The sequence below is a fragment of the Oncorhynchus keta genome, chromosome 26 (assembly GCF_023373465.1).
Source record: "Oncorhynchus keta strain PuntledgeMale-10-30-2019 chromosome 26, Oket_V2, whole genome shotgun sequence".
In the NCBI taxonomy this organism is placed as follows: domain Eukaryota; kingdom Metazoa; phylum Chordata; class Actinopteri; order Salmoniformes; family Salmonidae; genus Oncorhynchus; species Oncorhynchus keta.
In genome coordinates, this window is record NC_068446.1 from 33,524,153 (window position 1) to 33,585,100 (window position 60,948).

At 42.5% G+C, this 60,948-nt stretch overlaps 4 protein-coding genes across 13 annotated transcripts in view; 1 reads left to right on the forward strand and 3 right to left on the reverse strand.

The window, feature by feature from the left end:
- fnbp4 (formin binding protein 4) overlaps positions 1–9,138 on the reverse strand; it is a 19,233-nt gene extending 10,095 nt beyond the window's left edge. Inside the window, exons 1-5 of the mRNA XM_052480570.1 lie at positions 8,837–9,138; positions 8,207–8,287; positions 6,496–6,614; positions 618–798; positions 332–482 (exon numbers count right to left, since the gene is read on the reverse strand). Of these exons, the coding sequence (XP_052336530.1) occupies positions 332–482; positions 618–798; positions 6,496–6,614; positions 8,207–8,287; positions 8,837–8,951 (647 nt within the window). The 5' untranslated portion in view covers positions 8,952–9,138. The remainder of the gene's footprint in view (positions 1–331; positions 483–617; positions 799–6,495; positions 6,615–8,206; positions 8,288–8,836) is intronic.
- Positions 9,139–10,884: 1,746 nt separating this feature from the next.
- On the reverse strand, positions 10,885–14,763 carry lrrc10 (leucine rich repeat containing 10). Its single transcript, XM_035736677.2, has 2 exons — positions 14,525–14,763; positions 10,885–14,258 (listed from the first exon to the last, which is right to left on the reverse strand). Exon 2 carries the CDS (start codon positions 14,200–14,202, stop codon positions 13,348–13,350), a length of 855 nt encoding a protein of 284 aa, XP_035592570.1. The 5' UTR covers positions 14,203–14,258; positions 14,525–14,763; the 3' UTR covers positions 10,885–13,347.
- Positions 14,764–26,966: 12,203 nt separating this feature from the next.
- On the forward strand, positions 26,967–35,618 carry cnot2 (CCR4-NOT transcription complex, subunit 2). Of its 10 annotated transcripts, none has more exons than XM_035737709.2 (15): positions 26,967–27,165; positions 27,995–28,174; positions 28,495–28,567; positions 28,867–29,014; positions 29,249–29,434; positions 29,587–29,666; positions 31,358–31,504; positions 31,866–32,023; positions 32,284–32,401; positions 32,567–32,723; positions 33,050–33,111; positions 33,188–33,237; positions 33,362–33,462; positions 33,750–33,900; positions 34,228–35,618. In XM_035737709.2, the coding sequence occupies exons 2-15, from the start codon at positions 28,007–28,009 to the stop codon at positions 34,312–34,314; spliced, it is 1,686 nt and encodes a 561-aa protein (XP_035593602.2). In that variant the 5' UTR covers positions 26,967–27,165; positions 27,995–28,006; the 3' UTR covers positions 34,315–35,618. The 10 variants fall into 10 exon arrangements, with proteins under 10 accessions (XP_035593602.2, XP_035593604.2, XP_035593598.2 ...); XM_035737711.2 differs by lacking the exon at positions 26,967–27,165 and adding an exon at positions 27,240–27,457 and having other exon boundaries at positions 27,995–28,117; XM_035737705.2 differs by lacking the exon at positions 26,967–27,165 and adding an exon at positions 27,246–27,457 and having other exon boundaries at positions 31,869–32,023.
- A 2,675-nt stretch (positions 35,619–38,293) lies between these two features.
- On the reverse strand, positions 38,294–60,595 carry washc4 (WASH complex subunit 4). The gene is made up of 30 exons (XM_035737713.2): positions 60,462–60,595; positions 59,679–59,818; positions 59,338–59,391; positions 59,012–59,077; positions 58,789–58,834; positions 58,620–58,687; positions 58,429–58,511; positions 57,516–57,662; positions 57,319–57,439; positions 56,810–56,933; positions 56,577–56,704; positions 54,115–54,275; positions 52,114–52,240; positions 51,889–52,014; positions 51,670–51,777; positions 51,354–51,500; positions 51,058–51,137; positions 50,782–50,887; positions 50,402–50,518; positions 48,123–48,291; positions 47,796–47,950; positions 47,016–47,090; positions 46,696–46,935; positions 46,325–46,500; positions 46,010–46,096; positions 45,746–45,893; positions 45,410–45,506; positions 44,878–45,074; positions 44,533–44,629; positions 38,294–39,768 (listed from the first exon to the last, which is right to left on the reverse strand). Exons 1-30 carry the CDS (start codon positions 60,520–60,522, stop codon positions 39,707–39,709), a joined length of 3,513 nt encoding a protein of 1,170 aa, XP_035593606.1. The 5' UTR covers positions 60,523–60,595; the 3' UTR covers positions 38,294–39,706.
- Between the last annotated feature and the right edge of the window lie 353 nt (positions 60,596–60,948).

Here is a 60,948-nt window from a genome sequence, read left to right on the forward strand (position 1 = left end):
TGTTCTGAGCAAAGAACTTAAACGTTAGCTTTTTTATTTTTACATGGCACATATTGCACTTTAACTTTCTTCTCAAACATTGTGTTTTTCCATTATTTAAACCAAATTGAAAAATGTTCATTAGTTATTTGAGACTAAATATATGTTATTTATGTATTATATCAAGTTAAGTGTTACCTTGTTCATTCAGTATTGTCGTAAATGTCATTTATTGCAAAAATAATTAGACGGATTAATCGGTATCGGCTTTTTTGGTCCTCCAATAAATCGTATCGGCGTTGAAAAACCATAAAATCAGTCGACCTCTACCAGGTAGTAATTAACATCTCACCTGTCTGTGTACTGCTGCAGGCCCTGTACTTGGTGGGCCAGGTAATAAGGCAGCTGCCAGGCCACTTCGTTGGTCTGAGTGTTCCAGTAGTAGTAACAACCTGTGTTGTCATCCCACACCTCCTGCCAGTCCCCCATCTCCAATCCTCCCACTGGTGGACAGGAAACAAATAAGGAAGGAACTCTAGATCAGCAGAACCGCACACTTGACATGTCATAAACCATGGCCAATTGAACTTCTCAGGTAAGTTCTACACAAATGTATGGAATACAATAAAACCAGTCACCTCCAGCGAGCGAAGTATGGGTATCGTACTGGAAGTCCGCCCCAGTACTCTCAGGCTCTGCCCCCATCTCAGAGGCATGTTGCTGGGCTTTGGGTTCTGGACGTGGTGGGGTGGGGGCTGGGGCCGACGGATCCCCTGTGGGCTCCTCTGAGCCCGGCTGTGTAGTGATTGCGTCAATTTCCTATTGGGGGGGGGACAGTTAAATGGGTTTATTAAAAGGATAACACTTGCCTAATGACATTAACAAATCAGGGAAATAAAGGCCAACACGTGGCGATCACTTGTATAGCGTCTGATTCGCACCTGAATCAGTAGACTAATCCATTGCGGAGGCTGCGGGGATGGCACATCACTCTAGACAGGCATCAGCAACGTAAGGCATGAGCGTGCCGCGAGGGAATTTGCCTTGGCATGCCAAGCAAGTTGATAAAAAAGGACAAAAAGTGAAATTGCATTGTTTTCCATAAATGGCTACTGCCTTGGACCAGACACCGTTTGAGAGAATATTCCTTAGTCCTACGGTATGTGTGAAGATAACATGTCTTAGGTATAATTTTAAAATGTTGAGTCAACTCATGCGCATTAAATTGTTTCATAACTTCACTGTGTGAATTGTATCATTCACTGTTACATATATCACCAGTAGTACATTTACAGTTAATTTCTAATCTGTTTACACTCATTTATGGGAATTATGTTACTCAATTTAATACATTATCGTCCTTTACCATTCTCATTGTCGGAGTGGACAAGTTGTTTGCAGAGCTCACACGTGTGAGAAACAAGTTTCAGTTTAATTTAAAATGGTCAATGTAGTGATTGTTTGGAGCACTCCTGTCAATGTAGTGATTGTTTGGAGCACTCCTGTCAATGTAGTGATTGTTTGGAGCACTCCTGTCAATGTTAAGGAACCGTAGGCCTAGGCTACACGGCCTGCGCACAAATGTATACATTAACCCATTTGGGGATGTCTGATAGTCTTAACTCACAACTAATGACCTGTGGAGCTTCTCAAAGTAATCTCTTCACCTCAAAAACAGCAAGTAAACTAAGTGTTTTTACATCCATTGAGAACAATAGTCTTTCCAGCGCTCTCCCTTTCGATAGCCACTGAACCTCGGTGTGAAATGGAAAAATATCATGCTCTGATCAGGTGGAAACGTAATTATTACTGAACAAAAATATAAAATGCAACATACAACAATTTCACTGAGTTGCAGTTCATAGGGAATTCAATCAATTTAAATAAATTCATTAGGGACTGATCTATGGATTTCACGTCACTGGGCATGGGTGGACATGGGCCCACCCACTCGGGAGCCAGATCCACCCACTGGGGAGCTAGGCACAGTCAATGATAATTAGTTTTTCCCTGACCAAAGGGCTTTATTACAGACAGAAATACTCCTCAGTTTCATCAGCTGTCTGGGTCGCAGACGATCCCGCAGGCGAAGAAGCCGGATGCGGATGTCCTGGGCTGGCATGGTTATGGTATTTGTCCAATCCAAAAGACAGCACCAATGTCCCCAATCACCACCCTGGGGGCTTTGGGATACTATTTTAGACCAGAGGAAAGAGCACCTCCTACTGGCCCTCCAACACCATTTCCAGCAGCATCTGGTCTCCCATCTACAAACAGACCAGGACCAACCCTGCCTAGCTTCAGAAGCAAGCCAGCAGTGGGATGCAAGGTGGTATACCCCTGGCTAAGAGAAATTAACATAAAAATTTGCCAACAGCTGCAGTAGACATTCCTGCAGTCAGCATGCCAATTGCACACTCCGTCAAAACACCTGTGTTTGAACACCTACTCATTCCAGGGTTTTTCTTTATTTTTACTACATTGTAGATAAACAGTGTCGACATCAAAACTATGAAATAACACATATGGAATGATGTAGAAACCAAGTGTTAAATCAAAATATATTTTATGAGATTCTTCAAAGTAGCCACCCTTTGCTTTGACAGCTTTGCATACACTTGGCATTCTCTCAACCAGCTTCATGAGGTAGTCACCTGGAATGCATTTCAATTAACAGGTGTGCCTTGTTAAAAGCTCATTTGTGGAATGTCTTTCCTTCTTAATGCGTTTGACCCAATCAGTTGTGTTGTGACAAGGTAGGGGGGGTATATAGATGGTCTTTTACCAAATAGGGCGATCAAGAACAGATCAAATAAGCAAAGAGAAATGACAGTCCATCAATACTTTAAGACATGAAGGTCAGTCAACACGGAAAAAGTCAAGAACTTGAAAGTTTCTTCAAGTGCAGTCGCACTAAGCGCTATGATGAAACTGGAAATGTGTCCTTTGATCTGATGAGTCCAAATGAGATTTTAGGTTCCAAATGCCGTCTCTTTGTGAGATGCAGAGTTGCCGCATGTGTGGTTCCCACTGTGAAGCATGGAGGTGGTGTGATGGTGGCACTGTCTGATTTATTTAGAACTCAAGGCACACTTAGCCAGCATGGCTACCACAGCATTAGGCAGTGATACGCCATCTCATCTGGTTTGCGCTTAGTGGGACGACCATTTGTTTTTTCAACAGGACAATGGCTATTTGACCAAGGAGAGTGACGAGTGCTGCGTCAGATGACCTGGCCTCCACAATCATCGGACCTCAACTCAATTGAGATGAGTTGGACCGCAGAGTGAAGGAAAAGCAGCCAACAAGTGCTCAGCACATGTGGAAACTACTTCAAGACTGTTGGAAATAGCATTCCTCATGAAGCTGGTTGAGAGAATACCATGAGTGTGCAAAGCTGTCAAGGCTGTCAAAGGGTGGCTGCTTTCAAGAATCTCAAATCTATTTTGATTTGTTTAACACTTGAGGTGGATGAATCCGAATTAGTTGGGTAACATAAGTAATTAAGATGTCTTATCTACACAATATTCTTATGTGATATACTTTATTAGAATGTATTTCTTTGGACTCTAGTTTTGGCAGTTGCATTTCTTCCCTCAGCTGGGGCTCAGTCACTTGGGGCCCAGAGAGGGGAAAGGTCAGGCTTGTCTTTTACATGTCTCTGGTGCTATGCAGAATATCAGAAAGGGATGAGGACAGGATGGAACATTGTTTTCATATGTGAATGTGTCTTTACCTATTAAACCATGTGAAGGGATGGCGTGATTAATGGGGAACCAATTACTTGTCTCCACAATGTCTGTGAGCAAGTCACTCCCTCCTTTGGCATTGGGGGGTGTAGGGCAGTGTCTGGAACCCCTTTATGTCCTCTCTGATGTTGCACTTATCCTGGGATAGTGTATGACCTAGAGGCTCGCTCCCCTCAGTGAGCTTGTCCAGGAGAGGGGTCATGAGGGAGTTTACTTGAGATGCGAGTATCTAGAGTTGCCAATTAAGTTATGCCATTGGATGAGGTAATGGTTCTGTGCTACGAAGTACCAGGAACAAGATTAGAACCTCGTCTTAAGGACCGATCTGAACGATAATTTATAGCGAATATTATCTGTTATACTCCTTTCTCAACTGTTCCTAAGATCTGTGGTTCATCATGTAAGTTGAGAGGGGTGTGTCTTGGCTATAAAAGATCTTTGTACTTTTAATGGTTCATTAGAGATGGCTCATCATTGAAAGTCAAATGCTATTGCAAAGCTCTTATTAAAGATGTAGTTTAAGTATAACTGACTGGTGTGTGAAGTTTTAACTCTCCTCATTTGGTAAAGCAGAAATAAGCCACCACACTTTTTTGGTTACTACATGATTCCATGTGTTACTTCATAGTTTTTATGTCTTCAGTATTATTCTACAAATGTAGAAAACAGTAAATTAAGAAAAATGAGTAGGTGTCTAAATGTTTGACTGGTACTGTATATCCGATTACTTTTTATCCCTTGCGCAAATACAGCAGTGTCTGGAGCTCACTGAAGAAGGAAACTGAGGTACCAGAATAGTTGATACAATGTTGATACAATGTTTCAAGTTTGATGCAGACAGGAGGAGTAGAGGGATGAATGTGATTGAACAAAAATTAACAAACCTCCAACATGATTCATAGGAATTATATATATTTTAAATCAGAATATTTTCTACCTGCAATGTGTGTTGGCTTTATGTAGGCAATTTTTACCTAGATGGCAATAAAAACATTTTTTTTTTTAAAAACATGTTAACAAAAGTGTGCATATGAATAATCAGAAGTGGCAGCCAGATTGGTAGAAACTAAATTGGCACTCTACATGAGAAAGGTTGCCAACCCCTGGTGTAGCATATTACAGGCAACTTCAGGAGCGTAATGGCAGAATCAGCAAAGGCCAGCAGGAGGAGGGCAAGGAAAAGTTTCTGGTCATCTTTATCTGTCTACCTCGAGTCATGTGTGTATTAATGATGTCAAGCAGTGCCCTTAAAAAACAGACAAGCTTGGTGCATATAAACTCAGCAAATAAAGAAACGTCCTCTCACTGTCAACAGCATTTATTTTCAGCAAACTCAGAGTGAGTATGTGTAAATTTGTATGAACATAAGAATCATCAACAGACAAACTGAACAAGTTCCACAGACATGATTATCAGAAATCGAATAATGCGTCCATGAACAAAGGGGGCGGGTCAAAATAAAAAGTAAGTCAGTATCTGGTGTGGCCACCAGCTGCATTAAGTACTGCAGTGCATCTCCTCATGGACTGCACCAGATTTGTCAGTTCTTGCTGTGAGAACTTACCCTACTCCTCCACCAAGGCACCTGCCAGTTACGAGGGGGGCGTGCTCAATGGGATTGAGATCTGGGCTCTACGCTGGCCATGGCCGAACACTGACATTCCTATCTTGCAGGAAGGGTACCATGAGCCTGCATGAAGGGTACCACATGAGGGAGGAGGATGTCTTCCCTGTAACGCACAGCGCTGAGATTGCCTGCAATGACAACAAGCTCAGTCCAATGATGCTGTGACACACCGCCCCAGAACATGACGGACCCTCTACCTCCAAATATATCCCGCCTCCAGAGTACAGGCCTCGGTGTATGACGCTCATTCCTTCGACGATAAATGCAAATCCGACCATCACCCCAGGTGAGACAAAACTGCGACTCGTCAGTGAAGAGCACTTTTTGCCAGTCCTGTCTGGTCCAGTGACGGTGGGTTTGTGCCCATAGGCAACATTGTTGCCGGTGATGTCTGGTGAGGACCTGCCTTTACAACAGGCCTACAAGCCCTCAGTCCAACCACTCTCAGCCTATTGCGTACAGTCAGAGCACTTATTGTGCGTTCCTGGTGTAATTTGGGCAGTTGGTGTTGCCATCCAGTACGTGTCCCGCAGGTCTGATGTTCAGATGTAACAACAACTGTACAGGATCGGTACATGTGGTCTGCCACTGCGAGGACGATCAATTGTCCATCCTGTTTCCCAGTCTTAGGCATCTCACAGTACGGACATGGCAATTTATTGCCCTGGCCACATCTGCAGTCCTCATGCCTCCTTGCAGCATGCCCGTTCACGCAGATGAGCAGGGACCCTGGGCATCTTTCTTTTGGTGTTTTTCAAAGTCAGTAGAAAGGCCTCTTTAGTGTCCTAAGTTTTGCCTACCGTCTGTAAGCTGTTAGTGTCTTAACGACCATTCCACAGGTGAATGTTCATTAATTGTTTATGGTTCATTGAACAAGCATGGGAAACAGTGTATAAACCCTTTACAATGAAGATATTTGGATTTTTACAAATTATCCTTGAAAGACAGGGTCCTGAAAAAGGGACGTTTATTTTTTTGATGAGTTCAGTTGATTTATTAAAACATATTTTTTGTCTCCATATAGAGACACAGCCTGTTTTAAAACAATCGCGATTGGTTGAAAGAACAGACTACTGTTGACCCAAAACAAATGTGGGGTCGGGGACAGCCCTAACAGAAATAGAGTATTGATATACTCACGGCCATGAAGTTGGCGAGTATATCTGCAGACTGGTGTTGGGTCCTGACAGAGGGAGGCTGTGGGTCGGCATCCTCTTCGTCATCACTGTCCTCATAGGCCCCCAAGAGGGACAGACCCTCTGAGGAGAAACGCAGAGTCACTGGTCAGGTAATATACACAGGCAACTATGCTTGTGCGCGCGATTAGTAAACAGCCCTGAAGACATCTTGTGTTACCTCCCCCAGCTAATGCATAGGCTTGAGCTCAGCAGGACAACAGTTGTCTGGCAGGAGACCTGGGTTTGAACGAAATTCACACAAGCAGATGTGCCAGGACGCACACACCAATATGGCATAGAGTGACTTCAGAAAGTATTCATACCCCTTGACTTATTCTATATAGTGTTACATCACGAATTCAAAATCCATTAAAACTCCATTCAAAATCCCCCCGACAGTGAAAATGTTAACATTTTGGCAAATTTGGGGAAAATGAAATACCTAAATCTATGTAAGTATTCACACCCCTGAGTCAATACCTTGTAGAATCACCTTTGGCAGCAATTATAGCTGGGAGTATTTTGGGAGTAAGTCTAAGAGCTTTGCACACCAGGATTATATAAAGTTCACCCATTATTCTTTATAAAATTCTTCAAGCTCTCAAGTTGATCTTTGCTAGACAGCCATTTTCAAGTCTTGACAGACTTTCAAGCAGATTTAAGTCAAAACTGTAACTAGGCACAGCAGTGTAGATTTCTTGTGTTTCAGGTTATTGTCCTAAAGAAAGGTGAATTGGAAAGCAGACAACCAGGTTCTCTATGATTTTTTCCTGTGCTTAGTTCTATTCCATTTTTTTTTATCCTAAAAACTCTATATGAAGAGTGGTACTCCGTGATGTGTTGGATTTGACCCAAACATCGTATTCAGGATATAAAGTTTATTTATTTGCAACATTTTTTGCAGTATAACTTTAGTGCCTTATTGCAAACAGGATGCATGTTTTGAAATATTTGTATTCTGTACATGCTTCCTTTTCACTTTCATTTGGGTTAGTATTATGGATTAACTACAATGTTGACCCACCCTCAGTTATATTACATCCATTAAACTAAATATTTTATAGTTGGTCACCATATGCTTTATAGTGAAATCCATGAGCAGTTTGCTTCCTCTCCGGTAAACTGAGTTAGGAAGGCCACCTACCTGTATCTTTGTAGTGACTGGGTGTATAGATACACCAACCAAAGTGTAATTAATAAAATGTCACCATGCTCAAAAGGATATTCAACGTCTGATTTTTTATTTTAACCCATCTACCAAAAAGTTGATCTTCACGAGGCACTGGAAAACCTCCATGGTCTTTGTGGTTGAATCTGGTTGAAATTCATGGCTCGACTGAGGGAACTTACAGAAAATGAATTGTATGTGTGGGGTAAACACTTGTTGCACACATTGATTCCATGCCATTTATGCTATTACTTGTTAAACAAACATTTACCCCTTAACTTATTTAGGCTTGCCATAACAAAGGGGCTGAATACTTGACTCAAAATGTAAACGTTTCATTTGTAATGAATTTGTACATTTCGAAAAAACACAATTCCCCTTTGACATTACGGGTTATTGTGTGTAGGCCAGTGACAAAATCTCAATTGTATCAATTTTACATTCAGGCTGTAACACAACGTGGAACAAGTCAAGGGATGGGAATAGTTTTTAGGCACTATCTTACCTGTGGCCTTAACGGGCATCCTCATTTCTGTGGTTACTTCTCTTGGAAAACTGTATTCATCCCCGTTACCCTCCTGCTCGTCTGCAAAACACGCATAATTGCAATTGTTAAAATGGCTTATTTAGCTAGCTAGATATGTGGCCTGGATTGAGCAGAGGGCTATGTAGAGCAAGTCTAGCTACCATTGATAGGCATAGCTAATTGTAGAAATTGTCATCGTGCTAGTTTGTGTAACGTGTTTGGTCACAATCAGACAACAGGCCGCACGAGACAACAAATCGCTATTTGCGCAATATGTTAGCCGAACATATTCACGTTAGCTGGCTAGGCTACCTAGCTAGTTAACAGTTTAGAAAACGCGAAACACCCCAAAATCTATAGTGTTGCCTTTATTGCTTCCGAACTAGTTATTTAAATATAATGAAGTAGTAAAACAATGCATTCATTTCCGGAACATAACGTTACATTTTGAACGACTGACTAGCCAACCTAGCTAGGCTACGTCACCGGCTAGGCCAGTTAGCTCGCTTCTACAATGCGTGATCAGCGAAAAATGGGCCCGATTTTGATCGAATCATCCACCGACCGAAAACCAAAACATAAAATATGATATTGTCGTCGTGTTTTTACCTTCGGATGCTGAACCTAAAGAGTCTTCTCTTCCACAGACGGCCCCGCTTCGAGGTGGGAAAATCTGCAGTATTGTTCTGCGTCCTCCTGTTCCTGTGCGAGTTTTCTTTCCCATCGCTGGTCTCACTGAGGTATATGGGTGCAGCGTCTATGCACTAGCCCACCGAGCCAAAGGCATTGCTGTTTGTACCGTTGAATTTTTTTTTGAAATTATCCACAACACATCCGGTGTCAAAGGGAGGGTATTTGTACAAACGTTCTAATGCTGTTTTATAAGACCTGTTTTTGTCTATTTCTTATATTGATATTACATGTGTATAGGGAACATCATTGAGGGGAGATGACATACGGAAGTCCTGTAGGCGTTAGTAGTAGATTACATACATTTAATTTGTGAACATTTGATTCGATTAAAGTAGTAGAGTCTAAATGAATTACATTCATATGTTTGCTATATTTCAAGACCAAAATCACCATCATCATAATTATAACTTCATCACAAGCTTTTCTTACAATAGTGCACTGCCAACAAAGTGTGATAACTAAAAAATATTCAACATGATTTGATTAGGCAACATTTGTTGTTCTTGTAGCCTACTACTCAGTCTCAGATAACACAATATTCCACTTGTGTGTCATATCTAGAGTTAGTCTCATACAGCTGTTTGTATTTTATTTTATTATAGATAAGAAGCTCCTGTGATAATATTAAAACCCATTTAAAGTATTTGAGTCAAATATACGGCCCTATCTGTCAGATAACCTAAATTATGCATAACTCTGGATGAAAGGTGCATAGCTTGATATATATATATATATAGCTTGACTTTAGCCATGCATCATAGATATTAATCACCTCACAGAAATAATCCTTGGCAGGTAGGAACAGTTTTTCATATGCTAGAGAAATGTGGAAAATTAGGTAGGTCTATGTAAAGTCATTAGTCAACTGATTAGTCACTCAAAAAGTGACTCAACACTGCCTCTGTGAATTATAATAGCCTATGATGACATTATCTGTATTCAATCTTTTTATGAAAATAATGCCTACTCACAATACTATACAGTACATACTAAGCATTCGGAAAGTATTCAGATCCCTTGACTTTTTCCACATGTTGTTACATTACAGCCTTATTCTAAAATTGATTAAATATTTTTCCCCCTCATCAATCTACACACAATACCCCATAATGATACATGACAAAAAACAGAAATTCCTTATTTACATAAGTATTCAGACCCTTTGCTATAATACTCTAAATTGAGCTCATGTGCATCTTGTTTCCATTGATCATCCTTAACATGTTTCTACATCTTGATTATAGTCCTCCTGTGGTAAATTCAATTGATTGGACATGATTTGGAAAGGCACACACCTGTCTATATAAGGTCCCACAGTTGACAGTGCAAGTCAGATCAAAAACCAAGCCATGAGGTCGAAGGAGTTGTCCATAGAGCGCCAAGACAGGATTGTGTCGAGGCACAGCTCTGAGAAAGGGTACTAAAACATGTCTGCAGCATTGAATGTCCCCAACAACACAGTGGCGTCCATCATTCTTAAATGGAAGAAGTTTGGAACCACCAAGATTCTTCCTAGATCTGGCCGTCTGACCAAACGGGGGAGAAGGGCCCTGGTCAGGGACATGACAAAGAACCCGGGCTCAAGAGTTCCTCTGTGGAGATGGGAGAACCTTCCAGAAGGACAACCATCTCTACAGCTCTCCACCAATCCGGCCTTTATGGTAGAGTGGCCAGACGGAAGCCACTCCTTAGTAAAAGGCACATGACAGCCCGCTTGGAGTTTGCCAACAGGCACCTAAAGGACTCGGACCATAAGAAACAAGATTCTCTGGTCTGATGAAACCAAGATTGAACTCTTTGGCCTGAATGCCAAGTGTCACTCACGTCTGGAGGAAACCTGACACCAGTCCCTACGGTGAAGCATGGTGGTGGCAACATCATGCTGTGTGGATGTTTTTCAGGGGCAGATGCTGGGAGACTAGTCAGGACAGAGGGAAAGATGAACGGAGCAAAGTACAGAGAGATCCTGAATGAAAACTTTAATCCATATTAGAATAAGGTTGTAACATAACATGTGGAACAAGTCAAGGGGTCTGAATACTTTCCAAATGCACTGTACAGTAAGTATGCTGTCCCCAGCAAAGGTTCATGAATAGAGTCATCTGGCAGAATTTCCTTCCCACTGGGCACAGACTGGTTGAATCAACATTGTGTCAATGTAATTTGTCAACGTATTGTGATGTCTAATCTACATGGAAAATACATATCATTTGAAAAAATGTATCAATGTAAATTGCTGCTTTGAGGGTGAAATTTCAACCACATAATTGTCGTAATTTTAATGAACACATGCAAACCTTGTGTAACACATGTTGAGTTTGTACCATTGAAACAATGTCAGATCTTCAATTGTATATCCACTATCAGAATTTAAAAAAACTATAGGCTGGGCAGCACCTCTTACTTGACCTATCTACAACAGCTATTCATTTGATATCCCATCCAGGTTTTTTTTAAGCAGGCCCAGTCCTGCTTAGCTTTGATATTTGACAGTGACGACTACCAATGTGCTATCATGATATTGATAGATCTATTAATAATTAAATATATTCACTGTTGCTCTAACCATATTCTTTGTCATATCATCAATGATACTATTCAGGCTAAGTAATCAACCGCTATTGTTTCAATTCAACTCAGGATTCAACTAAAAATAGACAATACATAAAGGCCTAGAGTTTCAAGCTTTGGTTGATTTAAAATGTAATGTATAAATTAATCATTGATATGTGGGATTCATGTTTCCATCTTAACCAAAAATCTGAATGAATGGGACTAAATCAAACTTTATTTGAAGTGCATTTAAAGTTTTCTTAAATGTATTCCTATTATTTAACTTGTTTATTGTTTGAGACTTTAATCCAACATATCAATTAATAATTTGTAGACAGACTGGAATTAAAGTCAGACCACGTCAGTGACACAAAAGTTAGATATAGTGGGGGGGCGTATTTAGTCAGCCACCAATTGTGCATGTATGGAATGGGCCAAAAATACTTATTTTCCACCATAATTTGCAAATAAATTAATTAAAAATCCTACAATGTGATTTTCTGGATTTCTTTTCTCATTTTGTCTGTCATAGTTGAAGTGTACTTATGATGAAAATTACAGGCCTCTCATCTTTTTAAGTGGGAGAACTTGCACAATTGGTGGCTGACTAAATACTTTTTTGCCCCACTGTAAATCTCATTCAAATGTTGATATTTGGTTGCGTTGACAACCAAACACAATTCAATATCACTTTTGCAATACAGTAAATAGCCTATTAACTTGTTGACAAGTTAACAAATTATGTTGGATTTACATCTCCAACTAAACCAAAAAAAAAATGTTAAGCATATGATTTAGCCAGTGGCTCAGAGGAAACTATGCAAGCATTAGATATCCTTTAAATGTTGATATTTGGTTGCGTTGTCAACCAAACACAATTCAACATTACTTTTGTAAGACAGTAAATAGCTTAAAGTTTTTGCTAACTTACAAACTAATGTAATAGTATTTATTCAATCTTAAAATGACTATCACATCCATGACCACATGTTGAGGTTACGCTAATGTAACTATAAATGTCTTCTTCTGTAATCATAGAAAGCATGCTTGTTCAAGATGCAAAGGTCGCAGGTCTGTGGAGCTCTTCACAAATGCTTAAATTATCTGTGCAGAATCTCAAACAGCATTGATCACTTGCAATATGTACTTTTAATGTAATCTCAACTGCAATCCAAGTCATTTGGTTCTGCTATTAGATGAAGCACAGTGATAACACATTAAGTTGTTGTATAAATACAAAATATTTGACATTGTATTTTCATTCTAACTTTGTTGTGCTTTAAAATGGTTTAAAGTGCTGTGATAACACATTTTAGATGACAACAAAACAACAAAAATCAGACATGGTTTTTCTATTGGAATTTTGTTGTGCTTTCAGATGGTTGAAACCATAGTGATAACACATTGGGAATACAACAAACTTCTGTCTGTCATTTTGAGTGGGTGATTAAAGGTTGAAATCTCATTGATCAACGTCTCAACAATATTACCCCAATTTCCATGTTGAAATGATGTGGTGTGCCCTGGGGTTCATGTCTCCAGAAATTAATTGAATTGGAAAATAACCTATAAAATTAACTGAATACGAGCAAAAGAAAATCCTTCAAGTCTGCAGACAGTGATGTAAAAGTAGAGAACTTCATATCAGATTCCTCCTGGCACTCTTCGTGAGGTCCATGTTTCATCATGATGGAAACCAATCGTAACAGCTTATTATTTGTCATCTGTGTTTAGGTCCATATCATTGGCCTGACCATATTTGGAACAAAACACCATCAGGCCTGGCTGCTGGCCGTTCTCCAGTAAGTGGTCGTTCTCCAGTAAGTGCTCCACTTGACTGGCATCCTGTTCCCCAGTTTAGCCACGGTTGAAGGTCAGATGCTTCCACAACCCTTTTCAAGTAGTGAGTCCAGTTGTCCCTCGGAGGCAAGTTCCTTCACCTCAGTCGGAGTCTCACACACTTTCAACCCATCCTCACCATCCTCTTCATCATCCGAGCTGTCTGCCCAGCGTCCAACCCTTCTGACCCCCTCCCCGACCACAGGTGCGTTCACACAGGGGTTGTGGTCGTAGATTACCAGTTTCAACCCCTGCAAGTGGGACAGACCAGGAAAGCGGCGGATTTTGTTGCGGTCCACATCGATCACGGCCAGAAGGTGCATGGCGAGCAACACTGGCGGGAACTCACACAGCTGGTTCCCGGCTAGCCAGATACTCCTCAGCTCCTCTAACCCACCGAGCTCCATGGGCAGTTTGCTTATCTGGTTGTACCCCAGATGGAGCGTCTTGAGGTTGGGGAGGTCGCAGACCACACTGGGGAACTGAGTGAAACAGTTAGTCTCCAACCACAGGGTATTAAGTTCTTTCAGCTCGCCCAGCTCCCGGGGGAGGCACCAGAGCTGGTTGTTGCCCAGATACAGGATGTTAAGCTGAGGTAGCTGACACACAGCCGCAGGCAGCTCCTCGAAACAGTTGAAGTCAAGAGCTAAGAGTTGCAACTTCCTCAGGCCCTGCAAGTCTGCAGGTAGGGTGCTCAGGTTGTTGCCACTTAGGTAGAGCTTGACCAGCTCATTGAACAGGCAGGCAGCCACAGGAAGACGACGCAGCTGCAGTTTGCTCAGGTCTAGCGTCCGATCGAGAGGCATCTCCTTCAGGTCACCCACCAGGAAACGCTGGCAGCGCTCGGAGGGGATGAAGGCCACAGCGCCACGTATGACGTTCCCCATCATGAGCAGCCTGAGTCTCCCTGATGCTGCCCTACACCCACTCTGGTTCAGCCGCAGAGCTGAGGGGGGAGTGAGCAGCTCATGGAAGAATGTCCAGGAAAGTCCATTCTCTAACTGTCATGATTAGCAGTAGAAGCTGTCAAGTCTGATGCCATTTTACAAAAAACAACAAGAATAACACTGGAAATATGACTAGATGACTGAATCCCTTACAACTTGACTGAAACCCAGAAAGGCAATTCCAATGTCAAACTACCAGTCCATGCATGTTGTGACCCCCACAAAGCTGTAGATTATACTTGACGGTCTCTATAAAAACACCTACTTTAGAGAGTCGTGTGGATTGAGGGGATCCTTCTCACAATAAGACTTCCAAATTATGTTTGCCAGCTTTCCCCCAAATAGTGGTATGTCAGTGTTGTATCCCACCTAATGAAGGTGTTGCCGATATTCCCAGACCCTTGCACAGACCTCTGTTGGCTCGCTCTCTTTCTGTCTGTGGCTCTGAGCTTTGCCTAGGCTCTTAAGCAGTAGCAAATGACGAGCTGCTCACTCCTCCCCATTTGTGCTTAATGACTTTCCCCCTCTGTATAACGTGAGAGAGCAAGGGGGGGGGGGTCTATGTTCTGCAGAACAGAATGTAGTCAGTTGATAAGTGTATAAGAGGTGTTAAGTGATCAAAGAGCACGGGAGGTCATCTACATTCCGTCCGTCTACAAGCCCTCCCACAGCCTGGGAGCCAAGTCTTTATCATCGCCACACAAGTGGCCTTTCACTCTTAAATAATGTGCAGAATTTGTGACTGTTACCAGAGGCTGTCATGTTTCTGAACTATGGCAGTGTTGCAAGCAGCCATGTGAGAGAGCCAGAGAGTGTTTTGGTCAAGCTGGAAAAGCTTTAAATCATCGGGTGGTTTGAAATGTTTGCTGCATGGAGTGGAAAATTAAGTAACAGCCTCCAAAAAAAGTAAAGAGGCATATCAGGGGGATGTAAATGCCAGAGTGGCCTGGGCTTTGTCAACCCCAAGTTATGGAGTCCTGTCTGCTTAGCTCACACGTTGACTTGGTGTGAGCTGTGAGTGTGTGAGGGCTATGGACACCTAGCCACAGCTGGTGACTGGGGTTACTGAGCTTCTGGGAAGTGTACTGTATGTAGTCTTTCTGTTTCAATTCCTTTTAAAGAAGATTAAAATGGGATGCAATCAGTCCAGAGCCAGACTGCATAGGGGAGAGTGGGATAAGTTGAGCTATTTTTTACATTCAGCATCACTCTGTCAAGGGAAATATAGTATTCTTTCTATCAAAGATATCTACATATATTTCAGGATGTTGTATTTCCCTGGACATAATCAGAATTCATGTAAACATTACAGTTTTGAAAACATAGCTTGTCCAAAAAAAAGTGCTCTCTTGTTACAACTTACGTATGGGGTAAGTTGAGCCGCATGACAGGGTAAGTTAAACCGCCTACAAATGCATGTGATGGTGGAAGCACTGTGTATGGAAGCAGATGTTGGTGCGAGTGGAGTTGATGAGAATGATAAGTGAACAATGGTGAGAAAGAAGAATGGAAATAAACGGTCTAAAGTTGGAAATTAAGATGAATATATTGTTGGAGTGCGTTTCACCAGCAAGGATGTTTTTTTTAGGTGACCCGGTCGTTCGTGGTCTCAAAGATGGTAAAGAACACATTGGGAAAGTGGATTTGGTAAGGGTAACCAGAAGCGAGCGGTATGTTGATTTCCTGTGAAGAGAACAGAAAGAGCGCTGTGGCTCTACAAACTATTAACGTATGATGTGGAATGCTATGATTTTCAGAGTAGGGCACCGAATAAAGGTGTCATCTCTGACGTCTCGTACTACATTGAGGCTTTGTGGATTAGGGAGAACATACCTGGAGTGGGAGATGCACTTCTTTTAATCCCAATGATTGACGGAAAGAAGTTGGAAAGCCTATCAGTTTGGCTGTCGTTTGATTAAGTTTTTCTACTGACTCATATAACATTTGGGAATGTGAAATATTCAGTGAAGACAGTATGTACAAAAGCTGCTTCAGTGTTATAATTGTAAAACGTTTGGACATGTGGCAAGTATTTGTTTTTGTTGAAGAGTCTGAGGAAGCACGGTACTGTAATTGTAATGGGAATCACGCTCCAGATTGCCCTGATAGGGTTAAAGCGGTTGTAGTAGCTAGCTAGGATCAGGGCTATCCAGCAGGTCTCCTATGTGGAGGCAGTGCAAGTAGCAGAAGGAGCAAGTGGATATAAGATGAGAGTGGATGCCACTCTGAATGTCATTCATCAGAGGGATCCTGGGATACTAACAGTGAAGAAGGTAGACTTTATTGTGTTTATCGCACAAGTGATAAATTGCATTGGACAAACAAAGAAAACAATCAAAGAAACTAGAAATCATTGTGAAGGCGGCAAAAATATTTTGGGATCATCAGGACTTCATGGCCGAAACGTGACAGGGAATACTGAATGAAGAGGTTCAACCCCTCTCAGGCTCCTGAACCTATGTAGGGATCTGAGACAACATTTGAATCAGATTGAAGGAGTGAAGTTTTTGTTCTCCCTTCCTCTTCCCCTGTTATTTATTCATTAAAGTTGATCAGTTTTCACCTATCCAGTAGGTGGTGGCATGCACTTCTAACATTTGTTTGCTGACCGCCATAATACCATAGAAGAAGAAAAAGAAGATGACAAATAAATAGAAACAAAGGCACCTCAACTTCCCCCTTTGTCTCAACTTACCCCACTCTCCTCCACTGTAGAGTGAGTTTAAGCTTGTTTTTTGGTCACATTATGTGACTTAATCTGTTCTTACTCTAGCATGTGCATGGGAGCCATTTTCAATTATATAACCCTGTTACGTAATTCTCTGCAATCTGGAAGGTGGTATCATCTGTTGTCTCGTTAGTACACTCTGAAGTGTGAATTTCCTACATTATCTCCTGTACCTTCATTAGGGGCTATTTTCCAGATAAAGGGCAGGAATTTAATTTCCCTTATCAGGCCTGAGGGGGGGGGGGCAGACTGTGCTCTAATGGACTGTTTTTAGCTCCAGCCCTCCTCTCTAGGCAGCACATTACTCTTCATCTGGTGGCTTAGCAATATGGTACCGACTGATGAGAGAGAAAATGTGGGAAATATGGTGGTCCCTCTATAGGATGTAATACTGTAGAGAGATTGGAGAGGACAACTTCTCTCCAACCTGCTCTGTTAACCCATAGGACTATGGCACAAATGAAATGATACAACGTGTTATGCATAACACATAGAACAGTGGAATGCTGGAGAATCCTTGCAGATGCTTTCAAATGTTAGAAATAGAATAGATATAAGGTAATACTTTTTGAATCCTTATTGACATTCATTAGTGAAGGTGATTCGTAGCTAGTGAGTGACATACTGTATCAATATGATATGGTGATGCAATATGATATCATGTATAGCATGGTTCCCCAAAAGTAAGCAAGGTCGAAATGATTGTGTTTAGTAAAGTATTATCTGTTTGGGCTTCTTGCAGTCAATTTGCAATCTACTAATGATTGGTAATTATGTTCTGGTCCCATGTATGGTGGGGAGTTGACTCCAAAATAATAGATTCCCCGACTCCTTGCCCTTCGACTCGGATTTCTGGATGTCAAGCTTGACTCCTAAGATTCAGTATTTTTGTAACGGAGGAAACTATTTGCCAAACTATTGTTTCTTCACATTGTAGGGGCAGCAATGTACAGCATGGCAGTAGGTCACACGTGAACGTTCCAAAATGCCATTTCCAGAAAACACAAAATACGCAAGGCACATGCAAGGGGTTTCTTGTCAGACAAAGATGGAAATATTAGTTAGAAAGAGGAAATATTTAAAGATACAAGTATCATGGGTTGTTAATATGATTTGGATAATGGATTTGGCAGCTAGACAATTAAAACAAGTTTTAAAAAAGAGCAGGAAACACATATTAGTAAGTCTTAATAAAAAAAATATTGCCACCAGGTTTTTATGGTAGGATTTTGGCAAGGTAAAACATGCCTCATAATTTGAAGTAAAACGTCCAGGTTTCAAACAATTAAGGAACAGGATATAGTGATGCTAATGATAGGTTTCTCATAGAATTTTTCTGACAAAGATGTAGGCTGTAGACTTTCACAATGCTGTATTTAGCTATTTATTGATTTGCAATGTCTCACGCAAGTTCAATAAAGAATGGTGTAGTGGCTTCCTTTCCTCTTTATCATAGCCACTGCCCTAGCCTGAAAGCGGAGTTGTTTCGTACGCATACAGTCCACATTCAAGTTTTCCAAACGGCCAAAACACTCAATGAGATCCAGGAATGTGGTGCAACAAAAAGTTGATTCTCCAATCAACTTAAAGCATAGATTACTTGACATGGAAAATACATAATATGACCTGTCTGGATGGTCAAAAGACTATAGTCTCCTCCCCACAGGAGGCCCAACTTCCTGCCTTTATTCTAACACACTTACCACAGTACAATGAATGAGCAAGTAACTAAGTTACACTAATAATAAATGAATATATCTCAATCAGGTAAATATAAATCATAAAGGTACGTACCTAATATTTCATCATGTACATTAATATTTCATATATTTACACAAACGTACATGGAGCTCTGTATGTTCTGTCTTTTATACAAATATGTCCAAATCGTCTCCAACATACTGGCCCCTAATTGTTAACTGCTCTTAATGCACAACAATTACTTAATATTCAAATGTAATACACATAACATTCTATACCAGAGCACTATTACAGTTCATAGGTATATACAAATTATACAAGGTCTCATATAGGAAAATAGTCCATAGATCTCAGTCTGAGTTGAAGAGTTCCAAAGATGTCAAGAGTTCAGGCAACTGCTTTCTTCCAGCTGTTCCATGTTGAATAGTACTCAATCAGTTTGCTGGTCGGACTCTTTTCTTCCACCATTGTACTGTTTACGAGGACGTCTTTTCTCACCTCTGGATCATCCGGAGGGATGGAGCCAAACTCCTCAGGGACTTTCTCCATAAATTCTTGTCTCTTTGAGTTCAGGAAAGTTTCAACATGTAATCCTCAAGGCATCATCGGCTGGGTTGTGTTTGGAGTTTAAATACCTCCTGTCACGCCATGACCTTAGAGAGCCGTTTTATTTCTCTATTTGGTGAAGTCAGGGTGTGATGTGGGGTGGGCATTCTATGTTTTGTATTTCTTTGTGTTTGACCGAGTGTGGTTCCCAATCAGAGGCAGCTGTCTATCGTTGTCTCTGATTGGGAATCATACTTAGGTAGTCTTTTTCCCACCTATGTTGTGGGATCTTGTTTTTGTACAGCTCTTGTAGCCTACGGAACGGTACGGTTGTTTTGGTTTTCACTTTGTTAATTTGTTGCTGGTTCTCATTTAAATAAATATGATGACCACAAATTACTCTGCGCCTTGGTCTCCTTCAAACAACACACGTTACACCTCCACTGTTTTGCTTTCGATAGGTCACAAATCATAGCAACCCTATTAGCCACAAAGGTATTGAATCTCTTGGTATCGGTGTGGAGGTATTTTAGCACAGACTGGCTATCTGTCCAGAAAGTTGACTTCTCAAGTTCAATCTGGAGCTCCAACCTTAACATCCTGTCCACTCACACTGCCAATGTTGCTGTGGCAAGTTCCAGTCTGGGGATCATCATCTGCTTGAGTGGAGTCACCCTTGATTTCCCCAGTATGAATGCAATGTGGACCTTTTCCATTCCGTTTGTAAACCTAAGGTAGCTTGCCGTGCCATAACCTTGTTCACTTGCATCACCGAAGTGATGCAGCTGTGCGGTCTTGACCAAAGTTCTCAAGCACCACACACCTATCAATCTGGAATCTGGACAGCTGGTCCAGCTCTGAGAGCCATCTCTTCCATGAAACAGAGTGTTCTTCGGGGATGACTTCGTCCCATCCACACTTTAGCTTGCAGAGCTCTTGAAGAATTTGCTTTTTTTGTGAGAGCTATGGCTTGTCATTCTGTGGCCACTGACTTGAGGAAGTCATCAACATAGAAGTTGGACTTGACTGTTTGAATCACATCTTCGTCGTACCTCTCACAGTTGTCTTCTGCAGTTTTTCACAATGCAAAGTTTGCACAACTTGGAGAGGATATAGCACCGAAAAGATGTACCCTCATTCTGTACTCTTTTGTAGTCTTTTGCTAGTATCACTGTCCGGCCACCATAGGAATCGCAGGAAGTCTAAGTCATCTTCATGGACACGTACTTGATGGAACATTCCTTCGATGTCTGCCATCATGGCAATGTGCTCTTGCCGAAATCTTAGCAAGACTCCTATAAGCGTGTTTTTCAGATCAGGTTCTTGGAGTTTACTGTTGAGAGATGTGCCTTTATTGGATGATGAACAGTCAAACACCACTCGTATTGTTCCTGTGGTATGTACCATACCTTGCCTTTCTCTCTGAGGAGCTGTTCTTGTGGTACCTTCTCGTCGTAACCTTTTGTTATCATCATCTTCCATGAAGCCTTTGTACTCTGCAGCGTAACCTTCGTCCTTCTTGAACTTCCTGATAATATTTAGAGCCCGCTGCTCTGCTCTGCCATGTCATGATTGTTTGGCAGGACTACATCTTTGTTGTGAAAGGGCAACGGTAAGTAGTAGTGACGGTCTTTGAGGGTTATGGAGCTTGATACTATCTCCATAAAGTTACGATCCTCAGCTGACATCTCACTTTTCTCTTCATACTCTCTCTCAGGGAAGTCATGGTTGTACTGATTTACAAGAAGAACCCCCAGGTCGGCCATTGAGATACGATTGACCATCATCGTAGGACGCCAAGATTCTTCTGCCATGGTACAATTGTTGAGGACCATTCATCACCCATCCAAAGAGGGTTTTGGTTGCCTTGGCTATTTATGATTTGCCAGGGTTCCATTGCCTTTGGAGCATTTACGCCAATCAGGAGTTCTACGTTGGCATCAATCTCCTTCAACTGAACCTCTTTCAGGTATGGCCACCTTTTGAGATCTTTCTGAGTGGGAATGTTTTCTCTTGTCACTGGGATCTTATTCTGGGTGTAGACATTTGGTAATGCAAGAAATGTGTCGCCTTCCACATTGCCAATCACTAATCCAGATATCTCAAAGCTCTTGGTACAACTCTCCTGCCCCATTATGCATAGCAGAATTTCAGTCTCACTGCCTTTAGCTTTCAGCTGCCTCAGTCTCTCTGTACAAAATGTTGCTGAGCTACCATTATCGAGAAACACATAAGTTAACAGACTTGCTTCCATTTGCCATCTTTACTTGAACTGGCGCAAGTGCACAATCTGTACCGGCCCCGGTATCTTCACCAGCTTCCAGTGAAACAAGAGCACTGCTGACAGTCTTCTCCCGCTTTACTGCTACACCCCTCGTATCTGCCTTTTGAAATCTACATCTCTCTTCCTTCAATGTGCCGGATAGTGGGGTGCTTTCTTTGACAGCTCTGATAGGTCATCCTTCTTTTACATTATTTTCTTAAGTGTCCTCTTATCAAACAGCAAAAACAAAGACTTTTTGATCTCAAACTCAACCTTGGATTTGTGTCGCTGGGCCTTCACCTGTTGGCAGTCAACCAATAAATGCTCACCAGCACAAAATACACATGCGATGCTGGGAGCATCAGAAGGGTAGATGCCTGGTCTCTTTACTTTGAATGTTTGTTCTTTTAGAGGGTTTTCAGGGTCACAATCTGCCACTACAGCTACTGCAGTGGCAAAGCTGCGTGCCCTACTCTTGGACTTGAACTGCTGTTTAAAGTCAGCTGCTGTTCTGGTTTTTAAAAACCTTTTGTTGGACAGGGGATCTTGAATATCTCCATGCAACGGATCCTGCAATATTTTGGCCTATTTTTCCATGAATGTCACAATGTCACTGAACTGGGCCTTCAGGTGGCTTCTCTCTAAAATATCACATGCTGTAGGCCTCCATTTTTCCCTTAGCTTGTAGGGAAGTTTTGACATGATCAACTTTTTGTTGAAGGGAGGATTAAGCTCTTCCATGTTCTGTAGGTCTTGCATAGCGTTACAGCAACCTCTAGATAGAGTGCATAGCCACCCAGTCCCTTTCCATTATCCGGTTTGATCTTTGTCCAGTTTCAAACTTTTTCCATGTAAGCAGTGGTGACTTTGATTTCATTGCCAAAGTGATCTTTTAACAACCTCTTAGCCTCTGCATAGCATCTTCTGGCTTCCATATGCAGACAACTACGGACCAGATCCTTGGGCTGACCAGAGGTGTACTGTTCCAGGTAATTGAGCCTATCCTGGTGGCTGCTTGTCTTATCTTCTATGCCATGCTCAAATGCATGCATGAATGGCCTAAAATTTAGAGGATCACCGTCAAACATAGGTATCTCCCTAACACGTTAGGCCAAATATTAGACATATGATGAGGCTACATTGTGCATAGGATCTCAGTGTTTCCCAAACTCTGACTTCTTAATTGTTTTCACAGCGCTGTGTTTAGAATTCCATTCCCAAGTTTATCAGACGTTACAATTATAAAACACATTTGCGCTACGGATGTAAAGACCGTTTCAAGTTGGATATTCAACGGATATTTGCGCTTTCAAACCTCAAAAGCTTTCAAACCACTTGAGCCACAGACACCAAATAAGTGTCATGATGTTGGAAGAATTGCGCACAACATTGCACAGGTCTTATTTTCAAGATTTGGACATTAATTCGCTTTCCAAAGCTAATTAACATGTGGAAATGTGAGCAGCATTTTGTATTACACGTTTAATTAGTTAGGGAGCGTAAACAAAGTACACACTTTTTTTTACATTCAAATTTCAATAGCTCCTTGGTCATGTGATCTACTGACTTCAAACAAGGTTCAGAATGTCCACTGACTACCCTTCTGTATTGCACACACTTTTGTTTGTCCATTTTCATCTCACATGGTTTGACATGCATTTTTCAAATTGTAGAATTTCAATAGCTCCTTGGTCATGTGACCTTGTTACTTCAAACAAGGTTCAGAATGTCAACTCAGTGGGCCTACACATTGCACACCCTTTAGTTTGTCAATTTTCATCTCACAAGATTTTAAAATAATTTTTCAAAATGTAGAATTTCAATAGCTTCTTTGTCATGTTATCTAATGTCCACTGACTACCCTTCTATATTGCACACTCTTGTTTGTGTACTGTAGAATTACGCGGTGTAACGTACATTTTTCATTGTTTCAAATTTGCAATATCTCCTTGGTCATGTCATTTCATTTTTAAATTTTTTATTTCACCTTTATTTAACCAGGTAAGCTAGTTGAGAACAAGTTCTCATTTACTACTGCGACCTGGCCAAGATAAAGCAAAGCAGTGCGACACAAACAACAACACAGAGTTACACATGGAATAAACAAACATAGTCAATAACACAATAGAAAAAAAAGAACGTCTAAATACAGTGTGTGCAAATGGCGTGAGGAGGTAAGGCAATAAATAGGCCATAGTAGCAAGGTAATTACAATTTCGCAGATTAACACTGGAGTGATAGATGAACAGATGATGATGTGCAAGTAGTGATACTGGTGTGCAAAAGAGCAGAAAAGTACATAGAAACAATATTAGGATGAGGTAGGTAGATTGGGTGGGTTATTTAATTACACACCTAAGAAGCATGCAGTGGATATACACCCATATTGCATAACCTCTAGTCACTTATCTTCTATATTGTTGTACATTAATATTAGTTCGACAATTAGTGGGTTCAGTCCAGTGTTGTGTTTACCCCTTTCATTAATATTTATCTACAATAATTGGTAGTTTTAAGTACTTATTTTGCCAGTTTGTTTTATTTTTACAGCATTTAATAGTGATACACAATAGGAGAGAGACAGATAATATCTCCTTTCGTCATTAATATCAACCATAAATGAAAAGGGCAAAGTACGAGAGTCATGCTATTAATTGTCCAAAGCAGGGATGGAGAGTAAGGTGTAGGCTAGTGAGGTAGGCTGCAGTGGGTTTGCTGGTCAATACAAACACTGAATATGTAACCACAGTAATGGTGGCCAGTAAATCAATGAATAAAAAGGTAATATTGACAAATTAAACAGAAATTGTAGAGGTAGGAAGTCTACCATAGATCATTAAAATAATGATTAGGATCACACATCATCTATTTAAATATTATGGGGAGACCCATACATTTGGCAGCCAAGCACGAGTTATCAGTGTAGCCTATTATCGTCTAGACATACACTACCTTTCAAACGTTTGAGGACACTTAGAAATGTCCTTGTTTTTGAAAGAAAAGCACATTTTTGGTACATTAAAATAACATCAAATTGATCAGAAATACAGTGTAGACATTGTAAATGTTGTAAATGACTATTGTAGTTGGAAACGGCTGATTTTTAATGGAATATCTACATAGGCATACAGAGGCCCATTATCAGCTACCATCACTCCTGTGTTCCAAAGGCACGTTGTGTTAGCTAATTCAGGTTTATAACTTTAAAAGGCTTATTGATCATTAGAAAACCCTTTTGCAATTATGTTAGCACAGCTGAAAACTGTTGTGCTGATTTAAAGAAGCACTAAAACTGGCCTTCTTTAGACTAGTTGAGTATCTGGAGAATCAGTATTTGTCAGTCTATTCTTGTTCTGAGAAATCAAGGCTATTCCATGTGAGAAATTGACAAGACACTGAATATCTCGTACAACACTGTGTACTACTCCCTCCACAGAACAGCGCAAACTGTCTCTAACCAGAATAGAAAGAGGAGTGGGAGGCCCCGATGCACAACTGAGCAAGAGGGCAAGTACATTAGAGTGTCTAGTTTGAGAAACAGATGCCTCACAAGTCCTCAACTGGCAGCTTCATGAAAAAGTACCCGCAAACACCAGCCTCAACATCAACAGTAAAGAGGCGACTCCGGGATGCTGGCCTAGGCAGAGTTGCAAAGAAAAATCCATATCTCAGACTGGCCAATAAAAATAACAGTTTAAGATGGGCAAAACAACACAGACACCAGACAGAGGAAGATTGGAAAAAGGTGTTATGGACAGACAAATCTATGTTTGAGGTGTTCGGATCACAAAGAAGAACATTCGTGAGACGCAGAAAAATGAAAAAATGCTGGAGGAGGGTTTATGCCATCTGTCAAACATGGTGGAGGCAATGTGATTGTTTTGGGGTGCTTTGGTTGTGGTTAAGTGGGAGATTTGTACAGGGTAGAAGGGATCTTGAAGACGGAACGCTATCACTCTATTTTGCAACGCCATGACATACCCTGTGGACGGTGCCTAATTGGAGCCAATTTCCTCCTACAACAGGACAATGACCCGAAGCACAGCTCCAAACTATGCAAGAACTATTTATGGAAGAAGCAGTCAGCTGGCATTCTGTCTATAATGGAGTGGCCAGCACAGTCACCGGATCTCAAGCCTATTTAGCTGTTGTGGGAGCAGCTTGACCATATGGTACATATGAAGTGACCATCAAGCCAATCCAATTTGTGGGAGGTGCTTCAGGAAGCATGGGGTGAAATCTCTTCAGATTACCTCAACAAACTGACAACTAGAATGCCAAAGGTCTGCAAGGCTGTAATTGCTGCAAATGGAGGATTCTTTGATGAAAGCAAAGTTTGAAGGACACAATTATTATTTCAATTAAAAATCATTATTAATAACCTTGTCAACATCTTCACCATATTTCCTATTCATTTTCTGTATGTTTTCATGGAAAACAAGGACATTTCTAAGTGACCCCAAAGTTTTGAATGGTTGTGAATAAACATTGAATTACAGTTTTGAAAAAACGAATCCTGTGTGAATCGTCCTCTGGAATAAATAATGCACATACTTGGATAATAATTACAAAACCAACCTCATTAGTAATACACGTCGGAATAGGGCTATAATATGGCAAAGAAAAGGCTTATCATCGTAGAGTGCAACACATCATCCCATGGGATCGGTCAAGGCTGCACACAGCCGAAATATCAATGAAATAGTCTAGTTCCTACACATCACCTTCTATATTCAAACAAAACAGGCATTTTATAGACTAAATTGATGAGCAACTGGGCAGCATCATGCTCATGTTAGTCATCTAGAACGCAAATGTAGTTTTCCTAGTAGGACTCCGCAATAATGAGGTTGTATGTACGTGTGTTCGCATCCGTTTCAGCGCGTTTTGAGTAAGAATCGATTCCTTTCAACTCCATCCACAGGAGTCGATTCCAAAAATCGTGGAGTCGTGCACCACTAGCCCCCTGATCATCCACTCAAGAATAAATCGGCCCGCGGCTGAATCTAGTTGATGATCCCTGATGTATAGGCTACTACCGTGATGTCATATCACTTATGCCTGAGTTCATTGCCTCTATGTTTTGAAAATAATATAAATGAGAGTGGCGTATTATCATTTTTGTATTTGTTTACCTACTGAGTTTGTTGATACACTGATAATTTTATACCGATAGTGAGTTCACCCAACAATATATGTAACTAGAAAAATAATACTGCAGACAATTCATCCTGTAGTGTATTAGTCACTTTGTACCCACAGAAGTAGAACGTTCAAAATTTGTGTGCGGAAATGGTTAGGAGGTTGTGGAGAGGTCAGAGGGCAAAGGCTATTCACACAGGATTCTCGATTGTGGAATACTGAATACACAGCCATCTTGGATCAAGCTACGAGGAGAAGGGAAATTAATGCGGTGAGGTTTTTACAGTATTTTTCCCTCAAATATAAACCCATTTGGTCCGACTCGAATCGTCACATCACAACACATGAATCTTTTTTGTCCTTGTCATTCGGTTTGGTGTGTTTTGGACCGGGTTGGCAGATTTGAATTCGAAAAGTCTTCTGCGCTCTGTTTTTGTCTGTGGCTCCTAGCGTAAATTGAGACCGAAAGGTACTGGGAACTGGATAGGAGAAACAACAGGCCCAACCTGCACATCGCTACCTATAGGCAAGCAGACTGCCTGACAAGGGTTGTTGAATTGGAGGGATTTCGCTAGCTAACGTTAGTCTAGTGATGCTTGTTGAACTAACTGTTATTATAACTAATCAGACTCGCGCTGTATTGTTAGTTAACGTTAGCCACAAAATGCTTTACGGAAAGTTTGGTGTAGAGAATAATAACTGAACCTTATAGTATCACCTGAGCAGAAGCTTGTTGAATTGTTCTGAGGCAACGCTGCAGGGATGGACACAGTTTTTGTATGTTGACCAATGCATTTTCACACACCAGCATGATAACAGTGAGTGGAAAATCAACAACACTATAAACGCGATTGTAAATTAGTTTTGTAAGGCACACTGTATGCACCAGTACTTGACTTGGGCAGGAGCTCAGTGGAGCTGAGTAACCAGCACCTCAGATTGTCTACAGCTTGAGCTCCTGTTCGTCTTATACTGTAGTACATTACCTCTCAACTATTGTGGAGCTCCTGCACCTAAATTTAAACAGTACCGGCACCCAAAATGAGTACTGGAACCTATTTAATTCCAAGTCAAGCATTGGTATGCACACATTGCGCAAGGTGTGTGCGTGTTGTCTGGTAGTGAGATGTGATGTCGGACCAGTTGAAACTGAATGTGTAGTAAACCATAGTCATAGGACTAACACTACTGCGTGGCTTGTGTGTTTCTCTCATGTCCTGACCATGATCGTTTAAAACATCTGATATGAACAGTGTGGACAGTGGATCCAGACATGCTGGTCGACAGTCTCAATTTCTATGGACTGTTGAGGAATTTAGATATTTAAACCTGTTCCTTCCTTCCATTCTCTGCAGGTGACAAACGGCATGTTCAGTGCTACGAGAAAGAAGTTTGTAGAGGGGGTGGAAAGTGACTACCCTGATGAGAACATGTACTACAGCCAGCCGTCCATGTACCCACATCGGTCGGACAAAGACGTAAGTGCTCTGTCTGCTCGATCGCACATCCCTACTACAGCTCCCTTTGAACTTGAAGTAAGTAAATTGTTTTCACGTCCTTCTATAATGTAAATCTGTTTATGGTTATTTTTCATATTTAGGGAAATTTAGACTACACCATCATCCTATATGACTATAACTTGTCTTGGCATTGATGTTGTTATTATTATTATCCTTTAAATTGAATACCCCAATTACAGTGTAATTCCAATGTAATGTGATTTGTAAATAATGATATACGAACTGCCCTAATGTGCGATTATGTATTATTGATAAAGGTATTGTCATCTGTTGGTATTCTTGTTTCCAGCCCTTCCATCTCACTTTGTGGTTTATCTCTCTCCTTGTCCTCCTAGATGCTCTCGTCTCCCTCACCGTCGTCATCAGGTCAACTATCCCAGCTTGGGGCCAGTTTATATGGCCCACAGAGTAAGCTGGCTGCATCTGTTCATTTACATTTCTGTCTGTGGTTTTCAGGGTCTTTTCTACTGAGGCTGTAATACATTTTGGTCTGTAACAATTTTGTAGTCAAGTCATACCTGGAGCTATTTGATCAATTTAGAATAATTACCCTGTAAATGTACCCAATTTAAATATAGCCAATTCAAAACAGACTTCAACACTTCTTGTTGATCTCAAAATATCACTATGAGAAATATCCAATATTTTGGTCACTTTGGAAGTTGATAAGAGTCCCATGTTGACTGTTTCTATTTCTCCTGTTGCAGGTGCACTAGGCTTCTCGATAAGGGGCATGGGCAACAACACGCCTCAGTTAAACCGCAGCTTAACGCAAGGCACTCCGCTACCGAGCCATATCACCCCCACCACTGGGGTACCCACCATGTCCCTCCATACCCCACCCTCGCCAAGCAGGTGTGTGTAAGATGGAGATGCTGGAGAAAGAGATTCTTAAGACCGAGAGACCACATAAGTCAATGTGTTTAAATGCCATGGAATCATTATTCTGCTGTTAGTTAGTTAGCTGTTCAGTTCAGTAGTTCCATAGCAGGACAGGACATTATTAGTAAAAAATAATCACCTGGCTTCATATCAAGCCATTCTGTTCACCCATTAGTCTAACTCTAACCTGTGATGTCTCCTCCACAGGGGGATCCTGCCGATGAACTCGAGGAACATGCTGAACCACTCCCAGGTGGGCCAGGGCATCGGGATGGGCGGCGGCAGGACCAACAGCATGGGCAGCTCAGGGCTGGGCAGCCCCAACCGCAGCCCCCCCAGCATTATCTGTATGCCCAAACAGCAGCCTGCACGGCAGCCCTTCACCATCAACAGGTACAGTCACACAGTCTGGCTGGCAATACAACTGAAAGATCTGCTGTTCTCAACTCTCTGTTTAAATGTCTAAATCATCAATTGTTTTTCGTGATGATTGAATATGAAGGTGATCCAGTTGGAGGCTAAAATTCTCCTCTGTATTTTTGTAGCATGTCGGGATTCGGGATGAACCGGAACCAGGCGTTTGGGATGAACAACTCGTTATCAAGCAACATCTTCAATGGCACAGGTTAGTTGTGTGTCTCTTCAAAATAACCAGCTATCTGATGTAGAGGTCGACCGATTATGATTTTTCAACGCCGATATCGATTATTGGAGGACTAAAAAAGCCGATACCGGGGCGGCAGGGTAGCCTAGTGGTTAGAGCGTTGGACTAGTAACCGGAAGGTTGCGAGTTCAAACCCCCGAGCTGACAAGGTACAAATCTGTCGTTCTGCCCCTGAACAGGCAGTTAACCCACTGTTCCCAGGCCGTCATTGAAAATAAGAATGTGTTCTTAACTGACTTGCCTGGTTAAATAAAGGTAAAATTAAATTAAAAAATCGGCCAATTTTTATTTTTACTTAATTTATTTGTGATAATGACAATTACAACAATACTGAATGAACACTTATTTAACTTAATATAATACATCAATAAAATCAATTTAGCCTCAAATAAATAATGAAACATGTTCAATTCGGTTTAAATAATGCAAAAACAAAGTGTTGAAGAAAGTAAAAGTGCAATATGTGCTATGTAAGAAAGCTAACGTTTAAGTTCCTTGCTCAGAACATGAGAACATATGAAAGCTGGTGGTTCCTTTTAACATGACTCTTCAATATTCTCAGGTAAGAAGTTTTAGGTTGTAGTTATTATAGGAATTATAGGACTATTTCCCTCTATACCATTTGTATTTAATTAACCTTTGACTATTGGATGTTCTTATAGGCACTTTAGTATTGCCAGTGTAACAGTATAGCTTCTGTCCCTCTCCCGCTCCTCCCTGGGCTCGAACCAGGAACACAACGACAACAGCCACCCTCAAAGCAGCGTTACCCATGCAGAGCAAGGGAAACAACCACGGGCTCAGAGCAAGTGATGTTTGAAATGCTATTAGCGCACGCTAACTAGCTAGCCATTTCACTTCGGTTACACCAGCCTCATCTCGGGAGTTGATAGGCTTGAAGTCATAAACAGCGCAAAGCTTGAAGCACAACGAAGAGCTGCTGGCAAAATGCAAAGAAAGTGCTGTTTGAATGAATGTTTACGCGCCTGCTTCTGCCAACCACCACTGCCAGATACTTGGATACTTGTATGCTTGTATGCTCAGTCAGATTATATGCAACGCAGGACACGCTAGATAATATCTAGTAATATCATCAACCATGTGTAGTTAACTAGTAATTATGATTGATTGATTCTTTTTTATAAGATACGTTTAATGCTAGCTAGAAACTTACCTTGGCTTACTGCATTTGCGTAACAGGCAGTCTCCTTGTGGAGTTCAATGAGAGAGAGGCAGGTCGTTATTGCGTTGGACTAGTTAACTGTAAGGTTGCAAGATTGAATCCCCCGAGCTGACAAGGTGAAAATCTATCGTTCTGCCCCTGAACAAGGCAGTTAACTCACCGTTCCTAGGCCGTCATTGAAAGTAAGAATGTGTTCTTAACTGACTTGCCTAGTTAAATAAAGATTAAATAAAGGTGTAAAAAAAAAAACATTGGCCAAATCGGTGTCCAAAAATACAGATTTCCGATTGTTATCGGTCGACCTCTAATCTGATGCTCAGTCTGGCCATTCAATGATGCATCACATTCATCCCAGTTTACCTGTAGGCTTTATGTCATCAAGTTTTTACAACATCCACTTGACCTATTCATTCACATACTATAAGACACTGTCAGCATGAAGAGTAACACCATTTTACTTTCTTACAAGTCTTTAACCTGCCCCTCACAGACGGCAGTGAAAACGTGACGGGGCTAGACCTGTCTGACTTCCCTGCGTTAGCAGACAGGAGTCGGAGGGAAGGAAGCGCAAACCCAACACCGCTACTCAACCCACTAGCTGGAAGGGCCCCCTATGGTAAGAACTCTGTATAGTGCACTAGTAAGGGATTATAATAGTGGACTAGACTAGGAGGGCTACCCATTGTAAGGGCTCAGTGTAGTGCACTAGAAAGAAGGGCTCATTGTAATGCACTTGGCTTGGATGCAAAGGGAACTTGGCAATGCACATGTCAAAGCATCATTGACTCGTCATATTACTGTGGGCCAGTCAGCACTGCTAGACACATTCTCAGTGTAAATACTCAGCCCACTTCAGTCTCTCTTCAAATATAAACTGTGGCAAATTGTGATGAAGAAAGGGAGAAGGCCTTCTCCAATGGTGTGTGTATATATAACCCAAGGCTAAACTTCTTTCTCATTGTGGTGATTTATTTAAGAAGCCTCTTCTCTTCATCTCATGACCTCATCAGTTGGCATGGTGACGAAGCCATCGAACGAGCCGACGCAGGATTTCTCCATCCACAACGAGGACTTTCCTGCACTGCCTGGTCCCAACTACAAGGACCCCACGTTGAGCAACGATGACAGCAAAACAGTGAGTCAGACAGACAGACAGGCTGCCTTTAGCCTGGTTGTCAGTCTGTTTTCATTGGTCGTTGTCATGCCAAACATGGATGAAGCTGAAATGGACAGGCAACCATACAAGGCCTCCTTGTGTTGAGCAACAACAACTACTGCATATTCAAGTCTTTCACCATATAATTAGTAGAGTGGACATCCTATATTCAAAGCAATGTTCCATGATGTCATGTGGCTTATACATTATTCATTCATTTGTTTTTTTGCTTTGTGCAGAACCTAAACTCTACAGGCAAGAGCACATCCAGTGCAGACGGTCCTAAGTTCCCCGGAGACAAGACGAGCTCAGCACAGAACAACAGCCAGAAGAAAGGGATCCAGGTGTTACCTGACGGTGAGCCCGCTCAACCAATCACCCCTCTCGGTCTCAACCTGGGTACCTCAGTGGGTTTTGACATGGTTCCTGCATGACCGTTGGTATGGTCCACATTTGCATTAGCTGTAGGGAAAGCTCTACTTGGTTATTATTTTCCCTCACTACATTTTTCCACATCTGTAGGGCGGGTGACGAACATTCCCGGGGGAATGGTGACGGACCAGTTTGGGATGATTGGTTTGCTGACGTTTATCCGAGCAGCGGAGACGGACCCGGGCATGGTGCACTTGGCACTGGGGAGTGACCTCACAACGCTTGGACTCAACCTCAACTCTCCAGAGTAAGATGGTTGCTCTGTCTGAACATTAGGTTGAATGGCTACAGAAGTCAAAATCAATTTTTAATTTTACCTTTATTTAACCAGGCAAGTCAGTTAAGAACACATTCTTATTTTCAATGACGGCCTGGGAACAGTGGGTTAACTGCCTGTTCAGGGGCAGAAAGACAGATTTGTACCTTGTCAGCTCAGGGGTTTGAACTCGCAACCTTCCGGTTACTAGTCCAACGCTCTAACCACTAGGCTACGCTGCTGCCCGAATGTTTTGTCAGATGTTTTTATTCATCTTAAGTCTGTTGATAGTAACATGTCCCCTCCTCTCCTGCCAGAAACCTGTACCCCAAGTTTGCCTCCCCCTGGGCATCAGCACCGTGTCGACCTCAAGACATTGGTAAGACATTACCCTGACCACCCACACATACCCCACACTAAGCCTGTTGGTGACCCTGGTGCCTCCTATCTTTCAGACTTCCACGTCCCCTCTGAGTACTTAACCAACATCCACATAAGGGACAAGGTAAGTGATAAATCAGTAATCCCCTTTCAAGTGGTATTGATCTTATACTCTGGAAGAAAGCACAATGTCATAATTGGATAAACCAAATGATGGTGTTGATAAAGCCATCTTTCCTCTTCCTCAGCTGGCAGCTATTAAACTGGCGCGGTACGGTGAAGACCTGCTGTTCTATCTGTACTACATGAACGGAGGAGACCTGCTACAGCTCCTGGCAGCAGTCGAGCTGTAAGTCCTGTACTATCACTACTGAAGGCACTTTCACGTAGGCACCCTTGAGAGAGGTGTCTTTGAGAGAGGTGTCTTTGAGAGAGGTGTCTTTGAACATGGATCTTATCTAAATACGACTAGGATTCATTAGCACACATTAATTCCCAGGATCACCTTATCGGTTTCTTTCAGTAGTTGTTCATAGTTTCTATATGTTGTTATCGAGGAGTTATTTGTGCCTTTTTCTTTACTGACTCACTGCGTTAATGGCATCTCTCTCTCCTGCCTGTCTCGTGTTGGTGCAGCTTTAACCGGGATTGGCGGTACCACAAAGAGGAGCGGGTGTGGATCACGCGGGCGCCGGGCATGGAGCCCACACTAAAGACCAACACCTATGAGAGGGGGACCTACTACTTCTTTGATTGTCTTAACTGGAGGAAGGTAGCCAAGGTAAAGGTATTGGCTTTAGTATCTGCTACCCTCAATCAATACACTTAACATGAAGAGAAACTGCTGTGTGTGCAGATTTACATGTATGTTTTGAGTTGTGAATCTCCTTGGATGGAGTTACGTGCTTGACATCTGAGTTTTTTTTATTTTTAGGAACTTGTACGTGTTTAACGTTGGTTCAAGATAGACTTTTTGTATCTCTTTTACTGGTGATGTCTGTCACTCTGAGTTTTCAGCTCTTGATATTGATGATCAGTATTCTCACTCAGGCAATATAAACTCAACAGGAATCCTCCGTCTCCATTGCTGATTATGTGTTCTCTATCCCTCCAGGAGTTCCACCTGGAGTACGAAAAGCTAGAAGAGAGGCCCCACGTCCCATCTACCTTCAACTACAACCCAGCTCAGCAGGCCTTCTGAGGCCTAGTACAGTCCCAGGGGGACCGCTGTCCCTGCATACCTTCCTCCCAGCCTGAAGAGGATGGTGCGCTGCGGCCCAGGCGTCCATCCTGGTTTTTATTCCTTGAGGATCTGGCTAAAATGACTTCAGAGAAGGCGCTCACCACCGCATAAGGGTGGGGAAAATTGAGCCCTGCCTTTCCCAAATTATGTGCTGCCCAAACACCTCCACTTGTTCTGTTTTTATTCCTTTCGTTTCATCGTTTTTGTTTTGTTTTTGACCAGGGTCTGTGTTTTGTTTACGTCTCTGAATCAGAAGCCTGTTTGGTCCAAGGTAGGAAAACGGACAATACCGACACACTTTACAGTGACAGAACAAGGGTTATGCCTCATCTCCCCCCCACCCCCCAAGTGTTAAGAACAGAGAAAGGTGGGGGAGGCTAAGCCAACAAGTACCATCCCACACGTGAGAACGAAAGGACGGAAGAAGTGCAATGTTCATTGTTGCATTATTTAGTAATAAAAGAACACAAAGATTGTTTGTGCTTTTTTTTAAATGTGAAAACACTCCCTCATATTTTGTTTTGGATAGATAAGTAGCCTGTCTACAAATGTCTCTCCACTTCTTTCTCTCCATCTCTCCCCTTGTACATTCCCTCTTTTCTTCTCCACCGGCCCCACATCCCTTTCTTTCCTTCCTTTTGACTGGTATTTTCTGTCTGGCTTCAATATACAAATCAGAGACCGTTTTAGTGAAGTGTTGTTAGATTACCTACCCAGCTTCATTGTTCCAGAGCGAGCAAAACACTTTCCAGTCTTTGTTACGATTTTGTAAACGTGTACATTTAAAAAAAAAAAACATTTTGAACATCACATGAATAAAGATATATATGTACGAATGTGTATATATATGTATGTGTATACATATATATATATGGCATCTATTTTGGAGGAAAAAATTGCCCTGCCTTGTACCTCATCTTTAGGAGGTCAGCATGGAGTACAATATGTAGATAAAACAGGACATTTCTGGATCTGCTGGACAGGGCATCATACTCGGCACTGTGGGCACTTACGAAGAAATACAAATTAAAAAGACAAACAAGGAAAGGCCTGATTCTCAGGAAAAACAAGGACATCCACCCCTAAAGTCCAAAGCAAGAGGACAGATGGACACATTTCACTCAAAGCTGTTTAAACAGCAGCCTTTCATAAGAAAAGGAAAAATGAATAATAATTTGAAGGGGAAAAAATCATACAGACCAATCTTGTATTTTCTGACGTTCAAAGCTTCTTTTTAATAAAGCAAAAAAGGCTTTCCTGAACTACTGTTGTCTGGTTTCTGAGGGAAGAGGGGGGGGCATTCTTAATGAGAACCAAACACATTTGACACTGAATTTACACTGAGTGTACAACACATTAAGAACACCTTTCTAATATTGAGTTGCACCCCCCATTTGCCCTCAGAACAGTTTCAATTCGTTGGGGCATGGATTCTGCAAGGTGTCGAAAGCATTCCACAGGGAAGCTGGCCCATATCCAATGCGTCCCACAGTTTTGTCAAGTTGGCTGGAAGTCCTTTGGGTGGTGGACCATTCTTGATACATACAGCAAACTGTCGAGCGTGAACAATCCAGCAGCGATGCAGTTTTTGACACACTCAAACCTGTGTGCCTGGCACATACCCCATTCAAAGGCACTCAAATATTTTGTTTTGCCCATTCACCCTCTGAGTGGCACACACAGTCCACGTTTAAAGGCGTAACAATCCTGATTGATCCTGTCTCCCCTTCATCTACACTGATTGAAGTAGATTTAACAAGTGACATTAACATTTACATCATTTAGCAGATGGTCTTATCCAGAGCACCTTACAGGAGAAATTAGGGTTAAGTGCCTTGCTCAAGGGCACATCGACAGCTCAGCGATACAAACCAGCAACCTTGGAGCTACTGGCCCAATGTTCTAACCATTAGACTGCCAAGATCATAGCTTTCACCCGGATTCACCTGGTCAGCCTGTCATGGAAAGTGTTCCTAATGTTTTGTCCACTCAGTGTATACGAAACGATTTACAACTTCCAATGGTCCTCTGAGTTGAATCTGTATGACCTGTATATAACCAGTGTATTACTGACCTGCTGATACAGACAGGACCATCTCTGGGCCAGTGGTGTGGAAGGAAGGAGTTGGGTCGGAATAGGTAGAACTAATACAGGTCTAGGCTGATAATAGATCATTCTTGAACAGAGATGTGATAATCACAAAATAGAGGATATTTCTTGAAGTCATAATTGGTTTGTGATTAGTGCCTGTGCCTAATGAGGAATTATACAAGTAAACACAACCTCAGTTAACTCAGAACTAAAATCTTGTGTAATTTGGTCAGATGCAGTGTGTTCGTGAGAGATTAGTAAACACACAATGCATTTCTTTAGAAATCTCTTTTATTACCATGACATTGTATCTGTAAGTATACAATACACTAATCATGGTTATTAAACACAAATGCCTTGGATTTACTACAGGTTAATCAACATAAACAAGACATTGGAATTAGAATGCCAAGCTGATGGCTGAAATGAACCAACCTGGGTATCAAACCAATCCATTGACCTACTTCTCTCTTCTACAGTTAGGATTAGGGTCACAGTTCTCCCCAAAAGTTCTTACTGACGCCAACCCTGTCACTCGCAATGGCTGCGTTTACACAGGCAGTCGAATTCTGCTTTTTTTTCTCTCCGCCAAATGTTGTTTTCTTGACCAATCACAGATCTTTTAACACCAGATCTTTTTCAGCGCTAGTCTGATTGGTCAAAAGTCACTCAGAACTGGTCCCTTAGATTTTAGTTATCACTTATAGCTACCATTTCATCAAAATATTTTTTCTCTCTTAATAACTCATCTTCATTCAATAATAGAATCAAAGCATAATTTTGTGCATGTAGTTCAGATCAAATTATCAAGGTGGACAGACACTTGTAGGCATGTCGTTGAACCAAAAACAAAGCCTGAGGGATCAACCTTGCCTACATTTCTCTATTCAATGTGCACTTATGGTCTACGGCCCTGTGTTTTAGGTTATCATCAGTGTTGTAAAGTACTTAAGTAAAAATACTACTTAATGTAAGTTGTTTTTTTGGTATCTGTACTTTACTATTTATATTTTTTAATACCTTTACTTCAATACATTCCTAAAGAAAATAACCAACTTTTTACTCAATACATTTTCCCTGACACCCAAAAGTATTTGTTACATTTTGAATGCTTAGCAGGACAGGAAAATTGTCCAATTCACACACTTATCAAGAGAACATCCCTGGTCTTCTACTGCCTCTGATCTGGAGGACTCACTGAACACACATGCTTTGTTTGTAAACGATGTCTGAGTGTTGGAGTGTGTCCGACTATCCGTAGATTAAAATTTTAAAATGGTGCCGTCTGGTTTGCTTAATATAAGGAATTAGAAATTATTCATCATTTTACTTTTGATACATACGTATATTTAAAAGCAAATACTTTTAGACTATTATTCAAGTAGTATTTTACTTGGTGACTTTCACTCAAGTCATTTTCTATTAAGATATTTTTTTACTAAAGTACAATATTTGGGTACTTTTTCCAACACTGCTATCATAATATATGCCATTTAGCTGACGCTTTTATCCAAAGCGACTTACAGTCATGTGTGCATACATTCTACGCATGTAACATGACCAAAATTTGAACCTTTATTTGAAGCCTTTTACAGAAATTAGAATTACACCAAAAATTAAAACAAAAGTCTGAGGATGGTACTGGAAGAATTTACATAAAAAGACAGTTTGAAAAAAAGCTTTGTAGAAAAGGTTCAAATCCAGGTCATGTGACATGATTGCCCAAAACACAGGACTCTATGACATCATGACTTGGCATGTTCAAAGACCCTGCTTTAACAGATGAAATACTCAGCAGACAGGGCTATCAAGCACACATCAAAACCATATTAGCAGTACCATTGGTTGACAATAAAACAAGTCCTTTACTAACATGACAGCAAGCAACAAGGAAACATAGATCTTTATGATGATACAGGAACCCTTTGTGTTTAAAGGAAAATATTGATTTGAACATAAAAGATTAAGTGCTTTGCGTCATCAAATGACATTGAGAAAAGCTCTAAATGGACTGTAACCAAATAGTAAAGGGAGTTGGTATTTTTTCTACTCGTCATTGTAGTTATGAAGTATCTTCTCAACCAGTATTTTATGAATAGAAACAAACACAATATCAGTCATCATTGAACAAAAAGGCACCCTGGCCTGAACTTAAAGAAAAGCACAATGGCAAGGAGTGAAATCCAATAGAATTTCATATAAACATAACATGTCTACTAAGTCATGTCTGTCTTTGAAAACATTCATGAAGTCAAATGTGATGCACACACGTCATAATATTCTATGGAGACATTACAGAGAATACAACTACCACAACAAATCACTCTTCTCTTCTGCAAGAACATCCGATTATCCTGTGTGTTCATTCATTGTGATGCTCAACATTATACGGACAAAGGCTACGATGTCAGCACTGCAGAAGAGGAAGCAGACATGTTAGGATTTAGACGTGAGCGTCAGCATTATGTCCAAGGACAAAAAGTGGAAAGTAACATGTACACACACATACAAATCCATCAATGTAATGGATTACATCATCATCATCTCCCTGATATCAGGGTCATTAATTACAGAGCTGCAGATTTTATCATATCAAAATAATCTCTGGCATGTAATGCCACTTGACATCTAGTCTATTCAGGCTGATTAAACAGTCTGAAGACACACCTCTGTCTCATTATTTATTACAACCAATTAAATGTCGCCACAGAAAAGAAATAACATTTTGCCTGACATAAACTACTCATTCCCCCAAAATAAATGATAAGCAGTCCAGTTAACACCACAGAGTAGCTAATCCATACATACAGAGAAAGAGATCGACAAAAGAGAGAAAGAGCGAGTGTTTGAGCATTTGAGAAAGAGATTACATTTTATTAACGATGAGACACCTCCATGGGGGCATAATCATGAGATGCTTCGCAGACATGGGACCAGAATTACATGAAGCAAATCATTACTAGAACCCTCTCTGCCTCCATCACCAGAGCCTCCCAGGACCAATCCAGAGCTTAAAAAGGACCAGTAGTTCAGGGGCAAAGAATGGAATTTTCTACACCATTGTCCTGTTTTTTGCTAAGGGGGGCTTCCATGTCTCTAAGAACACACTCCAGTCTTCAACTTTCCCTCTCGTGTCACAGGACATGACAGTAATCTTCTTCCCCCCCCCTTGTCCTCCTCCAGTGGAGTACCCCTGTCATCCAGATTAGTCCCAGAACTGATATTTGAACTATGACCTAATGAACTCATGTGTGTCCCTTAGCAGTCCCTTAGAAGTTCAGAGCCATCTGTACATGTGGGCACTGCTTTGGCAGCCGCTTCTGAAAGACACAAATAAAGACGGTCATTTTTACATAACATTATTCACCATTAGCTGATGGCATAACATCAGCTGATCTTCCTGTAAATTGCATTGGTACTCTCTTTATAAAGCCACTATGCAAAACACAACCATCATTACATGAATATAAAATGTATTTCCACATGTCTCCTCAAAATATAAATATGAATTATTATATAAATGATTGATTGAGGAACAATCTTCTGAGGAATGTGGCTATTTTTCTTGATTGTTGTTGTACTGATCTGATTTTGATTCAATTTTGTCTCATGAATTGTATGCGCAGGGCTGCCTTGTGAAAGAGACCCTGGTCTCAATGGCGACTCCCTGTTTAAATAAAGATAAAATAGAAAATTAAATAAAAACGATTGACCTCACCCCAGGGAACCCTCCTCAAAAGGTCAAATGGGGGGGGGTTATTTTCTTCTGTTTCACATGTACAAGTGTGTGATGTGAAAATGAAATGTGTTTTTTTTGCATATCCAACTCCCCCGAGACAACCTTGGAGAGTTGTGTCATGGGGTCAACCATTATTGACAACGACCCTGGAGCAATTAAATCAAATAAAATGTTATACGTCACATGTGCTGAATACAACAGGTGTAGTAGACCTTACAGTGAAACGCTTACTTACAAGCCCTTAACCAATAATGCAGTAAAAGAAAAAAAAAAGAGAAGAAAAACAAATAATTAAAGAGCAGCAGTAGATAACAATAGCGGGGCTGTATACAGGGGGTACCAGTACAGAGTCAATGTCAATGTGCAGGGGCACCGGTGTCAAGGTAATTGAGGTAATATGTACATGTAGGTAGAGTTACTAGTGACTACGCATAGATAATAACAGAGAGTAGCAGCAGCATTCAAAAAGTCTGGGGCCATTTGATTAGTTGTTCAGGGTCTTAATGCAAAAAGTCTGGGTAGCCATTTGATTAGTTGTTCAGGAGTCTTATGGCTTGGGGGTAGAAGCTATTTAGGAGCCTCTTGGACCTAGACTTGGCGCTCCAGTACCGCTTGCCTTGTAGTAGTAGATAGAACAGTCTATGACTAGGGTGGCTGGAGTCTTTGACAACCTTTAGGGCCCTCCTCTGACACCGCCTGGTATAGAGGTCCTGAATAACTGTAAGCTTGGCCCTGGTGATGTACTGGGCCGTACACAACAGGAAGTATAGGAGGGCTGAGCACGCACCCCTGAGGGCCCCCGTTTTGAGGATCAGCGTGGAGGATGTGTTGTTATCTGGGGGCCCTCCCCATAGTGCCAATTAAAAGCATTCTCTCATAAGCGTTCCTTTTGTCCAGGTGGGAAAGGGCAGTGCGGTCATCTGTGGATCTGGAGGTCAAATGGACGAGTAGCAGTTGTACCCTACCAGGCAGTGGTGACACAAAAGACCCTTTATATAAAAATCCCCATAACATGAACATTAAATGAAAGAAACCGGTATTCAAGGATGCTCTCAATGGTACAGCTGTAAAAAATATTTTAAAATATAATGAGGTGCAAAATCTGTTTAGGACCCATGCAAATCTTTTCAGACTCTAAATATGTGATTGCTGAGGGAGGTTGAATAGGTTTTGTTCATCAATGTGCCCCTCTTCAGCGGCTGTCTTGGTTCAAGTTCATCAAAGAAAACTTGTGGACTGTGGTAGTTTGTTGGTGATGTGGGGGGAGGAAACGGGCGAACTCCGCAAGGAACTTGCATCAGCTCTCAACCTGCTCAACAGCCCCGTCGATGAGAATGGGGCATGCTCGGTCTTCCTTTTCCTGTAGTCCACAATGACCTCCGCCCTATAGGCTGTCTCATCGTTGTCAGTGATCAGGCCTACCACTGTTGTGTCATCGGCAAACTTGATGGTGTTGGAGTCGTGCCTGGCCGTGCAGTCATGAGTGAACAGGAAGTATAGGAGGGGGCTGAGCACGCACCCCTGAGGGGCCCCTGTTTTGAGGATCAGCGTGGAGGATGTGTTGTTATCTACCCTTACCACCTGGGGGCGGCCCGTCAGGAAGTTCAGGATCCAGAGGGAGGATTTCAGAGGGAGTCCCAGGGTCCTTAGCTTAGTGATGAGATTTGAGGGCACTATGGTGTTGAACGCTGAGCTGTAGTCAATTAACAGCATTCTCTCATAAGCGTTCCTTTTGTCCATGTGGGAAAGGGCAGTGTGGAGTACAATAGAGATCGCATCATCTGTGGATCTGTTGGTGCAGTATGCAAATTGGAGTGGGTCTAGGGTTTCTGGGATGATGGTGTTGATGTGAGCCATGACCAGCCTTTCAAAGAACTTCATTGCTACAGACGTGAGTGCTCCAGGTCGGTAGTCATTTAGGCAGGTTACCTTCGTGTTCTTGGGCACAGGTCTGCTTGAAACATGTTCGTATTACAGACTCAGACAGGGAAATGTTGAAAATGTCAGAAGACACAGCTCATTGACTGCGGTTTTAGTGCCAGCATCAGTCTGTGGTGGTATGTCAACAGGTAAGAAAAATACAGATGAAAACTCTCTAGGTAGATAGTGTGGTTTACAGCTTATCATGAGATACACTACCTCAGGCGAGCAAAACCTTGACTTCCTTTGATATTGTGGACCAGCTGTTGTTCACATATTAGCATAGGCCCCCGCCCCATGTCTTACCAGGGGCTGCTGTTTTGTTCTGCCGATAGAGTGTATAACCCGCCAGCTGTATGTTCTTAATGTCGTCGTTCATCCACAACTCGGTGAAACATAAGATATTGCAGTTAATGTCCCGTTGGTAGGACATACAAGTGAGAAGAACAAGTATTTGAAACACTGCCGATTTTGCAGGTTTTCCGACTTACAAAACATGTAGAGGTCTGTAATTTTTATCATAGGTACACTTCAACTGTGAGAGACAGAATCTAAAACAAAAATCCAGAAAATCACATTGTATGATTTTTAAGTAATTCATTTGCATTTTATTGCATGAGATAAGTATGATACATCAGAAAAGCAGAACTTAATATTTGGTACAGAAACCTTTGTTTGCAATTAGAGATCATACGTTTCCTGTAGTTCTTGACCAGGTTTGCACACACTGCAGCAGGGATTTTGGCCCACTCCTCCATACAGACCTTCTCCAGATCCTTCAGGTTTCGGGGCTGTCGCTGAGCATTATGGACTTTCAGCTCCCTCCAAAGATTTTCTATTGGGTTCAGGTCTGGAGACTGGCTAGGCCACTCCAGGACCTTGAGATCCTTCTTACGGAGCCACTCCTTAGTTGTCCTGGCTGTGTGTTTCGGGTCGTTGTCATGCTGGAAGACCCAGCCACGACCCATCTTCAATGCTCTTACTGAGGGAAGGAGGTTGTTGGCCAAGATCTCACGATACATGGCCCCATCCATCCTCCCCTCAATACGGTGCAATCATCCTGTCCCCTTTGCAGAAAAGCATCCCCAAAGAATGATGTTTCCACCTCCATGCTTCACGATTGGACATGCGCTGGCTTGAGCAGGGGGGCCTTGCGTGCGCTGCAGGATTTTAATCCATGATGGCGTAGTGTGTTACTAATGGTTTTCTTTGAGACTGTGGTCCCAGCTCTCTTCAGGTCATTGACCAGGTCCTGCCGTGTAGTTCTGGGCTGATCCCTCACCTTCCTCATGATCATTGATGCCCCACGAGGTGAGATCTTGCATGGAACCCCAGACGGAGGGTGACTGACCGTCATCTTTAACTTCTTACATTTTCTAATAATTGCGCCAACAGTTGTTGCCTTCTCACCAAGCAACTTGCCTATTGTCCTGTAGCCCATCCCAGCCTTTTGCAGGTCTAGAATTGTATCACTGATGTCCTTACACAGCTCTCTGGTCTTGGCCATTGTGGAGAGGTTGGAGTCTGTTTGATTGAGTGTGTGGACAGGTGTCTTTTATACAGGTAACTAGTTCAAACAGGTGCAGTTAATACAGGTAATGAGTGGAGAACAGGAGGGATTCTTAAAGAAAAACAAAGAGGTCTGTGAGAGCCGGAATTCTTACTGGTTGGTAGGTGATCAAATACTTATGTCATGCAATAAAATGCAAAGGAATTACTTAAAAATCATACAATGTGATTTTCTGGATTTTTGTTTTAGATTCCGTCTCTCACAGTTGAAGTGTACCTATGACAAAAATTGCAGACCTCTACATGCTTTGTAAGTAGGAAAACCTGCAAAATCAGCAGTGTATCAAATACTTGTTCTCTCCACTGTACGTGCTTTCAGTTCATTCCATTTATTTTCCAACGATTGAACATTAGCGAGCAGGACAGAAGGCAATGGCAGATTAGCCTCTCGTTGCCTGATCCTCACAAGGCACCCTGATCTTATTCCACAAAACCTCAGTTTCCTTCTCCAGCGAATCCCGGGAATCTGGGCCTGGTCGGGTGTCTGTAGTAGTATATCCCTCCCGTCCGACTCATTGAAGAACTCTCGTCCAGTTTGAGGTGAGCAATCTCAGTTCTGATGACCAGAAGCTATTTTCAGTCATAAGAGACGGAAGCAGCAACATTATGTACAAAACAAGTTACGAACAACGCAAAACAAAAAATAGCATGGTTGGTTAAGAGCTGATAACACTGCAGCCCTAACCTCCTGCGCCAATTAGGGTTAAATGCCTTGATCAAGGGCAGATTAAACGATAGTCGGCTCTGGGATTCAACCGAAGTGAATAATCAACCTTTTGTTTACTGGCCCAACACTAACCGCTAGGCTACCTGCTGCCCTCGACAAGACTACCTGCCCACCCTCATGACCCCTGACCTCTGTCCTTCCTCTCCTGGGTCTCCTCGGCGGCTGTCTTGTCAGCTCTGAAGAAGATCCGAGCGCTGCTCAAGGAGAAGTGAAGCAGTTCAAACTCCTGTAGGAGACAACAGAGACGGGGCATTACTGATTGAGTGGTTGGTTGGATTGATTATTTCAGTGTCTACACACAAAGCTGCCAAGCTCATATTCCCCTCCTCTCCTTTTGCAGCAGTAGGTAGGATACCCATTCCCCATAATCACTGGTCCAGGATCAGATATTGTCAAACCCTCATGATTGTCAAGGCTTGGACTTGACGTTGAATAATCTAACCCTAGATCGGAGGTCAGTGGTCAGCCATGTACCTGCAGGTAGATGTCCAGTCTCTTCTGGGTGAGGTTCATTGTCTGCAGGAGCTTCTCATCCTGACTGGTGGCCTGGACATTCTGCTCCTTCACCACAGCACTCATCTCCTTCATGTACTTCTCCCTGACCGCCTGGAACCAGTGGAGGGAGTCAAACTCCAAGTATTGGTCCAGCAGCTTAAGGATGTAGGCCACACCTGGGGCAGGAGAGTGGAGAGGAGAGGGAGAGGTAGGAGGGAGAGGAAGGGGTAGGAAGGAGATTGGGGGATGGAGAGGAGAGGGAGGGGTAGGAGAGAGAGGGAGGAAGGAGATGGGGGGATGGGGAGGAGAGGAGAGGGAGGGGTAGGAGGGAGAGGATGGAGGAGGGTATGAGGGAGGAAGGAGAAAGAGCAAGAGGAGAAGAGGAAGGGATAGAGATGAGGTGAGAGTGAGATAATAACGATCAGTGAAAATCATCAACAACTAATGTGAAAGTTTTATCCTATCCTACTACATACAGTGATCTGTGAAAGATCATACCACACTGACTCACCCATGGCAAAGCCATCATCTGTGAAGGCTGCCCCTCCTTTGTTCTTCTTGTTGAGTTTCTCCTTGCAGCCAATGGAGTGCTCCACAAAATTCACCGTCTGAAGGAGAGAAAAGGAAAGGTTGTATAAGAGAAGGTATCTGCTGCTTCAGAACAGAAAGTTAGATGGACAGGGAGCGAGCGAGAGATAAACATAAAGGAGAGAAGGATGGACAGACTGCTCACAGAGATGGGTGAATGTCTGAAAGACAGAGATGAAGTGCTCAGACATGAGTGGGTGAAAGATGAATAGAGAGATGAGTGAAAGAGATGAACAGAGAGAGGAGTGAAAGGACACACCAGAGGAGGTACGATCATGTAGAAGTTTCTCAGGTGCATGTTCTTGATGCTGCGGAACTCGGGGGCGAACACTCCCACCAGCATCTTGAAGTACTCTGTCCCCTCGGCAGAGTTACTGGTCAGATCCCCCAGCACAGAGTCCAGCAGGCTGAGAGGAAGACACATTCAGAAGAGATAAGAAGACTTTATTTAGCCCATAGAGAGCAATTGTTTTGGTTAAAGCTGTGTGAATTGAAATACATCATCAGGTGCACACAAGCATACCTGGCAGCTTTCTGGGTCTCCTCTGAAAGCCCCTCCTCCTTCACCAGCTCCTCAAAGTTCACTATATCCTCCAGGTCAGGGACAAACCTGGGAAACACACAATACACAAGTGGGTTTATGGTTCACCATTTACTATAGAACTGACTGGTTACCCACAACCCCCTTTACAGTACTACATCTCCAAAAACGACATTACCCATAACCCTTACAGCACTAAATCTCCAAACTTGGAACTAACCTGGGAAACACAGTGTAGAACATTCCATATCTTAAAAACACTAGTTATAAATACTATCAATGCCCTGTGTTTGGTACCTGATGGCGCTGCTGCAACAGTGAAGTCCTCCAGAGCGGATCATGCGCACGTAGCCCATGGCATTACCGATCTGGCTAATCAGCTGTCTAAACTGGTCCAGGTAACTCTGCCCGTCTGGGGTGATGCCAAGCTTCCTGATGCCACGGTTAAACTTCTCTGCCCTCTCAAACGGGTACTAGATCAAACATAACACAGACATATAGATATGGCAATACAGTCAGAGGAAATGTCAGACTGGGAGCAACACTCCCGTTCGTTTGTGACTAGTTCTTCTATTCCCTAAAAGCTAAAGGGAAAGACCGGTCATGAATGTATGACTTCACAACAGATTTTTCCCACACAACTGAAGAGGTGAAGTGAGCCCCGTTACCTTCTGGTCTGACTGGTCTTTGGTCTCCCTGAAGAAGCGGATGTCTTTGATGAGTCTGGACTTTATGTGCTCGTCGTACATGAACTGACTGAAGATGTAGAACTTCTTCCTCAGGAACTGGTAGGTGAAGTTGACCGTGGTGTTCATGATGCCCGTGCCGTGTGTGCGGATGGAGTTGGCGATGTGGCGGATGTTGATGGTGTTTAGGTGCTTGTTGTTGCTCGTCTTCTCAATGAAGATCTGAGGGACAGGCAGACTGGTGAGACAGACCGGTGAGACAGACAGAACAGATAGGATTGAGAGACAGAGACAGAGCTTACCTGGTTGTTGAGGTTGTAGAGATAGCGGGATACAAACACATGGATGTTCCTCATGATCTCCAACACATCCAGTCCCTGGCCAGAGCAAAAGGACACTTAGGCCAGGATTCAATCAAATAGCACTGTGTCGACTATTCGCCATTGTTAGATTCTGGGTTAAACTTGGAACATTGTTATACTCAGCAGTATAGTATCTGAGGAGTGAAAGAGACTGTTTTTTACATCAGAAGTTAATGGTTATCTGTAGGAGCCAGATGGCTTTGGAATGTGTTGGGTGGACGGGAGGAAGTCGCAGGGTTGCTAGAGGGGATACGGGTAGAGATCTTTGGATAAGGCATCAAGGGGGTTGAGGTCAGGTCAGATCCCCTTAAGGTTGAAACAATGGTTATTACGCTATCACTTTGTCTTCCTGTCAAACCATAAAAGATGTAAGGATTGGAGAGAAGGAGAAGAGCCTAAATTGGAGTAATATACTTGTGGTGGTGGAAACATGTTGTCTGAATGCAGCTGTATTGACCCTTTGGGAAGAATTAGACTTGGTTAATCTTTCAGAATGTCCGTTGAGTGTTTCACTCTGAGAATTAGAACCTAACACCATTTAAAAGGTCATTTCCGATTGAGCCGACATAGCCTAGGTAGCTTTTACCATGAATACAGTCTCCGGCGAATGAGGGAACATTGCGTTTAAAGAGTGCATAGCCAGAAAAACCGCTCGGATTGAATCCTGGCTTCAGCAGACTTCATCAAATGACACACACACACACACACACACACACACACCTGTTCAAGGGTCTGGCTGGGCAGATGTGCCTCTGTCATCATGAGTCCGTAGCGCTGTGTTGCCAGGTTCCTCATCTCGCTGTAGGTGGCCCAGTCATGCAGAGCCACTGTGGTTAGGTTATAGAACGTCTTATCCAGGTAGTGGGTCACATAGGCTGTGAGGACGACACACACGGTGAGACATACTCTGAGACAAAGACACACACAATTATGCATAGAATATACTGAACACACATGTTGGTAAAGGACTTGCAAAAGCACACACCCACCACACACGCAAACACACCACAGTGCTGTATCCCAGGGGCCCATCCAGTGCGTAGCTACCTTTAATGTGTATGAAGCGGTTGAAGAAGCGGATGGGTTTGAGGTAGAAGAAGTGGGCCAAGTCCTTCATGCCCACCTTGAAGGGGTTCCTGTCATCCAGCTTCAGGTGTGTGTGGACAGACAGACGCAGGTCCTTCTCTATCTCTTTACACAGCTTGTCCAACAGATGCTGAGAGGAGAAAAGGATGAAGGGAGGGAGGTGGAGGGTGAGATTTATACAGGGAATAGATATACAGGACCAGTCAAATGTTTGGACACACCTACTCATTTAAGGGTTTTTCTTTATTTTACTATTTTCTACATTGTAGAATAATAGTGAAGATATCAAAACTATGAAATAACACATGAATCATGTAGAAACCATGTTTCTGTTACTTGAACTCTGTGAAGTATTTGTTTGGGCTGCAGTCTGAGGTGCAGTTATTCTAATGAACGTATCCTCTGCAGCAGAGGTAACTCTGGGTCTTCCTTTCCTGTGGCGGGTCTCATGAGAGCCAGTTTCATCATAGTTGCTTGATGGTGGAAAGCTGTCATCAAGGCAAAGGGTGGCTACTATGAAGAATCTCAAATATAAAATATATTTTGATTTGTTTAACTCTTTTTTTGGTTTCTACATGATTCATGTGTTATTTCATAGTTTTGATGTCTTCACCATTATTCTACAATGTAGAAAATAGTAAAAGAAAGAAAGAAAAAAACAGGAATGAGTAGGTGTGTCCAGACTTTTGACTGGTACTGTATAATTAATTAATTCATATATATACAGTGGCAAGAAAAAGTATGTGAACCCTTTGGAATTACCTGGATTTCTGCATAAATTGGCCATAAAATTTGATCTGATCCTCATCTAAGTCACAACAATAGGCAAACACAGTGTGCTTAAACTAATAACATACAAATGATTGTATTTTTCTTGTCTATATTGAATACATCATTTAAACATTCACAGTGCAGGTTGGAAAGACCCCCAGGCTAATGACTTCTCAAAAAGGTCATTGGTGTCAGTAGTCAACTAACCTGGAGTCCAATCAATGAGATGAGATTGGAGATGTTGGTTAGAGCTGCCTTGCCCTATAAAAGAAACCTCACTAAATTTGAGTTTGCTATTCACAAGAAGCATTGTCTGATGTGAACCATGCCTCGAACAAAAGAGATCTCAGAAGACCTAAGATTAAGAATGGTTGACTTGCAAAAAGCTGGAAAGGGTTACAAAAGTATCTCTAAAAGCCTTGATGTTCATCATTCCATGTTAAGACAAATTGTCTATAAATGGAGAAAGTTCAACACTGTTGCTACTCACCCTAGGAGTGGCTGTCCTGCAAAGATGACAGCAAGAGCACAACGCAGAATGCTCAATGAGGTTAAGACGAATCCTAGTGTCAGCTAGAGACTTACAGAAATCTCTGGAAGATGGAAACATCTCTTTTGCGAGTCTACGATACGTAAAACACTAAACAAGAATGGTGTTCATGGGAGGACACCACAGAAGAAGCCACTGATGTACAAAAAAAAGGCACAGCACACCAACATCAAAACCTCATCCCAACTGTAAAGTATGGTGGAGGGAGCATCATGGTTTGGGGCTGCTTTGCTGCCTCAGGGCCTGGACAGCTTGCCATCATTGACGGAAAAATGTATTCTGAAGTTTATCAAGACATTTTGCAGGAGAATGTAAGGCTATCTGTCGGTGAAATGAAGCAACCCGATTGAGATGCTGTGGCATGACCTCAAGAGCGGTTCACACCAGACATCCCAAGAACATTGCTGAACTGAAACAGTTTTGTAAAGAGGAATGGTCCAAAATTCCTCCTGACCGTTGTGCAGGTCTGATCCGCAACTACAGAAAACATTTGGATGAGGTTATTGCTGCCAAAGGAGGGTCAACCAGTTATTAAATCCAAGGGTTCACATACTTTTCCCACCCTGCACTGTGAATGTTTACAGTGTGTTCAATAAAGACATTAAAATTTATAATTGTTTGTGTGTTCTTAGTTTAAGCAGACTGAGTTTGTCTATTGTTGTGACTTAGATGAAGGTAAGATCACATTTTATGACCAATGTATGCAGAAATCCAGGTAAGTACAATTGTCACTGTGTGTGTGTGTGTGTGTGTGTGTGTGTGTGTGTGTGTGTGTGTGTGTGTGTGTGTGTGTGTGTGTGTGTGTGTGTGTGTGTGTGTGTGTGTGTGTATGTATGTATATATATATATATATATATTTTTTTTTAAAGCTACCTCTCCTCTCCTCTCAGTTGCTTCTCCCTCCCTCTTCCCTCCTCACCTCATTGAACACCTCCATGATCTCTGTGTCGTAGCTCTCCAGTAGCTGGTCACATGACTCCATGTGTTTGGCATGAAGCATGGTGGGTACGCTGTCCCTCAGGGCGCTGAACATGTACTGCACGAGCCAATCATAAACAGTCACAGGTAGGAGTGACAGCAGGACCGGCGAAACATATCCAAAGACCAGGATAAGGGACAGCCAAGGGGACCAATCAATGCATCAAAAGTGACAACAGGAACCAATGAGAAGCAGAACAGCGAGCTACATATTGGTAGAGAAGTGCTGGCAGTTGATAATGTTTATGGGTAGTATGTTATGAAAGTGAGAGTAAGGATATCGCTTGAAGCTGAGAGAATAGAGGTGTGTTCAGTGCTTACATGTATCCGTGCAGCATCTACAGCGTGGTCATACACATCATCCAGGTAGATGGGAAATACAGCTCTGTGCCAGTACAGGAAACTACAGTCACACTGGACCTTCACCCTGATCAGAGAACAGTGATATATTAGATACCTGTACATCACATTCATATACTTACGTTTATCAAAAAAACAGTTTTCCTGGGATTTTTAGTTTGCTTAAATAGAACTGAATACTTGTGTTAGGTCCTATAGCTAATGCCTAGGCTTTATCGGGCAGTGTGTTCCCCTCACCTCTCCTTGAGCTCACTGATCAGGTCCAGCTTCTTCAGCACCAACTGCAGCGGGAGCAGCTCCTCGTCTTTGAAGGTTTTCTGGAAGAATTTGGAGGAAGTTACCATTGCAACATAACCTTCAGTTCACGTAAATATTTTCACCAAATTCCCAGTTGGAAGATTCCTGGATTTTCTGCTCATTCCCTCCGGATTCTAGGAATGTTCTATCTGGGATTCTTGGAAACCCTGGACATTTTTAGAAAATTACCAGAATTTTGCAAGCCTAGGCAGCAGAAACTTGAATAATGGTCATACCATCTGTGTTCCCACACTAAGGGCCAGGGAGACCACTAGGCGGCGCTCTTTAGTGCTGGGCCCATTGAGAGCGTTCTCTGCCATCACCAGAGATGACAGCACATCCAGACGCTGCTCGCTATATTTCTTGTCAGAGATCACCCTTTTCTACAGAAGAGAAACATATTCAAACTGATGGGAGAAATGATAGAAATGTATTTCTTTGTCAGATGTGAATATGGGGTGTATAAATGTTGCATTTCTGTAATCCACTGCGTGTAAATTGAATTTCCCTACAAAAAAAAAGATCCCGAATTGAGATGAGAGTAGTGTTTACCTTAGCGGTGCCAATGGAGTTGAGGGCCTGGGACTGCAGGTGCTGGGTTATGTGGGAGACAGAGTCAGCCACCACCATGGACCGCCTGTGGAACGTGTGCTCCACTGCCTGACCAGGGAGGAAGTGACATCACACCTCATTAAAATGTTGTGTTTGATACATTCACAATGTTTCATCTACAATTATTTATCACAATGCACAACAAATTAGCACACACACCTTGAGCAGCTCGACCAGTCTACAGAGAGCTTTGACGGAGGCCTTGGTCATGGGTCTCTGCATGGACATGTACAGGTTCATGGTAGTCTTAATGATGGTGCCGATACTGTAGGCATACAGGATACCCTGCAGGGGAGATATGGAAAATAATATATGACATAAAATCATCCCCCTGGTACCGTTTGAGCAGTTTCTGAATGGTTAGTTAATAACGTCAGTCCACACCTGCACAAAGACGTTACATCTGCTACTGAGGTCCTCTGACAGCTTGTCGTTGCGCTGCTCCTTCGACGAGATGGCCTCCATTTTCATCATCCAGGACGTCACAAACACATAGTAAGACTGAACATCCCTGACAGGGAGAGAGAAATCATACATGTACATTACCAGTTAAAAGTAACTCATTCAAGGGTTTTTCTTTATTTGACTATTTTCTACATTGTAGAATAAAAGTGAAAACATCAAAACTATGAAATAACACATATGGAATTATGAAGTAACCAAAAACATTTTTTTTTTAATAAAATGCGTTAAACAAATCAAAATATATTTCATATTTGAGATTCTTCAAAGAAGCCACCCTTTGCCTTGATGACAGCTTTGCACATTCTTGGCATTCTCTCAACCAGCTTCATGAGGTAGTCACCTGGAATGCTTTTCCAACAGTATTGAAGGAGTTCCCATATATGCTGGGCACTTGTTGGCTGCTTTTCCTTCACTCTGCGGTACAACTCATCCCAAACCATCTCAATTGGGTTGCGGTCAGATGATTGTGGAGGCCAGGTCATCTGATGCAGCACTCCATCACTCAATAAGGATATTGTTCAAATAGCCCTTACACAGTCTGGAGGTGTGTGTTGGGTCATTGTCCTGTGGAAAAACAAATGATCGTCCCACCAAGCGCAAACCAGATGGGATGGCGTATCACTGAAGAATGCTGTGGTAGCCATGCTGGTTAAGTGTGCCTTCAATTCTAAATAAATCACAGAGTGTCACCAGCAAAGCACCCCAAGACCATCACACCTCCTCCTCCATGCTTCACGGTGGGAACCACACATGAGATCATCCGTTCACCTACTCTGCATCTCACAAAGACACGACGTTTGGAACCAAAAATCTCAAATTTGGACTCTGCGATCTAATGTCCATTGCTCGTGTTTCTTGGCCCAAGCAAGTCTCTTCTTATCGTTTGTGTCCTTTAGTAGTGGTTTCTTTGCAGCAATTCAACCATGAAGCACTGATTCACGAGGTCTACTCTGAACAGTTGATGTTGAGATATGTCTGTTACATGAACTCTATGAAGCATTATTTGGGCTGCAATCTGATGTGCAGTTAATTGCCGATTTCTGAGGCTGGTAACTCTAATGAATTTATCCTCTGCAGCAAATCAAACTTTATTTGTCACGTGTGCCGAATATAACAAGTGTAGACCTTACCATGAAATGCTTACTTACAAGCCCTTAACCAACAGTGCAGTTCAAGAAATAAGGTAACTCAAGCACAGGTAACTCTGGGATCTTTCCTGTGGCAGTCCTCATGTGAGCCAGTGTCATCATAGTGCTTGATGGTGTTTGTGACTGCACTTGAAGAAACTTTCAAAGTTCTTGAAATTTTCCAGATTGAATGACCTTCATGTCTTAAAGTAATGATGGACTGTCGTTTCTCTTTGCTTATTTGAGCTGTTCTTACCATAATATGGACTTGGTCTTTTACCAAATAGGGCTATCTTCTGTATACCCCCACTACCTTATCACAAAACAACTGATTGGCTAACACACATTAAGGAAAGAAATTCCACAAATGTACTTTTAACAAGGCACACCTGTTAATTGAAATGCATTCCAGGTGACTACCTCATGAAGCTTGTTGAGAGAATGCCAAGAGTGTGCAAAGCTATCATCAAGGCAAAGGGTGGCTTCTTTGAAGAATCTCAAATTTAAAAAAAGATTTAGATTTGTTTAAAACTTTATTTGGTTACTACATGATTCCATATATGTTATATCATAGTTTTGATGTCTTCACTATTATTCCACAATGTAGAAATTAGACAAAATAAAGAAAAACCCTGGAATGAGTACGGTAGGTATGTTCCATCTTTTGACTGGTACTGTATGTTAACTCAGAGGACACAGGAAACAGACTATGACTCCCCTCATGTTCTACTGTTATCTAGGGTTTAAAGCAAAACAAATCTTGTAAATGTGATGGATTGCCTGATGGACATACTTGGTGAGAGTCTGTGCTCTCTGCTGCAGATATGCGTCTCTCTGTGCTCTAACGCTCTGAACACTCTTCTTGTCCATAAGCTTGGCTGCAGCCGGGACCTTGGCCATGAGGAAGGTGTCAGGGAACCAGATGATGTTAGACGTCAGAGTCACTGCAGGCACCTGAGGGGAGAGGAGACGGGAGAGAGGATGAGAAGGGAGAGGGAGGGAGAGAGGATGAGAAGGGAGAGGGAGGGAGAGAGGATGAGAAGGGAGAGGGAGGGAGAGAGGATGAGAAGGGAGAGGGAGGGAGAGAGAGGGGAGAGGGAGGGAGAGAGAGAGGATGAGAAGGGAGAGGGAGGGAGAGAGAGAGGATGAGAAGGGAGAGGGAGGGAGAGAGAGAGGATGAGAAGGGAGAGGGGGGGAGAGAGAGGATGAGAAGGGAGAGGGGGGAGAGAGAGGATGAGAAGGGAGAGGGAGGGAGAGAGAGAGGATGAGAAGGGAGAGGGAGGGAGAGAGAGAGGATGAGAAGGGAGAGGGAGGGAGAGAGAGAGGATGAGAAGGGAGAGGGAGGGAGAGAGAGAGGATGAGAAGGGAGAGGAGGGAGAGAGGATGAGAAGGGAGAGGGAGGGATGAGAGAGGATGAGAAGGGAGAGGGAGGGAGAGATGAGAAGGGAGAGGGGGAGGAGAGAGATGAGAAGGGAGAGGGAGAGAGAGGATGAGAAGGAGAGGATGAGAAGGGAGAGGGATGAGAAGGGAGAGGATGAGAAGGGAGAGGATGAGAAGGGAGAGAGAGAGGATGAGAAGGGAGAGAGAGAGGATGAGAAGGGAGAGAGGGGATGAGAAGGAGAGAGGGGAAGGGAGAGGAGGATGAGAAGGGAGAGGAGGGAGGGGATGAGAAGGATGAGAAGGGAGAGGAGGGATGAGAAGGGAGAGGAGGGAGGAATGAGAAGGGAGAGGGAGGGAGAGAGGATGAGAAGGGAGAGGGAGGGAGAGGAGGATGAGAAGGGAGAGAGGATGAGAAGGGAGAGGAGGGAGAGAGGATGAGAAGGGAGAGGGAGGGAGAGAGGATGAGAAGGGAGAGACGATGAGAAGGGAGAGACGATGAGAAGGGAGAGAGCAGGAAAGATGTGAGAGGGAGAGAAAGGGGAAAGGATTGAGAAGGGTTAAACCACCGCACTCCCACAAGATAAAAATACCTAACAAAAATAAAACTCAACATGCAACAATTTCAAAGGTTTTACTGAGTTACAGTTCATAGAAGGAAATCCGTTAATAGAAATCAATTCATTACGCCCTAGTCTATGGATTTCACAAGACTGGGAATATAGATATGGATCAGAAAACCAGTCCAGGCTGTTGATTGTGGCCTGTGGAATGTTGTCCCACTCCTCTTCAATGGCTGTGCGAAGTTGCTGGATATTGGCGGGAACTGGAACACTCTGTCGTACATGTTGAACCAGAGCATCTCAAACATGGTCAATGGGTGACATGTCTGGTGAGTATGCAGGTCATGGAAGAACTGGGACATTTTCAGCTTCCAGGAATTATGTAAAGATCCTTGCGACATGGGGCAGTGCATTATCATGCTGAAACATAAGGTGATTGTGACGGATGGCTGACCTGTAGTCAGGTCAAGACCCTGGTGAGGACGACAAGCATGCAGATGAGCTTCCCTGAAACGGTTTCTGACAGTTTGTGCAGAAATTCTTCGGATGTGCAAACCCACAGTTTCATCAGCTGTCTGGGTGGCTCGTCACAGACCAAACTGCATTTGAAGAAGCCGGATGTGGGGGTCCTGGGCTGGCGTAGTTTCACATGGTCTTCAGTTGTGAATGTAATGTTTATTTATTTAACAAGGCAAGTCAGTTATTTATAATGACAGCCTACCAGGGAACAGTGGGTTAAGTGCCTTGTTCAGGGGCAGAATGACAGATTTTACCTTGTCAGCTCAGGGAATCGATCCAGCAACCTTTCGGTTACTGGCCCAATGCTCTAACCACTAGGCTACCTGCCGCGACATTCATGCAGTCAGCATACCAATTACACACTCTCTCAATTTGAGACATCTGTGGCAAAATGTCAAATTTGAGATTGTCTTTTTATTGTCCTCAACACAAGGTGCACCTGTGTAATGATCATGCTGTTTAATCAGCTTCTTGATATGCCACACCGGTCAGGTGGATAGATTATCTTTGCAAAAGAGAAATGCTCACGAACAGGGATGTAAACGAATTTGTCCAGAATCATTTGAGAGAAATAAGCTTTTTGTGCCTATGGAACTAGGATATTTTACTTCAGCTCGTGAAACATGGGACCAACACTTTACATGTTGCATTTATATTTTAGTTCAGTGTAGAAAGAGGGGGAATCTAATCGCAACTACTATGATGTGTTGCTAATATGTCTATGTTGAGTTTATATTTTTGTTCAATGTATGTTCACACACAAATTCAACTACAGAACCTGAAGTCAAACACACACCTTTTTGCAGATGTCTAGCAGGGCTTTGTAGAGCTTCTTGTCGACACTTCTGAAGATGTGAAAGTGAAGAACGTAAAGTCCACAGACCCCAGCATACTTATCCCTCTGGTCTATCTCTGAGGGCTCACCTAAAACAGACCCCAGACACACTAACTAAATATACACATCAGATTTCAAGCTTAATTTTCTGTCCAGTAAACAACGCTGAAATGTGTTGGACCAAAGAGACTGACCGATCTTTGACTCCACGTTGGTGAAAATGGTGCGGATGTTGAGGGCAAACTCCTCAGCGAAGGCACTGTTTTTAGAGACCGACACTCCCTCTCCTGGGTCATCAAACCTCTGCTCCACACACGCCTGGCCAACGCACACAGACAGATGGGTGAGTTCAGGAGTAGTAGTAGTACCCCCTTTCAGCAAGGTGTTCAGAAACTAAATCTGAAACCTTCATGCATATTCAAATAACATTTTATTTGTCACATGCGCCGAATACAACAGGTGTAGGTAGACCTTACAGTGAAATGCGTACTTACAAGCCCTTAACCAACAATGCAGAAAAATAGGTATTAAGTAAAAATAGCAGTAGCGAGGCTATATACAAGGGGTACCGGTACAGAGTCAATGTGCGGGGGGCACAGGTTAGTCAAGGTAATATGTACATGTAGGCATATTGAATGAGACCCAAGTCACCCTCACCAGGAAGTGATGCCACCAACATGAAACCACTGAAGGGCGTACCCACCTGGAATATCATGCCGTCCAGCAGCTGTCCCTCTAGCTTAAAAAGCAGCTTCTCAAACGGCTTCAGCTTCTCCTCTGGGATGGCAAACTTCCCAGGGTTATGATGCACTGACTTCAGTAACCTAGGAAGGAAGAGGGACTAAATAAATGTATCGCCTTTATCTTTCTGTATATCATCATGCATCGTTGTGTTTGTACCTCTTGTACATCTTCCAGTGGTCTTTCAGGGTGCCGTGATTCTCCATGATCTCATCCAGAGTGAGCAGAACCACCAACAGCTCCCCCAGGTGCTCATACACTGTCTGAAAATGAACTCCGGACGACTCAATGATTTTTGTGACTCCCCTGAAAAATGAATAAGAGTAAAAAAATTAAGCTCCAGTACATGTGTGTGTGTCTGTATGGGTGTGTGTGTGTGTATGTCTGTATGGGTGAGTGTGTGTGTGTCTGTATGGGTGAGTGTGTGTATGTCTGCATGGGTGAGTGTGTGTATGTCTGCATGGGTGAGTGTGTGTATGTCTGCATGGGTGAGTGTGTGTATGTCTGCATGGGTGAGTGTGTGTATGTCTGCGTGGGTGAGTGTGTGTATGTCTGCGTGGGTGAGTGTGTGTGTGTGTGTGTGTGTGTGTGTGTGTGTGTGTGTGTGTGTGTGTGTGTGTGTGTGTGTGTGTGTGTCTGCATGGGTGAGTGTGTGTGTGTGTGTGTGTGTGTGTCTGCATGGGTGAGTGTGAGTGTCTGCATGGGTGAGTGTGTGAGTGTCTGCATGGGTGAGTGTGTGAGTGTCTGCATGGGTGAGTGTGTGAGTGTCTGCATGGGTGAGTGTGTGTCTGTATGGGTGAGTGTGTGTCTGTATGGGTGAGTGTGTGTATGTCTGCATGGGTGAGTGTGTGTATGTCTGCATGGGTGAGTGTGTGAGTGTCTGCATGGGTGAGTGTGTGAGTGTCTGCATGGGTGAGTGTGTGAGTGTCTGCATGGGTGAGTGTGTGAGTGTGTGTGTGTGTATGTCTGCATGGGTGAGTGTGTGTCTGTGTGTGTATGTCTGCATGGGGGTGCATGTGTGCTTCTCCACATGAGATTTGGTTCTGGGTGCCAAGATGAGTCCATGTCTTACTTGTTGCTGTTGTAGAGTGCCGCCAGCTGATGGACAATGTTGACCACCACCTCAAAGCACCGCGACACAAAACAGGACAGCTCCTACAGCGGAGAATGAAGAGGAGAAATTGAGAGATAAAGGGAGGGACATTCCTAGAACTACAATAAATCTCCCCTGGGTAATTCCTCAGTTTTACTCTCACGACTGACCTGAAAGAAGGAGATGAACCGGCCCATCTGAACCTGTGACTCTCCTTCAACCACACAGCTGTCTGACACTGGAACACACACACACACACACACACACACACACACACACACACAGTTAGACAAAAAATAACAATAATTCAATAAAGCTACATGAATCATAGATGATTACCTCCTTCACCATAGTACAGCAAGCCATTGTAAAACTTGATTTCCCCCTACAGAGGGAGACAAAGGCATATACAATACAGTAAGTCGTGTATTTCAAAAACTGTTGCAATGACTCGCTGCCAAGCAGACTTCCTGAAATATTTGCATGTGCAAACAACACACACACACAGTGTGCAATTAAAGTTGAACAAGACCTTTAATCAATGAAGAAACATCAAGCTTACCTCATACTTCAGCTTTTTAACCTCACTGCAGAGGGCTGCATACACTGTAATGACTTTGTTCAGAACCTGTGGAGAGCAAAGACCAAAATAATATCAACTCCACACTTGTACATTTGAGTTGCAATCTTAGACCCGTTCCCTTCTTAGTAAAATTGCAAGACTTTATTATGATCTCTTGGATCACAGCCAGCAAATTCATAGCATTGTGCTGCTAGGGATTTACAATACTTCCCTAACATAATAACATACATGAAACAAATATATTTATGGCTTAATTAGTTTCATAATTTACATGTCTGAGGAAAGTTTATCTTGGCTTCATTTACCTTGTTGTCAGTTTTAATCAGTTCCAACAACGAGGACTGTTCATATGGGAGAAGCTGAAAGAGGAAGAGTATCAAAACATTGTTTTGTTTCATGTCCCCATAGAATCCACATAGAAGAATGGAGAATGGACATCGATAGAGCTGTCTGTTCTATTCATTCTATTATGGAGATCAACATCACTGAAGGTCACTTCATTCTAAGTCAACATGATCCCCAAGTCATGACACTGACTGCAGCCAAAACACGAGCACTGGAAAACTGGCCCAGACTCAGTTCCAGCAGGACAATGTCTCTGGAAAGTTAACCTGAGTGAATGTCAGGATGAGAGAGGGAGAGATACCTTCAGGGCTATGGGGTCCAGGGTGAAGTCCCACACGTCTCCTATGGAGTCGTCGAGAGCGTCCTCAATGCCTTTCAGCTGAGAGGTGTACTCCTCCAGAAACTTCCCATAGTTCTTCTGCTGCACCTCCGTATGGATCTCTGGAGGGACAAACAGACAAGACATGATCACAAGATTAGCAGCCCATCAATGTAAATCCGGAAGAAAGAGGATACACTTTGAATGCATGAGCTTTTAAGTTACAGCACTACTGTGATGCCTGTACTATAGCCTCCTGTCAACTCAACTGTCAATCACATGAATGAATTGCTAGCTGATATGCGGAGGTGAGAGTTATGTGTCTAAGTTAGCTAGCTACGTGGCTAACATAATTGGTCGTTATTGCTTTTTTAATGGGTCAAACGTGCACTATATCTTTCCTGAAAATCTAGCTGTGTGAGGCAATGGTTACCTAGATAATGAATTCAACATGACGGCCTGTTGCTGGCCAGTATTGTGCAACAACAACACTAGGATTAGCAAGACGTTTAAACCAACCATCGCAAACTATAATAATTGGCTAGCTAACTTCTGACATGTGACAGGCGCTTTAACGTTATCGTCTGGTAAGAAAACAAAAACATTGCAGCTCAGGCAAAGCGAATCTGGGCCAGACAACTTGCTAACGTAGATCGCTAGCCACTCAAGCTAATATGCCTGGCTTCAAGCCCATGAGAATTTCACCGGTAAGCAAATCACACTTTTCTATCCGGATAGTTAAAAAGCCAACTAAAAGCTACTTACTCGTAGACCCATCATCAAATCTATCAAATTCCCAGTCAGGAGAAATCGCCTCCACCGCCATCGCAGTGCGATTGCTCCACTGATGTTAGTGGTAACCGTTGGAGAAAGTGAATGTGAATCTCATGATTTGCCCCATGACTTCAGGGTGTTTATGGGTAATGTAGTTTTTACAAAATACTGTACAGGCGCAGAGTTTCTAAACCTGTACTGTCTTTGGTACAGGTGTGTTGGGGATACTACTCAAATTGATATACACTGTGGTTATTCATGGACAATTACATATCCATACAACAATAACAAATATGTTTTTTGTCCTAAATGTATATCGCCTATTTTATTGTGTCATGATCATACCATAGGTTATTTAACACAATGGTATGAGATTATTAGGCCTACCAAAGATCCGTATCCCCGGATCCGTGGATGGGTAAAATCACTGGGGAAGCCAAGCCAAGCCAGTAAAAAGCCATACCAACCTATGTTGTGA

Bases quoted from the DNA above. Each gene is read 5' to 3' on its own strand.
- washc4 (XM_035737713.2), bottom strand. From the start codon at position 60,522: ATGGCGGTGGAGGCGATTTCTCCTGACTGGGAATTTGATAGATTTGAT. The intron at 57,440-57,515 runs GTACAAACACAA...CTTCCTTCCTAG, and splicing joins CACTGGAAGATGTACAAGAG to GTTACTGAAGTCAGTGCATC. The intron at 54,276-56,576 runs GTGTGTGTTTGA...CTCTCCCCTCAG, and splicing joins TGCTAGACATCTGCAAAAAG to GTGCCTGCAGTGACTCTGAC.
- lrrc10 (XM_035736677.2), bottom strand. From the start codon at position 14,202: ATGATGGGGAACGTCATACGTGGCGCTGTGGCCTTCATCCCCTCCGAG.
- cnot2 (XM_035737704.2), top strand. From the start codon at position 27,419: ATGTTGACCAATGCATTTTCACACACCAGCATGATAACA. The intron at 28,175-28,494 runs GTAAGTAAATTG...TTGTCCTCCTAG, and splicing joins CAGCTCCCTTTGAACTTGAA to ATGCTCTCGTCTCCCTCACC. The intron at 33,238-33,361 runs GTAAGTGATAAA...CCTCTTCCTCAG, and splicing joins ACATCCACATAAGGGACAAG to CTGGCAGCTATTAAACTGGC.